The sequence below is a fragment of the Nicotiana tabacum genome, chromosome 7, assembly GCF_000715075.1.
Source record: "Nicotiana tabacum cultivar K326 chromosome 7, ASM71507v2, whole genome shotgun sequence".
Classification (NCBI taxonomy): domain Eukaryota; kingdom Viridiplantae; phylum Streptophyta; class Magnoliopsida; order Solanales; family Solanaceae; genus Nicotiana; species Nicotiana tabacum.
The window spans coordinates 163,541,349-163,613,437 of NC_134086.1; the positions used below are offsets into that span (position 1 = coordinate 163,541,349).

The following is a 72,089-nucleotide window of genomic DNA, read 5'->3' on the forward strand; positions in this document are numbered from 1 at the left end:
TATGTTTGTTTGTGATTTGCTTGATTTAATTTGAATCATGCATATTGTTGTTTGTATTATTGTCTCTTTGTTCATCCATTAATGGTCTAAATTAACCAGGATTGGTTCCTGATATGGTTGATTTATTTCCATTAATTTGGAGTTTGTGTTGTTCATCATGTTCATGTAAATTGTTGTTGAAGATTGTTGAGAAATTGGTCATCTTGACTATATTTTGGTTGAGTTATGATTAATTGATTGTTTAGAGCAGAGGGGTAATTTGGTAAATTGTATTGCATTCGGGGGTAGATTTGTAATTGCAATAAGGTCGGAGGGGTAGTTTGGTAATTGAACATTGTTTTGATTCTTTATGTTAAGCATGGGGGACAAATATAATGGGGTGGGTTTTTTGATGTACTTGTTTAATATAATGGGGGACAAGACAAAACATAATGGGGAGGAATCTTGTACTTGTTTAATATAGGCATGGGGAACATATTGTAATGGGTTGGGAATGTGGTATTTGTTTAATATAGGCATGGGGGACATATTGTAATGGGTTGGGAATCTTGTACTTGTTTAATGTAGGCATGAGGAACAATATTTAAAATAAAGAAGACATTTAATAGTGGGACAAAGCATGCCATTGGGGGAATAATTTTGGGGTTGGGAATGGAAGACTTGTCTTGCTATATATAGAGTCATTCTTGACTTGAAATGGGAGGATTTTTTGGGAGAGTTTTTAGGACTTGAATATTATTGAGAGGATTTAGAGATTATTATTTGGGAGAACATTTTTGAGGGTAATAGATTCTGGAAAACATCTCAAGAGTGTTAGAAAGTAAAAGAGAAAGACAACTTGAACTTCTATTTGAATAAATTCCGTTTGTCTTTTCTCGAGTGTTATTCAAAAATCTGAAGCTGCTGCATCTCGTATCTTTTCTCTCTTCTGCTTTGACTGTGATTGTACTTTTTCACTGCTGAGTTTTCAGTCTGTTACTGGGTTATTCTACTGGTTGTTACTGGTTTTGCGGTGTTGCTGAACCTGCTGTTGCTGTGTTACTACTGCTGCTGACTCCTACTTCTTTTGTTCCTGTACTGCTGTTTCCAGGTACACATTTGTACACTCTCGGCTTGAAGAGAAAAATGAAATATTAATCAGGCTTTGTTCCTGTTGAATTCCTCCTGTTGGATTTGTGTTTGAATATTAATTTCCCTCTCTTGGTATAAAAATGTAGTTGATTGATTAAATGAGCAATGATGTCGCATATGTATAACTTCTTCATCTAATAATGTTAGTTTACATTAATCGAAGAATAGTTAATCTGTTTTGATATTATTGTGTATTTATCTCATGTTCTAGCAAATAATAAAATGTGGAATGAAAGCAGTTTTTCCTTGTACAAACGCGATCACAATTTTCCGTTCACATTAGCCGAAACTTAATAACTAATAAGTTGCGTTTTTCAACATGTAAATAATTAGGAGATTTTTCTTTTATTTTAGAGACGAACTTAATAGAAAAATGTAGTCGTTATAGGTTTATCCTTTTAAAATAAAAATGAGACGAGCCTCGCCAAATAAATCACAAACCGCCGAGGCCCTCAATAAAATACATAACCATTGACTAGACTTTGGATTTGGCCGTTTAATGAACCTTCACGGCCTCTTCCTAAAATAACAATATGTTAGACTCTTTAGGACGCGCCTTAATAAATCTTACCTTTTTAAACTCGGGTGCACATTTATGTGACCCAAATCCAATTCTCAACGGAGTCGAAATGTGTTTCTAATCACGGGTACATTGATTGTGACGTGGTTCGAGGTGCGTGTCCATGACGTTGCAAATTCATTTTAAAAAATAAAAATGAGATGAGCCTCGCCAAATAAAATAAAAATTGCGGGGCCCTCAGTAAATATTTGTTTTAAAAATTGTTTATACTTCGGGATGGACCGTTTAGTAAAATTGCACGATCCTACCCAAAATAAATACGCTAGTCGCTTTAGGCGCGCCTTTAATAATTTAATTTCCTTAAACTCGGGTGCACATTGATGTGACCCAAATCCAAATCTCAACGGAGTCAAAGTGTGTCGACGACCACGGGTACATTGATTGTAACATGGTTCGAGATATATTTTTATAACGTTGCAATTCTTGATAAAAATAACAGTAAATGATAAAAGCGGTTGAAAGATAAAATTTGCACATAAGTTCATATTGTATTTAAAATCAGATAAATAAGCCAAATATAACAGTTGAGCGACCGTGCTAGAACCACGGAACTCGGGAATGCCTAACACCTTTTTCCGGGTTAACAAAATTCCTTATCCGAATTTCTGGTACGCAGACTGTAATATAGAGTCATTCTTTTCCTCGATTCGGGATTAAAATTGGTGACTTGGGACACCCTAAATCTCCCAAGTGGCGACTCTGAAATAAATAAACCAATCCCGTTTCGATTGTCCTTTAATTGGAAAAAACTCCCTTGCACCCTCTCGGGTGCGGAAAAAGGAGGTGTGACAGGACTTCCATCCAAATCATCATGATATTATTAGGAGAGAATACCTTCGACAATGTCCTTGTCAACCTCGGCTTCATAACTTTCCTAAAACAAATTTTTCTGGATCAATGTGTCGATTTAATCCTAAATGGTTTGATGATGAATATCATGATTGGTTGGAGTACAGTGTAAGTAAAGATGCATCATATTGTTTGTATTGTTATCTATTTAAAGATAATAATATTCATCAAGGCGGAGGTGATGTATTTTCAAGTATAGGGTTTAAGAGTTGGCATAAAAAGAAAAGTTTTGATAAACATGGATCGAGTAGCATTCACAATGAGTCAAAAAAGAAATGCCAAGATTTGCGGCAACAACGGTCTATTCAATCTTCATTTGAAAGGCAATCTAATCAACTTAAGCATGAGTATTGGATTCGCTTAACTGCTTCAGTTAATGTAGTAAGGCTTCTTATAACTCAAGGATTAGCATTTCGAGGTCATGATGAATCTAAGTCTTCACTTAGTAGGGGTAATTTTCTTCAAACTCTCTCATGGTATGCAAAAGTATGTGATAACATTCGTGATTATGTACTGGAACATGCTCCTCAAAATGATCAAATGACTTCTCCAATAATTCAGAAAGACATTGTAACTGCATGTAAGATAGAAACAACTAAAGCTATAATTGAGGAACTAAATGGTGATTACTTTGCCTTGCTAGTTGATGAATCTTTTGATACGTCCCGCAAAGAGCAAATGGCGATTGTCTTACGGTATGTTGATAGAATGGGATTTGTGATGGAGCGACTTATTGATGTAGTTCATGTTCAAAATACTTGTGCTTCATCTTTGAAGAGTGCAATTGTTAATTTACTTGATCAACACTCCTTAAGTCTATCATATGTGCGTGGACAATGTTATGATGGGGCAAGCAATATGCAAGGTGAGATTAATGGTCTTAAAATGTTGATTAAGAGAGAAAGTAGATCAGCTCATTCCATTCATTGTTTTGCTCATCAACTCCAACTTACCCTTGTTGCGGTTTCTAAGAAATGTCTTCAAGTGGGGGAACTTGTAGTATTGGTTTCCAATATTTTGAATATATTAGGATCTTCGTTTAAGCGTATGGATGAATTTCCAGAATCTCAAAAAGAAAGAATTCAAGAGGCATTAGATATGGGTGAGCTTACAACTGGTCGGGGCTTGAATCAAGAATTTGGTCTTTCAAGAGCATGTGATACTCGTTGGGGATCTCACTTTAAATCTTTTAATAATTTTATTCTGATGTTTGGCTCTATTCTCGATGTTCTTGAATTGCTTGTTCTTGATGCACATTCTACAGATGAAAGAGCCAAGGCAATGGGATATCTCAGGGCTTGTCAAACATTTGAGGTTGCATTCATGTTACATTTGATGAGAGATATTTTAGCAATCACAAATGAGCTCAATAAATGCTTACAAAAAAAGAGCAAGACATTGCAAACGCCATGCTACTTGTTGAAGTAGCAAAGAAAAGGTTGCAAAAGTTAAGGAAAGAGGAATGGAATTCTCTTATTGCGGAGATATCTGCATTTTGTATCAAATATGATATTTTGATACCTCAGTTTGATGAGCTATACGTTAGTTCTTTAAGATCACGTCGTAAACCTGATGACTGTACAGTCTTACATCATTATCGGGTTGATGTATTTTGCAAAATTATTGATTGGCAAATTCAAGAACTTAATGAACGTTTTGACGAAGTGACAACTCATTTGCTTCGTGGAATTGCTTGTTTGAATCCAATTAACTCATTTTCAAGTTTTGACATCAGGAAAATAATGAGAATGACTGAGTTATATCCTGATGACTTTGATGAATTTAGTATGGGTGCTCTTGAGAATCAACTTGCAAGTTATATTATTGATGTTCGTGATGTTGATGAAAGATTCTCCGATCTACATGGGCTTTGTGATCTTTCAAAAAGATTAGTTCAGACAAAGAAGCATTCAAATTATCCTCTTGTATTTCGCTTAGTGAAACTTGCTTTGCTTCTGCCCGTTGCTACCGCATCCTTTGAAAGAGCTTTTTCGGCGATGAAGTTTATCAAGAATGACTTACGAAGTCGAATGAATGATGAGTTCTTTAGCGGTTGTTTGGTGCCTTATGTAGAAAAAATTGTGTTTGATAGTATTTCTAATGATGCTATTATTAAAACATTTCAAGATATGAAACCCCGTCGAGTGCAGTTGTAATAATGTACTTAGTTATTTTTTGTTGATCTCATTAGTCATTAGGTCCTTGTAACTAATACAAGACTTGTTTTTTGTATTTTCTCTTTTGAAAGTCTTGTTACTATGATATGTTTATCTTAACACTATCTTTGTGTTGAGAACTTCTCTTTCTATTAATAAAATCTGTTAGCATCTATTTTTTTTTTTTTTTGGTTTTGGTTGGCTAGCTTCATTGTGTATTTGACTTTTAAAATTTTTGAACCCCCTTCGCAAATATCCTGCCTCCGCCACTGTACCCGTCCACCCCCACCCACAGCTTAAAATAAAAATAGTCGATGGAGGAAGAAATTAAGTCATCACGACCAAAGAAGAGGAGAAGAATATAGTTATATTACCAAGCCTCGAGAAAACCAGGTTCCTTCCTCGGAGGAGGAGCAGCAACATACATTGGAGGAGCCATCACTGGAGGTCCCTTGTAATAACCTGTTACGACGTTAATCCACATTACTATATTTACTGCACCAACTTTTGCTCTCTGTGGTTAAATTAAAAGTTCTAATTCATTTTAATAGGTTAGGGGCTGAATCTATTACATTATGGTTATTATTGGATCAACCTTAGATTCAAAAAAAATTAAAGAAAAAAGGATCAGATTTAGATCGTTGATACACAGAGGCGGATCTAAAATTTTTAGTACATGAGTGTACTACTAAAAAAAGAGAAAAATATATTAAGTGAGAATTGATCTTTATTACTCTTGGTAAATAACTCAATCTTCAACCAAGTGCACCATTCAGTCTTCTTGAGCATGAGTACTGCCAAAAGTTAATATTATACTAATTTCAAAAAATATGTACATAAATATCTAATTTTACGAAGAGATCATAGCTTCACATACCCCATAATCCCCTATAATAAATCCGCCCTTGTTGATACACAAACACTTACTTTTTGAGATATTTGTTTTTGAGAAATTAACTTAAAAAGCCGTCCTCCCAAATAAAAGAAAAATAACCGTCAAATATATACATATATATTATGTACTTAAATTAGTGAGTGTATATATTTTTGAAAGCCCTTTTCTACCAACCTAATATATACTGGCGAGAGAAGTGCAAGTAGTCAGTTAGTAAGAAGAATTCAGCTGCAGCAGGGTAAGGATAAGCTGGCTTTGTCATTTGGAGACAAAGCTTGTGCTCAATTTCTTTGTGTTAAACTGAATTTTGGGGACAAGCAATATAATTCTGAACAAGAAAAAACAGCAGAAAAACGTTGTACTTAGCTAATATTTTTTTAGAAGTTCTGTCGAATTGACACCTGGGTCGTTATCCACTCTTTTGCTAACAAAAACGATTATACGCGGCAGAAGCATGTTATAAGCATAACTTTAGAATCTCCCCTCTGGGTTAAGTTATATAAAAAAATATTTATTTGTTTAACCGAAAAATAACTTTTATGGTCAAAGCAAATATTAAAATAATTAATAGGATTTCTAATAACTAATTTTACTTCACTTTTCTAAATATAAGAGAATAAGAAATAATAGAAACTAAATATTCAATGAGTACTCTTATAAGAAAAAATAGAAGAAAAAAAAAAGAATCTTATTGATTATTACAGCCTCTTCCAAGAATTGAGAGTAAGAATCTTCAATCAAGCAAATAAATAAGAGTAGAAGACTAATTGCATATATTTGTGAATTCCTTGATGATCGTACAAAGTATGGCAAAGGGTGTTTATATAAGGATACATTATGTAACTGCTTTCCTTGCTTAATTCCTGCCCGTTACTAACATTAACTACATTAATTGCTCATTACTCAAATTATTCGTAATGGTTATGATAATAATAAATAATAGCGTATAATCAGCGATCATGCTAATTCCTTTTCTATATTCGCAGCCGTCGATGAATCTTCCTCTTTTACAATCTTCATGCATTTCGTGGCTATCTCTTATTTCTCAATTGGAAGGTACGATATCTTTTGTAAACAATACCCACAGGTATTTTTCCTGCACCTCATCATTCTTTTTTATTGATCTTATTCAAATGACATCTGTCACCATATCATTAACCTACGTGTCATATAAATTTTTCCACCCACCAATACATTATTTAGTTGTCTAAAATTTGTTGGGTGGCGTTACTCAATACATATGCTGATAAAAGATATATACGTATAAGTTATCCGGAAAATGAAAGAGAACATCGAAAAATGGAGAAGAATTAGAAAGGAGAATAAAGGTACTAGATAAATTTATTTTCTTCAATTCATTTAACTAAGCAAGAGAATAAAAACTTTTGAAGATCCACTAATTCCTTCTTTTTTGCATTATTCCTTGATTGACATGTTAAACAACAACTCGATTGGACAATGTGGAAATGCCTAATAAAGATAAGGATAATTGTGTGGCACGCAATGCTCATATGATTAAGGAATCTTTGCACAAATAACTGGTCATATTTATTATTTACTTTTTCTAATCATATATATAAATTATACATTAATTATACATAATTATCCACATATTATACATAAAGTATGCATATATTATATCCTCATCGGCTATTCTTAATTTAAGCGTTTGGGTGAGCGGCTATTTCAGTTAATTCTTCTATAATTAATGCTTTGCTTCGTGTGATTGGTTTTGTTAGGCTATATGTCCTTTGCAGCTTTCCAAGCTTTTCTCAACATTAGCCATACTGATGGATTGTAAAGATTCGGTTGCTGATTGTTAACATTGTTGAAAATAACCTCAGAAGCGGTTATAAATGCTGTAACAAAACTTCATAAGAAAATATCTTGAAAACTCTAGAAGAATTGATTTAGGTCTTAATCGGTGAATCCATTTAACCGTGAAAAAGAAGGGAATAAAAAGAAGTGGGGATTGTGGCTCTTTGCAAACTTGTTTTTAGTTTTAAGACCCTATATTTTTTTTTACATATGGGAAATTTACTTTTACACACAAGAGATTTGTCTTTTACACGTAAATTGTAAGGGACATGATATACAAATAGCACGAGGGCGGTGGGTTAAATCCAGGTATTCAAGGCAGGAGCAGAAATGGATAATACAATTAATGAAATGGTAACTCTCTCAGAGAACAAAAAAGAGTTCAATAATTAAAAGAAGATAATTACAAGATAAACTCCCAATACTGCTGTTCCTAAAGAACTTATTTACATTACAATTCTTATTATTTTGGTAAAAAGCAGAAGCAACACCTTAATTACTACCACATACAGATGATAGAGGGATCACAGCAACACTCATCTATCAGGCAACAACAACACAGAGCTGCTAGGCTGCAATAATTCACAAAATTAAAAAAGAAAAGAATTTTCTTAAAAACATCTTTTAGCCAAAAAGGAAAGAATTAAAATTGTAAACACACGAAAATGAAAATTTAGAAAAAGAGTTTAACTTTACAACATCGCAAGATTTTCACACTATTTTGTTACTTAAAAGATGAGTAGTAAATAGAGATAAATTGTCCATATAAATTGAAATAAATAAGCTTAATAAGAAGGCAAGTTATATTCAAATGGGCTGATAGTGTAAAAAATTATATATCTACTCCTTGTGTATAAGCTAAATTCATTGAAGAAGAAAGGGTAAAAACTTCATTTTTCTTGATTTTCCTTATCACACTAGTATTGTTAAAAATTTCAAAAGAATATAATCTCTTCATATATCAATAAAATTTAGGATGGTGGAAGAAGGAGCAAATTAAAGCTTACCATCCTTCAAGAAAACCTCTGTTTTTCTGAGGTGGAGGAGCAGCTGCATATGTTGGTGGCGCCATCACTGGAGGAGGAGGCCCCTGATAATAACCTATATTTTAAAAAACACAAAAAATGAAATATACTCAGCTCAACTATTGTTTTTTAGCAATTATAACGATAAATGAAAAGAAGGGGGTAAAATTTATTATCCTGTAACAAGGATGTCGCGAGTGTAAGTCACAAAAATAGCTTTTTGCATAAATACAAGATAACGAGTTCAAGTTGCGAAAATATTTTTTTGCAGAAATATATAATAAGACTCATACATACATACATACATACATAAAAATCATTGTGATCCGTTTCTTCCCCACTTCTTGCATTGTAGAAGGAAAACTTAGTATACTAGACTGTCTTTTTATAAAATGAATATAAAAGAAGAACATATAGATATGTTATTACCTTGAGCTTGAGAGGGGTATGGATAACCATATTTTGGTGGCTCATTCATGTCTGATAAACTCACTAATTAGAAAAGTAAAAAAGAGAAAAGAAGAAAGAGAGAGGGAGGTAGATAATTATTGATGGTATATGAAAACTACGTACAGCTTTATATATAGTTTCTTATATATAAATAAATATTCTCAAAAAAAGAAGAAGCTTTTGGCGACAATATAATTCGAATAGGATTCCTTTCAACTCTTGTTTGTTTAGGTACAGATTTGGATGGCGAAAGAAGAAGCAACTGGAGAAAAGTGAAAGGGTCCTTAGCTTGCACTTGTCAAATACTGCAGCAGAATGACTTGTTCCTTTAAATAGTGATTATTATCCTCATTAATGTTCTCTGTAGAAACATGTGGCAACACAGCAAGGCTACGCTGCCTTAAATACTTCAACTGCTGCCAACTTCCTTGTTGAATTTGATGATTATGAGGAAATTAAATTACAATACAAAGTATGTGTTGCATATATAAATTTACATCACTTAATCATAATTGAACAGTATATATTCTTAATTTACTCCCTTCGCTTCAAAACCATTGTTGATTCAAAATAAGTACTACATTAATTAAGATGTTATTAATTATTTTATTTTAAAATCTTACCATTGAAGATAATTAAGTTGTGTTCAAAATTTCTGAATATTTATTTGATGCAATATGAATGTAACACTTTCAAATAAACCATAAAGCATACCTTTTAACAATAACATTTTATTAGAACCATAAATTCTTCCAAATATTGACCAGTCAGTTTAGAATAATCGAGCCCACAACCACATACACTGGATTTAACTAAAATGGTCCCAATTTTATCGACGACAATAAAATAATACATACATTATATCACATTACAATCATACAACAATTTTCTCATAAATTTTGAATTAATCCAAGAGGAAGCATTGACTTATGTAATGAAGCAGAGAAGATAATGGAGTGAATCTCGAAGGGTCGATAGTTGGATAAGGCAATTATGAACGGTAGGTAAAGGATCTAAATGGTGGGTTGAAGTTTCAATATCAATTTTTTTTTTTAATTTTTTTTTAACTACAAAAATATACCCCAAGGGTGTGGTTTAGTGATCGATAAAGTATGATAAAAATCATGAGGTACACATGCCGAATTTGAACCCTGTTATTTTGAGATCACATATAGTATTCTGAATTTGCCTCAATTTAGTATTGCTCCCGCGGTTCACATCGAAATATTCCCAAATTCAATCTAAACGGACTCAAAAGATATTAGATGATTTATTCTTATATGATAAAATAGTCGAGGTGTGTGTGTTTAACCAAAAATCTGAGTCTTTGATCAAAACTAGAAATAAAGAGAAATTCGGGTTACTGATAATCTGGAGAGGAAAATAATAGAAGATTTCTGAGAATAATAAAGTAATAAGTAGTTTTGTATTTCAGTGTAATCTCAATAATATTTCATGTCCTTACAAATGTTGAGTCCTTCTCCTTTTATAGTTGATTCTAGGAGAAGATGTAATGTCTTTGTCTTAATGAGGCAATTATGAGCAATAAATGACATTAAAAGAAACGTTACTGTCACACCTCCTTTTTGCGCGCCCGGCCCCGAAGGGTTAAAAAATGCGCGAGGGGAGTTTTTCCAATTTAAGTGACAATATTCGAAATGGAATTATTTATTTAATTCAGAGTCGCCACTTAGGAAAGGTTTGGTTTTTGGTGTCCCAAGTCACCGGTTTATCTTGAATCCCAAATCGAGGAAATTTTCGACTTTTCCAAATGAAGTCTGCGAACCAGAAATTCTAAGTAAGGAATTCTGTTGACCCGAGGGAAGGTGTTAGGCACCCTCGAATCCCGTGGTTCTAGCACGGTCGCTTAAATTGTTATAATGGCTAATTATCTGATTTAAATACATGTTGTGACTTACGTGCTTTTATTAAGTTTAAACCGCTTTTATTATTATCATTTATTTTATAGAATTGCAACGTCGTGAAAATGCATCTCGAACCACGTCACAATCAATGCGCCCGTGATTGTCAACACATTTTGACTTCGTTGAGATTTGGATTTGGGTCACATCAATGCACACCCGAATTTAAGAATGTGATTTAATTAAACCGTGCCTAAAGAGTCTAACGTATTATTATCTTTGGGGAAGGCCGTAAAATTCACTAAACGGCTTGTCCCAAATTCTAAGTATTTTTTATGGTTAATTATCGAGGGCCCCGCACTTTGCATTTTTTACTTAGCGAGGCTCGTCTCATTATTTTAGAAGAGGATATCCTAAAGTGACTACATTTCTATTGTGTTTGTCTCTAATAAAACGAAAGAAAGAGGATTACATGCTGATTACATGCTTGACCAACTTCGGATCCTTATTTTACTATCTGATTTTATGAGGCGTGAATTATTTTGTGCTTTATTTCATGGATGAACAAACTTTGTTAATTTGATAAGGGAGATTGTAAGCAAACAAATAACACATACTAAATTTAACATTAAACAAACCTTAAGCTTGAATTTCAAAATTAACTTATCGGATTAATTAACAAAGTCATGGATGAAAGACTACTATTAATTAGATTCGAAAAATGCCTATTAGTTTTCCTCAAAAGTCACCGCATTATTTCGAAACAATGAATCTATATTGAAGCCCATATCGAACCTATATAGGAACGAGTAATCTAACAAAAGGGTTGGCATACATTATCACCCTGTTATCGTAACGCTACATGAGAATTAGTTTGGGTACACTTATCTTGAAATTAAATGGAACCGTATGTAACAGATTTGATAGTTCAGAGATCTAGACAAAATACGTACGGATGCTTGCCATGATTCTATGTTATAATGTCATAACTAAAACAAAACCTAATGGTTGTATGCATTAAAACACGTCCGATCTAACAAACAAATGCTATCTAGTAGTTCGCCTCAAATCAGAATGTATGTTAACCCATACAGAGTATTTGTAGTTTGAAATTAAACAAGTACAGGCCAAACTAGCATTCGACCTATTTTGAATACAAGTATTGTAAAGTAAAAGATGTTCAGTTCTTTATTTCTGCTTCAAACTTCAAACTTTCAACCAACAAGGTTTCAGGAGTGTGTACCTGGGAATGCTTACAATCGAAGAAGAAAGGAAGTCAGTAGAATGACAATGGCAACAGAAACGGCAGCAGTAACAGCAGGTAACAGATAGAATAACTCCCAGTGCAGGATACAGTTAGAGTCGATGGAAAAATGGCAAAAAGACAGCAGCAAACAATGCAGTAGAAACAAAACTCCAAGACAGGTCAAATCCAGGAGAAACAAACAATGTGAATCCACCAATGAACTCAGCTGATACTTGAAAGAAAACAGAGTTGATTGAACAGGTTGAACGAACTGAGAAATCACACGAACAAGGAAGAAACAATTGCTGATTTTCTGTATATCCCTCCCCCTATCTCCTTTCTTTTCAAAATCCAATATCAGTCTTCAGTTTTGAAATTATACTTGAGTTATCAGGAAAAAAAACCTTTTCCAGTTTTTTACTGTTTTTTCCCAGAACTTCCAGTTCTCAAAAATTCAGTCTCTGTTCTTTTTTTTTATCTCTGTGTTCTTCTCCTTTTATAAGCCTTAACATCAGCCCTTTGACAGCCTGTTAGACCAAAAGAACACCCCTCCCATGTGCTATCTTCTTTTCAGTTTCCACTTAGCTATTTAAGTATTAACCCCCCCATCACATTCCCTGGCAGACTTACTCTTTTAAATGAGGTTTAATACTTCTTAAACTAAAGCAGGGTAATGGGCAGCAGAATATATCTGACAGCATATGTTGTCAAACTATTTTTAAATCAAAAAGCCCTTTATGCAGGAACCAGGTTGTGCACAAATGCACCTGTGGTGCAAAAATGCACATGTTGTGCACAAGTGCACATGACCTCCAATTCAGAACTGTAACTAAACAAAACATTCCTTTGGCATTTCTGATTCAAATTAACAACTATAAGTAAACAAACTCAGTTCCTAATTGATTCAAACAAATGCTTAGCAGAAGTAAGTCGATTTGTTATTGTTCGGACAACTGAAACTAATTGACGACATATGTCGACTCGGCTATACTAGTTATAACACATACAATCGAAACCAAAATCAGACATTTAATCAGTATAGGACACATGATTCGAATTGTACTGACTAAGCAAAATTGTACTCGAGGAATCAGTTAGTCAGTTCAAATTTGAAAATTAGCTAATTGCACAACACACACATACATACACATTATCAGAACAAATAGAAGAAGGACTCAAGACACCGAGGTTTAGGCAAAGCGGACAGGATACAGTTGATAAAATTCGAAACACAAATTTCACAACAACATGAACAGCCTTTTAAACAAACATGGACTAACAGAATAAAGAAAAGAAAACAAAACTCACCTTAAATCCCGAAAAATCAAAAAACCTTAACTTGGATTCGAACAGACCTTTCTTAAGGCTGAACGGACTTTAATCGAAGTGTTTCTCAGATGAGAAACACTTCGATTAAGGTCCATTAGACCTTAATCTCTTGGTTTAAACGAGATACGGACCAGTGACGAGGAACCCTAAGGTTCCAAAGATTAGATCTGGGATTCATGCTTCCCTGGTCAGATTCGGACCAAACCAAGCATGGTTTGGTCACGAGGGGGGTCTGGGGAGTGTCTGGTGTGAAACTGGGGTTAAACGGTGCAAGTCAAGTTCCGACTCGAATCTTCAAACGAAGATTCGAGAAGGTGGGAAGGGATTCGAGTTAAGTAGTTAACAGATCCATGTTCAGGATGGCAAGGGGATTCTATGGTGTTAAGGGTGGGGTTACCGGCGTCCATGCCGCCTGCTTTCATGGTGAAGAATACAGGGGCGGCTAGGGTTTTGGAGGGGAAAGGGATGAGGACGAAGGTGACCTAAGGCTGGGGTTCGGATGGGGGGGCAGGGTAAGGTTATGGGTTTATATAGTTAGTGGATATGTGGATCCTGGCCATTGGATGAGACGTGATGAAGGGCCAGGATCCTTCAACTAACGGGGAACGGTGTCGTTTCGAGGGTAAAGGGTTGGGGTCGGTCCGGGTGAGACGGGTCGGGTCTGTTAGTGGGTACGGGGTGTGAGATCTTGGCCGTTGGATTAGTTTGGTTTGAATGGTTGAGATGGATCGGCATTGAAACGACGTAGTTTTGGTGTTAAACTACGTCGTTTTGTGGCCTGGGGGTGGGCTGTTCGGACTGGTGGCTTGGGCCGTTCATTTGGGCTTCATATTTTGAAATGGGCACGGCCCAAATTCATTTTAAAACAAATTTTTATCCTCTTTTTCTTTATTTCTAACTTCCTAAATACACAACCTAATTAAATAAAAACTAAGCACCATTAATTAACACTTAATATATTTATTTCACGCGTATAAAATGTTAAAAGTAGGTAAAATTAAACAAGGCAACAAATCAGGACAAAAGAAATGCGTATTTTTGTGATCTCCCCTTTAACAATCGGATTACGGTTCACATTACGCACGACACATACATTTTGTATTTTGTTTTAATAAAAATGGGCAAAAATCATAAATAATTAACAAAGTGCCATGTAAAATCCAAATTTGTACAGCAGGACCATTTGTTATTATTTTTTTAATTCTTTTGGAGCGATTGTCGCGTAAGACAAAAATCACGTGCTCACAGCTTCCCCTTTTTGTTCGGAAACACGAAGGGTTTTCGTGCAAAGATAAAGTGAGTGGATATGAGCAACTTTTGCCTATGGACTACTCCGTGTGAAGCATTTTTTGAAAGATTTGACCGAACCTTTGCTCCAAAGGTTTCTTACATATCCTGGGCTAAACAGGAATCAGGTCAATGTAGTTCGGGAAGTTTTGGTAGCTGGGACTACCATGGGATTGCGATGCTTGCTGTTACTGCTGTTGCTGTTGTCACCTGCTTTACTGACCGCCTTATTACAACCAAAGAAAAATTGAAACTGAACTAAATACTTATATGCATGTCAACTGCTAGTTACAAGATCCCTATCTATGATTCTTTTGCGACTTGATCATGGATCTTAGCTGATTTTGCTTGGAGACTTCGATCTGAATCTTGATGCTTGCGAGTTGTAGGTGCTTTCTCACTCAGGGATACTCAGTGAGACGTGATTGGCAGAGTTCAGGACCTTAATCAAATGTAGGAGTCGATCTGCCTTCCATTTACTCCGATATCTCGGGACATCTTCTTTTTGTCTTTTTCTTCTTTAGATTCTGAGTTGAGACTCATCTCGTGGGTCATTTCGATCCGTGTGGCTCGAGGTTAGACCTGCGGGAGAAAACAAACAAACGAGCGAAATTTTCTGCCCCAGTTTCACTAGGAAAATTTCGTGAATTATTCGCCAGAAAGTTCATAAAATTGATGAAGGGAGATAAAAATGCTCAGTTCAGGGTTGGAGCCCTAATACCGAATAGATGGGGAGAAGTTCAGTTCCTAGAGTTGAAAACTCTAATACTGACCAACTAGGGAAAAGTTCAGTTCAGGGTTGGGGCCCTAATGCAGACTAAAGGAAAAGTTCAGTTTAGGGTTTAAAACCCTAATGCTGACTAAAGAAAAAGCTCAGTTTAGGGTTTAAAACCCTAATGCTGGCTGAATGGAAAAAGTTCAGTTTAGGGTTTAAAACCCTAAGGCTGATTAAAGGAAAAAGTTCAGTTCAGGGTTTAAAACCCTAATGCTAACTAAAGGAAAGATTCAGTTTAGGGTTTAAAACCCTAATGCTGACTGGAAGGAAAAAGCTCAGTTTAGGGTTTAAAACCCTAATGCTGGCTAAACGGAAAAAGTTCAGTTTAAGGTTTAAAACCCTAAGGCTGATTAAAGGAAAAAGTTCAGTTCAGGGTTTAAAACCCTAATGCTGACTAAAGGAAAGATTCAGTTTAGGGTTTAAAACCCTAATGCTGACATGCATGAAAAAAGATCAATTTAGGGTTTAAAACCCTAATGCTGGCTGAATGGAAAAAATTCAGTTTAGGGTTTAAAACCCTAATGCTGACTGGAAGGAAAAAGCTCAGTTTAGGGTTTAAAACCCTAATGCTGGCTGAATGGAAAAAGTTCAGTTTAGGGTTTAAAACCCTAAGGCTGATTAAAGGAAAAAGTTCAGTTCAGGGTTTAAAACCCTAATGCTGACTAAAGGAAAGAGTTCAGTTTAGGGTTTAAAACCCTAATGCTGACATGCATGAAAAAAGCTCAGTTTAGGGTTTAAAACCCTAATGATGGATGAATGGAAAGAGTTTAGTTTAGGGTTTAAAACCCTAATGCTGAATAAAGGGAAAAGTTCAGTTTAGGGTTTAAAACCCTAATGCTGACTGAATGGAAAAAGTTCAGTTTAGGGTTTAAAACCCTAATGCTGACTAAATGGAAAAAGTTCAGTTTAGGGTTTAAAACCCTAATGCTGACTAAAGGAAAGAGTTCAGTTTAGGGTTTAAAACCCTAATGCTGACTAAAGGAAAGAGTTCAGTTTAGGGTTTAAAACCCTAATGCTGACTGAATGAAAAAAAGCTCAGTTTAGGGTTTAAAACCCTAATGCTGGCTGAATGGAAAGAGTTCAGTTTAGGGTTTAAAACCCTAATGCTGACTAAATGAAAAAGCTCAGTTTAGGGTTTAAAACCCTAATGCTGGCTGAATGGAAAAAGTTCAGTTTAGGTTTTAAAACCCTAATGCTGACTAAAGGGAAAATTCAGTTTAGGGTTTAAAACCCTAATGCTGATTGCATGGAAAAAGGTCAGTTTAGGGTTTAAAACCCTAATGATGACTGCATGGAAAAGCTCAGTCTAGGGTTTAAAACCCTAATGCTGGCTGAAAGGAAAAAAGTTCAGTTTAGGGTTTAAAACCCTAATGCTGACTGCATGGAAAAGCTCAGTCTAGGGTTTAAAACCCTAATGCTGGCTGAAAGGAAAAAAGTTCAGTTTAGGGTTTAAAACCCTAATGCTGGCTAAATGGAAAAGTTCAGTTTAGGGTTTAAAACCCTAATGCTGACTAAATGGAAAAGTTCAGTTTAGGGTTTAAAACCCTAATGCTGCCTGAATGGAAAAAGTTCAGTTTAGGGTTTAAAACCCTAATGCTGACTAAAGGAAAAAGTTCAGTTTAGGGTTTAAAACCCTAATGCTGACTGAAAGGAAAAGTTCAGTTTAGGGTTTAAAACCCTAATGCTGACTGAATGGAAAAAGTTCAGTTTAGGGTTTAAAACCCTAATGCTGACTAAAGGAAAAAGTTCAGTTTAGGGTTTAAAACCCTAATGCTGACTGAATGGAAAAGTTCAGTTTAGGGTTTAAAACCCTAATGCTGACTGAATGGAAAAGTTCAGTTTAGGGTTTAAAACCCTAATGCTGATTGCATGGAAAAATTCAGTTTAGGGTTTAAAACCCTAATGCTGATTGCATGGAAAAGTTCAGTTTAGGGTTTAAAACCCTAATGTTGATTGCATGGAAAAGCTCAGTTTAGGGTTTAAAACCCTAATGCTGGCTGAAGGGAAAAAGTTCAGTTTAGGGTTTAAAACCCTAATGCTGACTAAAAGGAAAATTCAGTTTAGGGTTTAAAACCCTAATGCTGATTGGATGGAAAAGCTCAGTTTAGGGTTTAAAACCCTGAAAGGAAAAGTTCAGTTTAGGGTTTAAAACCCTAATGCTAACTAAAAGGAAAATTCAGTTTAGGGTTTAAAACCCTAATGCTGATTGCATGGAAAAGCTCAGTTTAGGGTTTAAAACCCTAATGCTGACTGCATGGAAAAGCTCAGTTTAGGGTTTAAAACCCTAATGCTGGCTGAAAGGGAAAAAAGTTCAGTTTAGGGTTTAAAACCCTAATGCTGACTAAAGGAAAAGTTCAGTTTAGGGTTTAAGACCCTAATGCCGACTAAAGGAAAAAAGTTCAGTTTATGGTTTAAAACCCTAATGCTGACTAAAGGAAAAAAGTTCAGTTTAGGGTTTAAAACCCTAATGCTGATTGGCTGGAGACAAAGTTCGAGAATACTAAACGATCTCTTTTTTTTTTTGAATTTTCTTGTTTTAGTAGAAGATAAAAGGGAGTTTCGTGGAAACTTACCTTTCGAGTGAATTCATCATTGCCAAAGTATTTCTTGTACCCGTGTACCTTCTTCTTTGGGCGACACCTGCTTCTTGCACGGTTGTCTTGGATTATACATGTTTCAACTTTTCAGACAAAGAACAATTGTTAGTTCGGAAATGACGGTCAGTTTGGTGACCTTGATCGTTCCTGTTGCTTTGTGCGTCCTTATTTCTGTTCCGAAGTCTTGCCGTTGATTGGATTCAAATGGCGAAACTCTTTTGACTGCTCAGGTTTTGTATTTCCAGATTTTGTGATGATTTGCCTCGCAAGGCTCTCTTTTATTTTTCTCTTTTTTTTTGTCCCGTTTTGCTTAGAGGTTCTCAACGGGGATTTTATTGGAGGTATTCTGTGGGGATTGGTACAACAGGAAGCTCTGTGGGGGGAATATTTACAAAGTGGATTCTTTGTGGGGATTTTTTGTACAACAGGGTATGCTGGGGATTTGTTTCAAAGCGGGCTTTCTAGGGTTTGTTGGGGTAAGCTTGTTGGGGAATATTTACAAAGGGACTCGCTGGGGATGTGCTGGGGAAATTCCAACGGGGATTTTTTTTTTTTTATATTGGGGAGACCCTGTGGGATATTGTACAAGGAGAGACTCTGTGGGGATTTGTACAAGGAGAGACTCTGTGGGGATTTGTACAGAGGGAGACTCTGTGGGGATTCGTCCGAAGGCGGACTTGCTGGGGGAAATTTCTCTTTTTCCTCTTTACTTTGAACACCATCAAACATCATGATTCATCAGGCTTGGACAAACGTACCAACGAAATGAGGCGTTTTCCTTCATGAAACGGAATTCCGTGCAACCAAACCTGCCACCTGTACTTTCCGGTATATCTAGGACTTGGGCTTAAACATAAAAGAGATTCGAAGAAAAGCAAAGAAAAGATAAAACGAATTTCAGAAAAGGAGTACCCCCTTCGGGACGAGAAAGACTTATCTGAGGAAGATAATGCTGGCTTTAAATGACATGACATGCTCTTTGGACTGGAAGCCTGACTTTCCATGAGCTTGTGTTTCCCTCAACCAGAACGGATCTGTGATTCCAAACCTGGTGGAACTTTGCCGAAACCTCCTTGGGTGGGGTCACTCTTTCGGCCAACAGCGCCCTTTGCGGGTTTTCGCCAGCTGACCTCTCTCATTTATCTTCCTGTCATCGCTTGATAGCACTCTTTGTGAGTTTTTACTAAACAAGCTCTCTCATTTTGGTTTCTCTACTCCCGTCGCCTCGTGGTGCCCGAAGGTTTTCACCGACGAGACTCTCTCATTTTATCTCTCTCAATTCAGAGTGTGCCGGTCTCCATTTGTGACGCTTATTGGTTTCCCACTATCTTTGGTAATTGATCTGAAGGCTTGTGCTTGGTAAAGAGAGGTAGATGATACTAACTTCTAAACTGCTCGACGTGCCCCGGTTTCAATTTCAGGGTGAATGGGATTTTATTGTTGGTGTGACTGAACCTCAGGGAGAGGCTGCCTACGTATCCTTTCGGAATCAAGTCAAACGTAGTTCAGGCCTCAATCAATGTTTTTTTTTTGTAAGCGGCTCAAAGGTTTTTAGAGAGAATTGGGTGGTGTTTGGGGAGTAGTGGGGAATAAAACCTTCGTCATTTCGAATGCGTCAAGACTACTGGAGTATAATTCAGACGTAGTATCTCTTGACTGCATCTGCATTTACTGCTGTGTCGGGGTCATTTCCTTCTATATCACCTAAATACAATGCTCCTCTCGGTAATATCTTCCTTATGATGTATGGGCCTTTCCAATTTGGAGCAAACTTCCCTTTTGCTTCCTCATGATGCGGCAGAATACGCCTCAGTACCAGCTGACCTATTTCGAAATTCCTGGGTCGGACTTTCTTGTTGTAAGCATGGGCCATTCTTCGTTGGTACAACTATCCGTGACAAACCGCGGCCATTCGCTTTTCATCAATCAAAATCAATTGCTCTAACCGAGTCTTGACCCACTCGCTGTCTTCGATTTCTGCTTCGACAATGGTTCGAAGCGAAGGAATTTCTACCTCTGCCGGTATTACAGCCTCGGTCCCATAAACCAAAAGATAAGGAGTCGCTCCTACTGATGTGCGTACCGTAGTGTGATACCCCAACAATGCAAATGGTAACTGCTCATGCCACTGTCGGGAACTTTGGATCATTTTCCTCAAAATCTTCTTGATGTTTTTGTTCGCCGCTTCCACAGCACCATTGGCTTTCGGCCGATAAGGAGTAGAATTCCTATGCGTTATCTTGAATTGCTCGCATACATCTCCTATCAAGTGACTGTTCAAGTTTGCTGCATTATCTATATTGATAGTTGCAGGAATACCGAAACGACAGATAAGATTTGAGTGTACAAAATCCTCTACAGCTTTTTTAGTGACCGACTTGAGAGTGACAGCTTCTACCCATTTTGTGAAGTAATCGATGGCAACCAGTATAAACCTGTGTCCAATCGAAGCCTTTGGTTCGATTGGTCCAATGACGTCCATGCCCCAGGCGACAAATGGCCAAGGTGCAGACATGGGATGCAGCTCCGTGGGAGGTGCATGAATCAAATCACCGTGCACCTGACACTGATGACACTTCCGAACGAAGCTAAAGCAATCCTTTTCCATGGTCATCCAGTAATAACCTGCTCGAAGGATTTTCTTTGCTAAGACATACCCGTTCATGTGAGGTCCGCACACACCTGCGTGTACTTCGTGCATGATCTTTCTTGCCTCCTCGATATCGACACATCTTAGAAGATTGAGGTCCGGGGTCCTCTTATACAACAATTCACCGCTCAGAAAGAAACCACTTGCATGTCGCCTAATGGTCCTCTTTTGATCTCCAGTAGCGTGCTCGGGGTATTCTTGTGTCTTCAGGAACCTCTTGATGTCATGGTACCAAGGCTGCGTATTTGATCCCGCCTCGATTACATTGCAGTAACCGTGTCTTTCCTTGATTTGGATTTCCAAAGGATCGACGTGGGCGTTGCCTGGGTAGGGTAGCATTGAAGCCAGAGTAGCGAGTGCGTCTGCCAGTTCATTGTGACACCTCGGGATATACCTGAACTCTATTGATGTAAAGCGCTTGCCGAGGTCCTCCACATGCTGTCGGTAAGGGATAAGTTTGACATCCCGAGTTTCCCATTCGCCTTGGGCTTGCCGGATAATCAGGTCAGAATCTCCCATAATCAGTAAGTCTTCGACATCCTGATCGATTTCCATATGCATGCCCATGATGCAGGCTTCATACTCAGCTGTATTATTTGTGCAAAAGAAACGAAGTCTAGCTATGGCGGGATAATGCTGACCAGAAGGCGAGATCAAAATTGCCCCAATCCCTACACCCTTGGCGTTCACGGCTCCATCAAAGAACATCTTCCAAACATGAGCTTCCTCCGAGACCACTTCTACGGTGTTTACTTCTTCATCTGGAAAGTAGGTATCCAATGGCTGGTATTCCTCATCGACCGGATTTTCGGCCAAATGATCTGCTAGCGCCTGGGCTTTCATTGCCGTGCAAGTGACATAGACTATGTCGAATTCCGTAAGCAAGATTTGCCATTTAGCCAGTCTCCCAGTAGGCATTGGTTTCTGAAATATATACTTCAAAGGATCCAACCTGCTTATGAGGAACGTAGTGTGGGCTTGGAGATAATGTCTCAGCTTTTGAGCAACCCACGTGAGAGCGTAGCATGTCCTTTCCAGCAGAGTGTATTTGGCCTCGTAGCCGGTGAATTTCTTGCTCAAGTAGTAGATTGCTTGTTCCTTCTTTCCGATTATGTCGTGTTGCCCGAGGACGCAACCGAAAGAGTTCTCCAAGACTGTTAGATACAAGAAAAATGGCCTCTCTGGTTCTGGAGGGACCAAGACTGGGGGATTCGAAAGGTATTCTTTGACTTTATCAAAGGCTTCTTGACACTCAGTTGTCCATTTAATCGCCGCATCTTTCCTTAACAGCTTGAATATGGGCTCACACGTGCTTGTCAGCTGGGCAATAAACCGACTGATGTAGTTCAACCTGCCCAACAGACTCATCACGTCTTTCTTTGTTCTCGGGGGAGGCAAATCTCTGATAGATTTTATCTTAGTTGGATCTAGATCGATACCTCTCCTGCTTACGATGAAGCCCAAAAGTTTGCCTGACGGAACTCCGAAAGCACATTTGGCTGGGTTCAGCTTCAAGTCATACTTCCTTAATCTCTCGAAGAACTTCCTCAAGTCTTGGATGTGATCATCCTGCGTCCTGGACTTGACTATCACGTCGTCCACGTATACCTCTATTTCCTGATGCATCATGTCATGAAAAATGGCAGTCATGGCCCTCATGTAAGTAGCCCCAGCATTCTTCAAACCAAATGGCATGACCCGGTAACAGTAGGTGCCCCAAGGCGTGGTGAAGGCAGTTTTCTCGGCGTCCTCTTCATCCATCAATACCTGATGATACCCAGCGTAACAATCTACGAAAGACTGTATCTCGTGTTTGGCGCAATTATCAACGAGGATGTGGATGTTGGGCAGCGGGAAATTATCTTTAGGACTTGCTCTGTTCAGGTCTCGGTAATCTACACATACCCGAGTTTTCCCGTCCTTTTTTGGTACTGGAACCACATTCGCCAACCATGTTGTATATTGGACTACCCGAATCACTCCCGTTTTCAGTTGTTTGGTGATCTCCTCTTTAATCTTGTCACTGACCTCAATTTTGAACTTTCGTTGCTTTTGTTGAACTGGAGGACAATCAGGATGAATCGGCAATTTATGAACCACTAGATCAACACCTAGTCCCGGCATGTCATTATACGACCAAGCAAACACGTCTTTAAATTCAAAAAGAAGTTGAATTATCGCCTCTCGCGTTTTCTGGTCCGTGTGAATGCTTATCTTGGTCTTCCGGATTTCTTCCGGGGTTCCTAAATTTACCGGTTCAGTGTCATTCAGATTTGGCTTAGGTTTATTCTCGAAATATTCCAACTCTCGGTTTATCTCCCTAAAAGCTTCTTCCGCATCATATTCTGGTTCTGGGTTCATTAATTCGCAGTTAAATAGCTCATTGTGATCTGGGCGTGAAGTCCGCAAGCATGTCATATTTAAAGCCGCATTATTATAACTGAAAAGAAAGATAAAAGGAAAAATAATAAAAATCAGAACAAAAGAAAGAATGGGAAATCAATGATGATTTTTTTTTATTTTCTTTGGAAAGTTGGAAGACAACACTGTTTACAACTTAGGAATTCAAAACAACAATTGAAAGGAAGAAAACGTTCAAGTTATGTCCTGGAGATAACTTGTGACACAGGAAAGGTGGCAGGACAGGTCTACCCGGACTTCCGTCTAGTCGGGAATGGCGTGGCCTCCCAGTTTTGAAGTTGGGCGTTCGGCCCCATGTACAGCATCTCAGCAGTGCTTGTGCCTTCACCTGGTTGAACCATGTGGACCTCGTAGAGCATCTCTCTCATCGCCCCACATATCTCCTCGATTTCCTCAGCTGTGAAGACCTCATCATCTTCTTCTTCAACGTACCTTGGCCTGATGAAAGTTGCATATAAATCCGGCAATGGTTGAGGTAACTTCCAACCCTCATTTCTCCTCTTCTTTGCCCACTTCTGGAGTAGGTTTGAAGCCTAGTCCAAAAGGTTTCTTGGTGACTGGCAGGTAATGGGTTCTGTTATTCCCTGAAGGGTTCGTCCAAGCCCTTTCCCTGGCCTAAATCCGTGCCGGATCATCTCTTTGACCACCATAACCGAGGCGTTAGACAAGAAAGGCTGGGGGCATGGTATTCCCTCTTCGCGCTGCTCTGCCAGTACAATCTCAAAAGCTTGATAGACCGTATGTTCGCTCCCTTCTCTCGGTTCCAGATATGGGATGGATGGGTCCCGATAAATGGCATGCTCATCTTCCCCATGGACCACGATCTCTCGGTCTTTGTACTCGAATTTTACCATCTGGTGAAGAGTGGAAGGCACGGCTCCTGCCGCATGGATCCAAGGTCTGCCAAGGAGAAAATTGTAGGATGTATCCATGTCGAGCACTTGGAATGTTACTTGAAATTCGACTGGTCCTATGACCAACAACAGGTCTATTTCTCCCATGGTATCTCTCTTGATGCCGTCGAAAGCCCTTACGCAGACATTGTTGGGTCGGATTCTTCCGGTCCCAATTTCCATTCTTTGTAGCGTGGAAAGCGGGCAAATGTCAACACCTGATCCCCCATCCAACATTACCCGTTTGACATAGTAGTCCTTGCATTTAACTATTATATGCAAGGCCTTGTTGTGTGCCGCTCCTTCTGGGGGTAAATCGTTTTTGCTGAAAGAGATTTGGTTGACGGCGAAGAATCTTTCTGTCATCCGCTCTAATTGCTCTACCGAGGTTTCAACTGGCACATATGCTTCATTCAGGGTCTTTAGTAAGATCTTTTGATGCTCGGTCGACCTCATTAACAATGACAGCATGGACACTTGCTCGGGGTACTTGCGCAGTTGATCTATCACTTCGTAATCCGGCATTTTCATTCGTTGGAAGAACACTTCCGCTTCTTCAACACTTACGGGCTTCTTTGGCGGGAAGCGCCTTTGTGTGGCGTTGTTCAGTTCTTGGGTATTTGAATACCTTCCAATGAAAGTGTTTTCTGGAAGTTCTCCCATGACCTCTTTACCTTTGTACATTACCAAAGTCTTTTGATAATTCCACGGCACTGTGGACGGGTTGGTCATTGGCTTTTGTGGCACGCGTCCGATAACCACTGGCTCATTCAGCCGAGGTGGTTGAATCGTCTCCCGGACCACATAGGCCCCTTTCGGCACGTACATAGGTTTTGTCTTTTTGATTCCGAAGTTCTGCGTCTTCTCAGCTCGACCTCGTGGTACGTAAAGAACTTTATCCTTTACCGGCACCACTTTCTTCTCCACCTTCTTTTCAGGCTCACTCTTTATAGCCTTGGCCTCCTCCCCCTTTTCTGGTTTCTGGTCTGTTTCAGGCCTTTTCCCCGTGTCGACAATGGCAATTATAGCTTTCAAAGCAGGGTCGAATTCTTTGTCTTCGCAAATCATTCCGATCAGCGGCCCATTATTATGAGCAGGCAATGGATTGTTAGTCACATTTGGGATCTCTTATTCCCTTAGCACTATTTGCCCTTGCTCTATCAAATTCTCGACCACTCTTTTCAACGACCAGCAGTCATTTGTATCATGTCCCTCGGCCCCTGAATGATAGGCGCATCTGACTCCAGCTTTGTAAGAAGGTGACGTCGGGTTTTGCCTTGTTTGAGGGATTGGTTGTAAGAAACCCAACTGGACTATCTTCGGGAACAAGGTTGAGTATGGTTCACCGATGGGCGTGAAAGTCCGCCTTCGGGGTGGCTCTTGAGGGCGGAAGTTATTCTGCGGGGGTTGTGGGTTATAGTGGTTGCGGTAAGGAGGCTGATTTCTGGGAGGTGGAGCTGGGCCTCGGTTGGCTTGTTGTGGTGGATGGGCATAAGGTTGGGCATTCATGACCATATAAGGTTGATGAGCATATGCCAAATTGGAGTGGGGGTAGTAGTGTTGTGGGGTTCTTTCCGGGAAACGGGGCCTAGGATGACGATACTCCCTTGCTTCCGAGGCTGCCATTGTCGTTTCTTCTTTCTTCTTCCCTCTTGTCATTCCTCCGGACCCGCTTTGGGCGGCCTGGGAGGTTGCCCTTATGGCTGCTTGACTCAGAATCCTACTTGTTTTCAGACCATTATCTACCATCTCTCCAATCTTGATCGCTTCCGCGAATGGCTTACCCATGGCTGACATCATGTTTTGGAAATAGTTAGATTCTTGAGCCTGGAGAAAAGTAGTGACCATTTCCACTTCATCCATGGGAGGCTTCACTCTTGAGGCCTGTTCACGCCACTTAATAGCATATTCCCTGAAGCTTTCTGAAGGTTTCTTCTTTAAATTCGACAGAGAATTTCGGTCTGGTGCAATGTCGATGTTATACTGGAATTTTTTCACAAAATCTCTGGCGAGATCATCCCATATATGCCATCGGGACATTTCCTGGTCCATATACCATTCCGAAGCTATCCCTACTAGACTTTCCCCAAAATATGCCATTAGCAGTTCTTCTTTTCCGCCGGCTCCCCGCAATTGGTTGCAGTATTTCTTAAGATGTGCAATGGGGTCACCGTGCCCATCGTATTTCTCGAACTTTGGGGTCTTGAAACCCGCTGGCAGGTGCACGTGAGGGAACATGCATAGGTCGGCGTAAGAGACGCTCTTCTGCCCGCTCAATCCTTGCATATTCTTCAAACTCTGTTCAAGGCTTCTCATTCTCTTGGCAATCTCATTTTGTTCTGCAATTCTGGGATTCTGATCCTGCCCGGGTGCAAGCTCACACTGAGGTAGTAGAGGATTAGTGCTGGCAGCGAACCTAGTTGGTTCCATTGAGAACGATGGTGCTTGGAATGTAAAAGAGGATGAGTCAAAGTTTGGTTTGTACGTGGCAGGTTGTGCCGTAATCGGGCAAGGTGATGCAGTAAAGATGTTCATGCTTGCATCGGTGGCTGACATTCGGGGATGAGGCTCAGAAGGCGATCCAGCAGAGAAGGCTGAGGTGGCTGGGTACCCGAATGGGGTAGCAGGATAATTTATGGGGACATTAGAAGTCCCACTTGACCTGGAGAATAATTCAGGGAATCCGGGGAAGACACTCGACGGCTCTTTCCCATTATTCCAGTCGTCCAGCATTTCCAACATGCGGAGCCGTAGGATTCAATTTTCCTCCGCAGTTGCGGATTCAGGTGTGAGGACGGCTGAGATCGAGCTCTCCTCGGAAACAGGGATTGTTTGCAATGGAATTTCTGAAGACATTTCCACACTTCCTTTTGACCTGGTGAAGTAAGTGTGAGTACTGCTTCTGGTCCTAACAACAGGTAGTTGAACACTTCTCCTTGACCTCGTGAAGTATGAGTGCGAGGCCAGACTTTCACCAAACCAACCGTCTTTTCAAAAACCCTGGATACTCAACGACAAACGCACGATTAATTTGCAGCAAAAAACAGATAATTAATCTCACGTTGGTCATGATGCACCTATACAGTTAAGTGGATTACTACATGTTTGCTACGAGAGCATGCGTCATTCCGGCATTTTTCCTCTTTATTAGTTTTCCCCTTTTTATTATATTTTTTTTTGTTTTCTTTTATTATTATTATTTTTTTTTATTTTGCAGTAAAAGAAATGCGACCGGATCCGATGAGGATTGCCTATGTATCATGATGCCTACGTGAATCAGATCATTACGTAGTTCGAAAAACACAAATGAGCGTAAAAGAAACAACCTCTTTATTGTTGAAAGGGTCTATTACAAACTACATTTTGCAAAAGAAAGAGCAAACTTTGACAATAAACCTGGACTCAGAATAGACTAAACATTACCCTGATGGGAAAAACAGGCAGAAGATGCTAAGATACAGACTTGACTTATGAGTGCATTATGGTTTTGAAAATTGGTGTCCGCGGGGCATCATTCGGCCTCGCCGCGGTCCTAGGCGTGAGATCCCTCTCAAGTTGTTCCATCTCATGCATAGTCTGCTTGACATAACCCATCACCGCCGAGAGGAAGGTAACGCTGGTCATGTTCTCACATCGTAGACATCGTCTGGTGATGGCATGGGCAATGGCCTTGATCCTATCCCTGGTTTGCTTCTTCTCTACGAGTAGGTGTTTTATCTGATCGCTACATATCTTGAATACTTGAGAATCCTGTATATGCTGATGCTTCAGTCGCCGTACTTCCAACTTCATCTGGGCTATTGAGTCGTACCAGTATCTGCTCTCAATTTGGAAATCCTTGGCCTGATTAACTGCTTTGATCTCAAGTGCAGCCATCTCTCTCTTTATTTTAGCAACAGTTTTCTCGTGATCGCCTTCCAATTGATTCAAGTGTAGGCGATGCTTATCTGCTCGTGTATCCCATTGTGCCCTGAGCTCTGCTATGATGTTTTTAGATTTCTCTAAATCCTCTTGCCATTCCCTGACTTTTCCTTTTAGCCTTTTTATCAACTACTCATCTGCTCGACGCCTTGGCTGCTTATCCGCATCTATCCTTGTCTGTTTGATCTGGGCTTTGAGCATTTCGTTTTCCTGAATCAACCTGTTTCGTTCTCCCAGATTGGTAGCAACTTGCACGTTGTGATCATATTTTAGGCTTTCCACTTGTCGCTTCAACCTGCTGATTTCGGCGCAATAGCCTCTTTCTTTTGCTAGCCAATCCCACTGTTTTTGCAATGTTTCAGCGAAATTCAGGATGTGGGGTCTCTTAGCCGGCCTTTCATGCTCAAGTTCCCTTCTCTACCATGCCAGGTAACCTGGCGCCGTCTCCCCTTTGGCTCGATCCCGCACGCAAGTATCTGATTTCAAATATTGACACTCACTCCAGATTTGGCGAATTTTCGCTTCTGGAAACTGTCCGTTAGGACTTATCTCAACTGCTTGAGTGCTAAGATCTTCCTCATAAGGTACTGTCTGGCATCTTACGAGCTGTCTCAAGACTCGGCAGGGTGCGTAAGGTTGAATGCTCTTAAGCCCCATCAGTAAGAAATGGGTTTTAGCTGCCGGCATATATATGACCTCGTCAACAGGCAACCATCCCAGCATCCATTGTATTTGGCTGGCAGTAAGAGCTTGAAAGAACGAGGTCCATGCCAGGACTCTTTTGGGCAAACTGATCTCTTTGGTTCTCGTGTAAAATTCTTCTATGCAAGTCTTTTCCGGGGAACCATGGCTCAAAATCTCGGAATGATGGCATAGGTGCTCGGTCATCCATATTTGTAGGAGCAAGTTACAACCTTCGAAGAAATTTCCCCCAGCTTTACAAGCTGTAAGAGCTCGAAAGATGTCAGATACCACCATAGGTGCGAGAGTACTGTCATTTTGTGCGAGTAAAGTGCTGACGACCCCGGATATCTTCAAATCAATGTTTCCGTCTTTCCTTGAAAATACTAGAAGGCCCAGGAACATCATCATGAAAGCTACCCGTCTGTGTTTGTCCCACTTCTGACCAACACCTTTGCTGCACAGTTTGTTGATTGGATTATTGAATCCCCCCTCATGACCATACCTATCATATATAAAGCATGGAGTACAAAATTCGGCTACCAGATCCGGGTTGTGGACCGTTCTGGGTATCTTCAATGAATCTAGGAACCGATGTACCGTGACAAATCTTGGGGCGACCAAGTATTTTTGCCTCAACGGAAGTTCAGCATTCCCGATGTACCCGACCATTTCTTCCAAAGTCGGGGTGAGTTCAAAATCAGAGAAATGGAAAACATTGTGCGCCGGGTCCCAGTAGGTAACCAAAGCTCTTATGATATCTCCCCGAGGCTGGATTTCCAACAAACCCACGAGACCTTTCAGATATTTCTTGACCTCATTTTGTCCTTCAGCACCTAGATCATCCCACCATAGCCGTAACTTGACAGGGATTTTGGTCATTATTGAAAAATGTTCATTTTGCATCGCGCTCATCCTGCACATTTATTAAGGTGATTTTAACAAAATGACTTGACTCAATAATATTTTCAAAGGGGACCAAGCTTTGAACACGGCCTTTAGGCACTTCGGGGACGAAGATTTTAAGGTCGTGTGGGTTAACTAGACAAAAATACTAAACAAGACCCAAAAGTGGTTGTTTATGCAAAGTCAGCCTTCCGGCGTCCCTTTCGGGAACATTCGGCTATTTATGACAAAACAGCATCACCTGACTCATTTATGACTCTTTTAAAATTTGACGCATCCTTTTCCTTTTTTATTTATTTATTTATTGATTTTGGCTATTTTAGCAAAAAATGGGGTTGATCCCGACGAGGGTTGCCTACGTATCTCACATCCGGTGAGAATCAAACCGGCGTAGTTCGGTACGTCATGAATAGAGAAAATCAATTAAACCCAGAAAGCAAGAATTATTTTTTTATTTTCTTTTGAAAAGAGATAAAGACTAAAAAATTTTTTTTTAAGGAAATATTTGGACTACTAGTCTGAATTTATAAAGGGGGTACTACGAAAGAAACAACATTTTTTTTGAATTATGAATTTTCCATTTTTTTTTACTTTTAAATAAATACCTTCTTTTTTTTTTCTTTTTTTTTTGATTTTGAAGTGATAATGATAAAAAAAAAATTATATTATTTTTTTAATAACTCAAACTAAGAAGACAAATTTTGTTTTTATTCTTTTTTTTTAGAAAAATTCCGGCGAGGTTTTGACACTACTTGGACATTGGTTTTATTTTTCCAAAATAAGTAATTATCTCCCTACGCTGCTATTTTCTTTTTTAGAAACCGGTCAGCATGCGGAACTGAAGCAAATAAATGCGCAAAACAGATAGGAATGCAGCAGGATGGTCTTTTCATTTCAGGTTGCCTGTCCTAGACGGACCCAACCCCTGTGTTGAGCCCCCTAAGTCAAATGCAACATGATGCAAATAAACGTTCCTACTAGGGATCCGGCATGAAGTTTCGTTATACTAGGTTTATAACCTGGGCATTTGTTCTAGACTGTGTACCCGAGCGGACAACTCGAGTCGAGGAGGGGGCTACGTACCGGGGACCCGCGAGATCGTCCGGCTTTGTAACTTGTCCGACCTCTTTCTTATTTCAGGTATCGACACTAACAGAATAGGGAGTCTCGACCAGCGAGCTTCTCCCCGGAGGTAAGAAGAGAAGGGTTTCGGCACAGTTTATATACAGTTCAGATAATATCAAAGCGGTAAAAGACAACATTTAGCACGTTATGCAAAAACATGTAATAAAGATCAGATAATAAAGCCAAATATAACAATTATTCTAAGCTCGAATTCTTGAACCCTGAACCAGTGGTTCTGGGTAAATTGTTCCCAGCAGAGTCGCCAGAGCTGTCACACCTCCTTTTTGCGCGCCCCGCCCCGAAGGGTTAAAAAATGCGCGAGGGGAGTTTTTCCAATTTAAGTGACAATATTTGAAATGGGATTATTTATTTAATTCAGAGTCGCCACTTAGGAAAGGTTTGGTTTTTGGTGTCCCAAGTCACCGGTTTATCTTGAATCCCAAATCGAGGAAATTTTCGACTTTTCCAAATGAAGTCTGCGAACCAGAAATTCTAAGTAAGGAATTCTGTTGACCCGAGGGAAGGTGTTAGGCACCCTCGAATCCCGTGGTTCTAGCACGATCGCTTAAATTGTTATTATGGCTAATTATCTGATTTAAATACATGTTGTGACTTACGTGCTTTTATTAAGTTTAAACCGCTTTTATTATTATCATTTATTTTATAGAATTGCAACGTCGTGAAAATGCATCTCGAACCACGTCACAATCAATGCGCCCGTGATTGTCAACACATTTTGACTTCGTTGAGATTTGGATTTGGGTCACATCAATGCACACCCAAATTTAAGAATATGATTTAATTAAACCATGCCTAAAGAGTCTAACGTATTATTATCTTTGGGGAAGGCCGTAAAATTCACTAAACGGCCTGTCCCGAATTCTAAGTATTTTTTATGGTTAATTATCGAGGGCCCCGCAATTTGCATTTTTTACTTAGCGAGGCTCGTCTCATTATTTTAGAAGAGGATATCCTAAAGTGACTACATTTCTATTGTGTTTGTCTCTAATAAAACGAAAGAAAGAGGATTACATGCTGATTACATGCTTGACCAACTTCGGATCCTTATTTGACTATCTGATTTTATGAGGCGTGAATTATTTTGTGCTTTATTTCATGGATGAACAAACTTTGTTAATTTGATAAGGGAGATTGTAAGCAAACAAATAACACATACTAAATTTAACATTAAACAAACCTTAAGCTTGAATTTCAAAATTAACTTATCGGATTAATTAACAAAGTCATGGATGAAAGACTACTATTAATTAGATTCGAAAAATGCCTATTAGTTTTCCTCAAAAGTCACCGCATTATTTCGAAACAATGAATCTATATTGAAGCCCATATCGAACCTATATAGGAACGAGTAATCTAACAAAAGGGTTGGCATACATTATCACCCTGTTATCGTAACGCTACATGAGAATTAGTTTGGGGTACACTTATCTTGAAATTAAATGGAACCGTATGTAACAGATTTGATAGTTCAGAGATCTAGACAAAATACGTACGGATGCTTGCCATGATTCTATGTTATAATGTCATAACTAAAACAAAACCTAATGGTTGTATGCATTAAAACACGTCCGATCTAACAAACAAATGCTATCTAGTAGTTCGCCTCAAATCAGAATGTATGTTAACCCATACAGAGTATTTGTAGTTTGAAATTAAACAAGTACAGGCCAAACTAGCATTCGACCTATTTTGAATACAAGTATTGTAAAGTAAAAGATGTTCAGTTCTTTATTTCTGCTTCAAACTTCAAACTTTCAACCAACAAGGTTTCAGGAGTGTGTACCTGGGAATGCTTACAATCGAAGAAGAAAGGAAGTCAGTAGAATGACAATGGCAACAGAAACGGCAGCAGTAACAACAGGTAACAGATAGAATAACTCCCAGTGCAGGATACAGTTAGAGCCGGTAGAAAAATGGCAAAAAGACAGCAGCAAACAATGCAGTAGAAACAAAACTCCAAAACAGGTCAAATCCAGGAGAAACAAACAATGTGAATCCACCAATGAACTCAGCTGATACTTGAAAGAAAACAGAGTTGATTGAACAGGTTGAACGAACTGAGAAATCACACGAACAAGGAAGAAACAGTTGCTGTTTTTCTGTATATCCCTCCCCCTATCTCCTTTCTTTTCAAAATCCAATATCAGTCTTCAGTTTTGAAATTATACTTGAGTTATCAGAAAAAAAAAACCTTTTCCAGTTTTTACTGTTTTTTCCCAGAACTTCCAGTTCTCAAAAATTCAGTCTCTGTTCTTTTTTCTTTTTTTTATCTCTGTGTTCTTCTCCTTTTATAAGCCTTAACATCAGCCCTTTGACAGCCTGTTAGACCAAAAGAACACTCCTCCCATGTGCTATCTTCTTTTCAGTTTCCACTTAGCTATTTAAGTATTAACCCCCCCCCCCCCCATCACATTCCCTGGCAGACTTACTCTTTTAAATGAGGTTTAATACTTCTTAAACTAAAGCAGGGTAATGGGCAGCAGAATATATCTGACAGCATATGCTGTCAAACTATTTTTAAATCAAAAAGCCCTTTATGCAGGAACCAGGCTGTGCACAAATGCACCTGTGGTGCACAAATGCACATGTTGTGCACAAGTGCACATGCCCTCCAATTCAGAACTGTAACTAAACAAAACATTCCTTTGGCATTTCTGATTCAAATTAACAACTATAAGTAAACAAACTCAGTTCCTAATTGATTCAAACAAATGCTTAGCAGAAGTAAGTCGATTTGTTATTGTTCGGACAACTGAAACTAATTGACGACATATGTCGACTCGGCTATACTAGTTATAACACATACAATCGAAACCAAAATCAGTCATTTAATCAGTATAGGACACATGATTCGAATTGTACTGACTAAGCAAAATTGTACTCGAGGAATCAGTTAGTCAGTTCAAATTTGAAAATCAGCTAATTGCACAACACACACATACATACACATTATCAGAACAAATAGAAGAAGGACTCAAGACACCGAGGTTTAGGCAAAGCGGACATGACACAGTTGATAAAATTCGAAACACAAATTTCACAACAACATGAATAGCCTTTTAAACAAACATGGACTAACAGAATAAAGAAAAGAAAACAAAACTCACCTTAAATCCCGAAAAATCAAAAAACCTTAACTTGGATTCGAACAGACCTTTCTTAAAGCTGAACGGACTTTAATCGAAGTGTTTCTCAGATGAGAAACACTTCGATTAAGGTCCATTAGACCTTAATCTCTTGGTTTAAACGAGATACGGACCAGTGACGAGGAACCCTAAGGTTCCAAAGATTAGATCTGGGATTCATGCTTCCCTGGTCAGATTCGGACCAAACCAAGCATGGTTTGGTCACGAGGGGGGTCTGGGGAGTGTCTGGTGTGAAACTGGGGTTAAACGGTGTAAGTCAAGTTTCGACTCGAATCTTCAAACGAAGATTCGAGAAGGTGGGAAGGGATTCGAGTTAAGTAGTTAACAGATCCATGTTCAGGATGGCAAGGGGGTTCTATGGTGTTAAGGGTGGGGTTACCGGCGTCCATGCCGCCGGCTTTCATGGTGAAGAATACAGGGGCGGCTAGGGTTTTGGAGGGGAAAGGGATGAGGACGAAGGTGACCTAAGGCTGGGGTTCGGATAGGGGGCAGGGTAAGGTTATGGGTTTATATAGTTAGTGGATAGGTGGATCCTGGTCGTTGGATGAGACGTGATGAAGGGCCAGGATCCTTCAACTAACGGGGAACGATGTCGTTTCGAGGGTAAAGGGTTGGGGTCGGTCCGGGTGAGACGGGTCGGGTCTGTTAGTGGTTACGGGGTGTGAGATCTTGGCCGTTGGATCAGTTTGGTTTGAATGGTTGAGATGGATCGGCATTGAAACGACGTAGTTTTGGTGTTAAACTACGTCGTTTTGTGGCCTGGGGGTGGGCTGTTCGGACTGGTGGCTTGGGCCGTTCATTTGGGCTTCAGATTTTGAAATGGGCACGGCCCAAATTCATTTTAAAACAAATTTTTATCCTCTTTTTCTTTATTTCTAATTTCCTAAATACACAACCTAATTAAATAAAAACTAAGCACCATTAATTAACACTTAACATATTTATTTCACGCGTATAAAATGTTAAAAGTAGGTAAAATTAAACAAGGCAACAAATCAGGACAAAAGAAATGCGTATTTTTGTGATCTCCCCTTTAACAATCGGATTACGGTTCACATTACGCACGACACATACATTTTGTATTTTGTTTTAATAAAAATGGGCAAAAATCATAAATAATTAACAAAGTGCCATGTAAAATCCAAATTTGTACAGCAGGACTATTTGTTATTATTTTTTTAATTCTTTTGGAGCGATTGTCGCGTAAGACAAAAATCACGTGCTCACAGTTACACAATCATTTCTATTTAATTCAGATTCTCTAACGCATTTGATATTTAATGCTGTATTTAGACTCTTTTACGTCATCGGATTCGTATCTTCAACTTCTTCCGATCTTCGGTCTTTAAATGACTCGAATAGGTATGAGACTCGTACCTATTTGAGTAACGGTCCACAGCTATGTTGTTTTCTTCTCCTCATATCTGTTGTCTCCCGTGCATCTTGGCTATTTATTGCGTTTTGACCTTTTGACCAGTCCATGTGTCATGACACGTCATCTTCAATATTTAGATTCAATTTTTTTCCAATACAGTGTGCTAATTGACGCGTACAACTATCATAGGTTAAATGGTGGCTTCAATTAGAATCGAGTTTTGGATGAAATCCAGACGTTAAGGCAGTAACGTGAAATTTTTATTCTCCTAACTTGAAAGCTGTAAAGACTGAATTAAGAAAAGTGAAATTACTTCATCACGGGGTTTTATATTTTTCCATTTGCTTTTTCTCATATTCGTTTTGTTCCCATTTATGCTGCTCATGAGTCGTCCCTTTCACACCATTCATTACTTATGGGCCAAAAACCATATACGTTACAGAATTTAGACCCAACAATAATCATTTTGAATTAATATTGGGTTCGTAAGCCGATCTTAGCAATCTTCTTTTTTCTACACAAGCAAGAAGTTTCCACATTTTTTCTATAATATTGTAATATACTAGTGAAAAGTATTGGAAATTAGATTAAGAGATAATGATTATTGTAGTATTACAAGATCCAAGGGTTAAATTACATGTACAAATGTTGGTCGGATTCAAATCTGCATGAATTATTTGCACTGTATGGTCATTTTTTAAACCACCCTTTAATTTATTTCTCTGCTAGCTCAATGGGCTAAAAGCATTAAAAGTAAGGAAAAATTCATATATAAGTAGCTTATTAATAAAAGTTGGTCAATTTGTAAAATATGACTAATATTAGCCAATTAGCTATTTGTAGCAAAAAAAAGTCAATTTTTTGCTTTCTTTTGAGTGGGTGTTATTAGAATAGATTGGGTACATCTTAAGGAGCTTGAATCTCAGTTTTGGGATGATTTGGTGGAGTTTTGAGGTGGTTTGAATTGAAAATTAGAAGTAGAAGATGAACATGAAAAAAATGAGAGGTGTTTCACACTATGTATCACTTGTGTATCACACATATATCAAATGAATATCACATGTATATTCATGTATAACTGCGTGTGAGATATATGCGCATGTATTGCAAAAGAATTTTTTTAACTAGATTTTCACTATGAATATTGATACCAAATCAGTCCAAATCACCTCCAATCTTCCTTAAATTTTGTATATTGACTCATCTATATGTTTTCAATGAATCTCAACCATACCCATTGAATCCTATTATGTTTAGATTTTTGGAATCTTTTATATATAATTTTTTTGTATTTCATCACTTTATTTGCTACCTCATCCATGAAATTTCCTTTCTTTCTTGCATCTAATGTTGCTAATCACACTTGAAAATATGGAAGGAGATCTTTGTATATGATTCTTGGAGAGAAAGAAGCTTATTTCTTTGAGTTTTATGATTCATGGAGAAAAAGAACCTTATTTCTTTGGGTTTTCAATTTTTATATGCGTTTTGCTAGTTTTGGTAAGTCTATGATTAATGGCCAGAGGTCGCTAAGTTGGAATTTTTTGAGATATTTTTGTAAGATTCCATAAAAGCAATGTCGTGAATTTTCCTTACACAATAAATTGAATTCACTAGATTAACAAAAAAATTTAAATAGTGACCTAAAAAATCGTTCGTACAAATGCCTTCATATGAACTATCCAATAGGAATCAACAATTGACCAGACATTTTTAGAGTAGAAGATAATCGTAAAAATAGCACGGTCTAGTCAGTTTTCGGACTGGTCATTCAAAAATAGCCAGCGTTTGGCAAGTCATTGAAAAATAGCCACTATTTTGCTGCAACAGAGACCGGTCCAGTATAATATACTGGACTTCGGTGCACCTTTGTATGAACTTCCAGTATATTATGCTGGACCGATATACTTTGTTGGCTCCAGTATAATATACTGGAGACTGGAGCATCGGTGCTCCAAACTCCAGTATATTATGCGTGACCAGTATATTATGCTGGAGTATTTTTTTGGATTTTGAATAGTGTTTTCGTTCAGATTTATATTTATATAAAAAGTGACTAAATTTCGATTACTTTTGAAACTGTGGCTATTTTTGAATGACCCCTTGTTTTTTTTTTTGGTCAAACAAAAGTTTTATATTTAACCAATGAGATGTACAACCGCTAGCTCATGAGACTCTAGAGCTAGACCCTATATAAAATTCCTATTACAATATTTCAATTTTTAAATTTGGCTATTTTTAAATTTCTCCCCGGATAATCCCCTTGCTGATGGGCCCAAATGAAACTGTCCACGAAGTTTCAAAAGACAGACTCATAAAGGCTTGGCTTTTCGACCAAAAAAAAAAAGATTTAGTAAACTTATTTTGCGAAGAAAATAGGGCAAAATACAAAATTAGTCAGTTAACAAATTTAATTGCATTTGCTAATCAAAAAATATAATATATACATTTCTTAATAAAATACTACCATTGACTTGTCGATTAGAAAATTTTTGCTTTGCTTTCATAAAGCTTTAATTGGGCCAGAAGACTTTTCAATTTAAGCTAAGCCCATTAGTAGGAATCTCACCCAAAAGGGAAAATGACATTGTATAATTGTTTTCAAAATAATAGTTAAAATATATATATATATATATATATTATGTATATTATATACAAATTTTTATATTTTTTGGCTACTAAATATAAATAGTTTCTGACACGGACTAAAAGTAAAAAAAGCCCATAACCACTTTCTTTCATCAAACAACCTACAATCTCTTGAAATTCATATAGACCTAATGAAAAAAGATACGATTTAAAAATAAAAAAAGGACTTAGGTGAGCTATATTAATTAGTTGGGATTAAGCTTCAGTAATGTCAATGAGTTTATTTTAGATCTATATTTTCAAGGAATCTTTTAATCATGCCATTAATTTATATGCTAGTAGCACATTACAATACCTTTTAGTACAACTTTTTATTTTGCACCAGTATTGAATTAAGATAGACTTAAATGGAGGGATATAAAAAGTGAGAATTTTATAGTCTATTCGGACTTATTTGAAACTAGGGGTGTGTTTGGTATGACCATCTTTTTTTTTTTTTTTTTTTTTTTTGCAGAAAATGTTTTCCCTTTTTTCACGGTTTGGTTGCACAAAATAGTTTGGAAAATATTTTTTTAGATATCACATTTTTCTGAAATTGGAGGAAAATGACTTTCTTAGAAAAAGTTAGAAAAATGTTTTCCAAAAAATCCATCTACCCTCACGTCTAACCCCAACCCCTCCAACTTCAATTTTATGTTTTTTTTTATTTTCAATTTTCAATTTTTTCGTTCCCAACCCTCCCCCTCCTTCCCCGCAAATTTTTTTTTTGTATCTTTAGTTTTCTGTTTTTTCGTTTTTCTGCATCCCCCCCCCCACCCCCAATGGGGGCAAATTTTTTATTTTTTATTTTTATTTTCAGTTCTGGTTTTTTCATTTTTTATTTTTCAGTTTACTGGTTCGAAATTTTACAAGTTCCAAAGTTATGAGTTTGGAGGTTTATGTGTTTGAAAGTTTGCGGGTTTAGAAATTATAGAGTTTACTGGTTCGAAAGTTTAGCGGTTCAGAAGTTTATGAAATATGTGGGTTCGGAAGATTGTTGGTTCAAAAGTTTATGGCTACATGTTTATTGTATCTAAATTATTTATGAATACTCTTGAGAAGTTATTTTTCTTAATTTGCGCACCAAACACCGAAAAATAAAGAAAATATTTTTTTGGAAAATATTTTCCGTTATACTAAACACACCCTAAGGCATAGTTATAATTATATTAATATTGTCACTAACCAAAAGGCATAACACACTTCATCTTAAATACCGTGGTACAATATTGTGGGACTGCCCTTAATGCTATACTAATGGACTAAATTATATATCACATGTTCCACCTTTTAAAGGGTGAAATTCAAAAATAGCCAGGTTTACAAGTAGTAAATAAAAAATAGTCATAGTTTCAGAAGTAATCGAAGTTTTTAGTCATTTTTTATGTAAAGATAAATCTGAACGAAAACACTGTTCAAAATTCGAAAAATATTCCAGCATAATATTGTCACGATCCCGGTTCGCCCTCCGTGAACCATCGTGACGGCACCTAGTCCTCTACGACTAGGTAAGCCTAAATTGCGGAAGATAACCAAAGTGCAAAATAAAAACAAATTAAAACAGAATGAAGAGTGATAAAACAGTGTTTAAAAGTGCCGCTCGGCATACACAATATTTAGCTCTCAAAGCAATACATACTTCCAAGACCCAGAAATCCATGAATCACAAGCTAAGGATCACTACACAGTACTCTAACTCTAGAATGTCCAACAAGAACAGAAATACAGAAGGGCTAAAACTTAAGAGCGAGAATAGAAAGGGACTCCTTGGTCTGCGAACGCGGCAGATATACCTCGAAATTGCTGGAGCAGTAGCCTCGCCTTAAGGGTGATAGGACTAAGTCGCAGTACCTAGATCTGCACATGAAAAACATGCACAGAAGGGGCATGAGTACACCACAGCGGTACTCAGTAAGTGCCAAGCCTAACCTCGGTCGGGTAGTGACGAGGAAGGTCAGGGCCCTACTGAGATAAAATAAAGAATATAAGACATGACAGTATAAGATAAGCAGTACAGTTGAAAACTAACGATAAGAATTTAATACAGGAAAAAAAAGGAATTCAATAACTGAAACAGAGGCGAAAACAATCACATGGAAACAATCAGGGATCTCTCAGTATCCCGAGGATCTCTTAGTACCCTCAATATATGTCAGGGATCTCTTGGTATCCTGAGGATCTCTTAGTACCCTCAATATATGCCAGGGATCTCTTGGTATCCCGAGGATCTCTCGGTATCCTCAATATGTGCTAGGGATCTCTTGGTATCCCGAGGATCTCTTGGTATCCTCAATATACATGCCAGGGATCTCTCGGTATCCCGCACCTCAGTTCAAATCATAAATACGTACAAGGGATCTCCCGGGATGTCGTCCCCGTAATCCCAAAGTAGAACACACAGCATCAACACAAGAATACATAAATAAGCTCGATTTCGTATCAAATAAATAGGTAATTCTAACCTAACATGCTCCACATAATTCAGTTAAGGCAGTTTAAGCAAATAAACAGTTAAGTCAATTAGACATGCTTTTTCTAAATTAACAGCATGTTTAAATTGCAAGTAAAATGAAATACGAAAAGAAACACAATTGAAATTACTTAAAGAAAATCAGATTTTTAAATATTAGCTCAAGTACGCACTAGTCATCTCACGTACAAGGCATTTAAAATATCAAATATACCGAATCCTAAGGGGAAGGTCCCCCACACAAAGTTAGATAAGCCACTTACCTCGAACCGACTCAAAATCAACCCGAAACCATGCTCTTGCCATGAGTACTCGACTCCAAATGACCCAAATTTATTCAATTCAATTGCATAATGTAAATAACACTTCAAGTAACTGATTCTACGAAGAAATTCTAAGCTAATACGCGAAATTAGATAAAATGACCAAAACGCCCCTCAGGCCCATGTCTCGAAATCGGGTAAAATTTATATTTTTAAAATCCTCACACTCTTCCGAGTTCATGCATACCAAAATTATCCAAATCTAAGGTAAAATTCCCAATCAAAAGTCAAATTTTAGGTCTAAGAACTTTCTTCCAACTTTTCCCCAATTTTCATCTCCAATCCGAAATTAAATGATGAATTCATGTTTGGATTAATGAGTTACAAGCAAAAAGGAGTTAAGAATCATTACCCAATCGATATCTCTGAAAATTCCTCAAAACCTCGCTCAAATCCGAGCTCCCAAGCTTTAGTTCTCACAAAAAATGGTTAAACCCTAGGCTTTGAAATTTTATATCTGCCCAGGTAAATCCTTCTTCGAGAACGCGGAAGGACTCTCGCGTTCGCGAAGCACAACTTCGCTCAGCCTAGATGCCCTTCATCGCGAACGCGATGCCCCTGACGCGAACGCGGAAGCAAACTTCCCCCTCCTACGCGAACGCGGGACCCTCTTCGCGAACGCGTAGGCATACGACCTCTCAGCTTCGCGAACGCGAGACCCTCTTCTCGAACGCGAAGCGTTAAGCTTCCACCAGCCCCAGCTCCTCTTCGCGAACGCGAGACCCCCCTCGCGAACGAGAATAAGGAAACCAGAACTGGAGACCTGCTGCATTTTCTGCAAACCTCTAAGTCCAAAAATGACTCGTTGAGCATCCGAAATACCAACCGATCCTAAAACATCATTCAAACTTGTTCCAACCTTCGGAATGCTCAAAACAACATCAAAACACCTATTTTTCATGGGATTCAAGCCTAATAATTCCAAAAACTCTAAAAATACGCTTTCAATCAAAAAGTCTATCAAACCTCGTCTGAATGATCTGAAATTTTGCACACATGTCACATTAAACACTACGAAGCTATTCCAACTTCCGGAATTCCATTCCGACCCTCGTATCAAAATCTCACTATCGAACCGGAAACTTCAAAAATTCAACTTTCGGTATTTCAAGCCTAAATTAGTTACGGACCTCCAAAACACAATCCGAACACGCCCCTAAGCCCAAAATCACCCAACGGAGCTAACAGAACCATCGGATTTCCATTCCGTGGCCGTCTTCACAGTGTTCCGACTACGGCCAACTTTCCAACACTTAAGCTCTCATTTAGGGACTAAGTGTCCCGAAACTCAAAACCGAACATCCCGACAAATCAAAATAGCAGAAATAAACTTGGGGAAAGCAGTTAATGGGGGATCGGGGCGTAAATTCTTAAGACGACTCCGGGTCGTCACAAATATACTGGAGTTCCACCATAATATGCTGGAAGTTCATACATAGGTGCACTAATCTCCAGTATATTATGCTGAATTTTTTCGTGTTGCAAGAAAATAATGGCTATTTTTCAATGACTTTGCAAACACTGTTTTTTTTTCAATTACTAGTGCAAAAACTGACTAGCCCAATGCCATTTCCACCCTTTTAAAGGTGTATCTAATTTGACTATCAAGTGGTCCAGAAAACCTAGTTTAGCATTAATCTCAAAGCCTAACAATGCAATTAAGAAGTAAGTAAGAAGGTAGAAATATCGCCCATTAGCTACTGTCCTGACCTTCAATTTACATAAATGAAAATATGTTGTTTGAAAATCCAGATAATGTTGTTTTTTAGAAAATAAGTTGTCTGCTTTTAAAGCCGAAATAGAGTGTCCCAATTGTTTAGCCCCTTCTCCATTCCTCCTCCAACTGTATTTTGTGTTTTGTATTTAAAAATTGTTTTTAATTCGGAAATATGATTAGTAACAACAATAACAATAACTTAATAAAAGTTCACAAGTGGAATTTGGGGGCATATGTAGATCTTACCCCTAATCCGGAGAAATGATTAGTAACAAAATAAAGATAATTCTTAATTTGTAAAAATAAAGCTTTTAAGGTGTTTTAGGGCATTATCATTATTCTTTTCCAAATATCAAATCCTAACACTCTGATTTTCTTTTTGTTTTTATCTTTTGAATAGGAGATAAAAATGTTAGATAAAAAGTTCTTTTTTTAATTTTTAGCTGCGTCAGAAATTATATAGATTCGATAATCGAAAAAGAGCATATATATATTCAGCTATTAGTTTGATCAAAACGGCTATACAGTGTCATTTTTCTTATAAAAAAAAATCTGATGTACTTTCAATACACCTCTGCAATATTCTCAAAAATAGCCTTTACAACTTTGAGGATAACTCTTTTTCTTTTTATTTATTTATTTGAACATGACATAAAGATGTTGACCTTCCATTATTTCTATGATTCGTGGAAACAAGATTTTGACTAGAAAATTATTAAATTCCAGTCGAGTTTATCCTATTCACATATCAACTCTTTCACGCAAGACGCAACTCCTAAGCATCATATCATGTTACGTAGTTGCAACATACTGATAATTATCCCACTACCTTCCTACTACAATATTAGTGACAAAAAAAAATTAGGACACCTAAATTAAATAGATTAATTTCTAACTTAGACAATGATAGAGGCATAAATTTCACCAAAACGATTCAAAACAAACTAAGCATGTGAAGAAGTCAATAGAATTTAACACTTAGTATATATACGTAAAAAGAATTATAACACTATATAAATAATGTAAGCAAGGAGATACGAACCTTGCTATGCCTCTAGCTCAGCCCCTCAATAAATAAGTACTAAGGGGTCGTTTGATACGATGATATTTGACAAGCAAAAATAATTTTGAAATAAAAATTTAGTATAGTCGTATCCTGTTTGATTACTAGTTCTCGATTATTTTTGCTCGTCTATCATACCGAATGACTCCTATTGGATAAATTTGCCTATGGATTTACTCAACCCCTAAACATGCTTCCCGCATTATATGGCACAACGCCATATCTGAATTTTCTAAATTTTTCACCCTAAATGTTGGAAAGTTAGTGTAAAGTCAAGGTGATAATATTAATGCTCGGCATGTAAGTTGAAAAGACTTGACCAACAAACATATATAGAATCCAAGAATCTACTTTATATTAGTAATTTTCCTTCCTCCTCGGTCGAAAAGTCCTACCAAGAATGAGATACCAATACGTCTATAGGAAAAAAAATGTTATCCTTGTATCTTTACATATATATTCTTATATCACCTAATCTTAGTGCATCAATAGTAGTAGGATCATTTTTTCACTTTCCCTTGATACAGAAAAGAATTTCTAAATTAATTAAGACCATAGTACCAGATTCCTTTTTAGCTGAGTCCAGCCAATTCAATTTAAATAGAATATGAACGGAATTAAATGCAAAAGTACCTTTGAACTTTTTGGATCAAATGGTAGCAACATATTCATTCACAGATGCGATTATCAATTTCTCTTTATATTCTTTTACTTCCAAAACAAAAATCACAAGCATCTCAACATATTTATGACATGGTTAGTCGTGGTGTTTGTTTCATGAAAATCGTGATTTTCTTTTAATATTTTGATGTAACTTTTAGCTTTTAAAGAAAATTTAATTGACAAACATGAAGCACTCCTGTCTAATTCTATTTGGTTTCAAAAGACTTGAAAAGAAGTCATGAAAATTCTTCCCTTTCGACATCAAGATAACTGACGAAAGTGGTGCTTTGAACATTTTTGCTAAAGTCGAAAAGATAAATTTTTACTCGGTAGAGAGTGACCTACTGATTAATGAGGATGTGCAAATCTTAAAGATTAGGATTCACATCTGAGAACAGAAAAAGAACTAGGTAATATATTTTAATCTGCTTAACACCTTGGTGAATAAAGTACATAATAAATTATTAATACAGGCACAAATTAATCCGAGTAGTAGCGTTAAAAAAAATTAGTGGGAAAAGAATGATAAAAAAATGGAAGCTAGGTTTGAAATGTGGAAGTAGAGCCGTAAAGGTGTATACGAGAAGAGGAGTTCCACAAATATAGCAATTGCATTTCCAAAGAGGTGGACCCAATGATGAGGAGAAAATTTTCCACCTGTCCTGGAAATTCTACTTGCTACGTTTTGTTAATGGTGATGTGATATAAATCCTTTGTTTGGTTTTGTTGTATGTAATAGTATCATCTTCATATCATTTTTCCATGACAATAACATCTAACCAACATCTCCACGCTTGTCAACAACAGACTATTTTTTATTCCAACATTTTCCTCCTATTTTTTAACCATTATCTTGAATGATTTTCTTGTCTTATTTGGTAAAACCATTTATGTTAATTATCTTAACCAAATGCAGGTTAAATTAGGAAACATATTTTAATTGGAATTTAAAGATCTCTTGCTTTTGCATCTAGATATTTGTCTTTTCTTTAAATTAAATATTCACTTTACAATAGTTCTCACTATAGGGGATATCTTGAGATGTTTTGCTTTTTGGCATAGTGTAAAATGCAAGTGGCCACCTTTCAAACCTTTTCTAATAAAAATCCGCGTGAGAGTTTCTATTTTGAATTGAGATGTTTGTCCTGTGAGGGCAATGAAAGTGTATTGTCTGTCGTTGTTGTCCAACTATTTTTTGGTATACTTTCAGTCATTCAGACTATTCAAGAAAGTAAAGGAAAGGGTAACAAAGAATTGGAGTTATAACATGAAGGTAAAACAGATTCGAGTTACTCATGTGGGTCAACCCGGATTATGTCCAGTGATAAATTAATAAATAAATATAACATATTTAACTTGTTATAGACGTATAATATACTAGTAGTAGTTTAAAAAAGAAGGAAAACACACAATAAAATTTTCCTCTCTGTAACTTAGATAAGATATATAGCCTGTTTGGTGAAGCCGGAGAAATCAGCTTATTTTGAGAAGTGCTTTTGAAAATGAAAAAAGTGTTTTTGGAGAGAATCAGTTTGTGTTTGGCTAATCAGTCTGAAAAACACTTTTGAGAAATAATTTGTGTTTGGTCAAACTTTTTAGAAAGTGTTTTTAAGTGTCAAATTACGAAAAAGGACATAAATAGATTTACTTAATAATTAATATTATAAGTAAATAAATAATATCAAAATTTTGTTATTACATGCAATAATTAAAAAAAAATTCATTTTATTTAAGTAAAATATGAAAATAAAATTAAAGAGTACTTAATTCTTTTAATATAAGTTAAATATATTAAAATTCCTTCAACAAATATAAAAACATTCACCCCTAAAGACACTATATATTAGAAAGTTTCCTAAAAATAAGAAGAACTAACTTGAAGAGTTAATTTCACCCATGCCATTCTTCCAGCCTACCTAATCTTTGAAGTGGGCTGAGTTACTAGGTTGGAATTAACTGAGACAAAAGGAGACAAAAAAAGCAAAACTCTTAGCTTTTCTATCCAAAAAGAGTCAAAATTAGACCGAGTTCAACATTGAATTATTCGAGCGATGTTGCCTGGACTCAGGTACTTGATTGCATATAGATATATATTTTTAAATTTTTTATTAAACTTCGTGAAAAAGGAGAAGGGGGAAGGGCCAAAGAACTAAGTTTACACCTTACAACTTCCGCCATACCATTATTACTTATTAGACTTCAATGGTGTACTTGATACATATATTTAGTATGGATGTGTGCGATTATTTGATTAGGTTACGTTCATTTTTCTGTGACTCTTAACTTAAAGAATCTACAAAAATTATCACGTTCATGTTACAATTACATCAACGCATACGGAAGTACGATAAACCACACCAAGTTACTCCAAGTGAAATTAATTTCGAATAGGTCGATCCAATATGGGAATATTGCATATAATTAAAAGGAACATATAATTAATATAGAAATAAATGCAACGAGAGCATAGCAATAATGAAAATCATTTTCCACTCAAAATGTACACAACATGGCACATAACTTCTCAAGACGAACAGAAATAAGAGGTAATATTATAAGCTCATATCCTACTACTTTTATTTTATTAGTTTGCTACTAAGTTTCATATGAAAGTTCAAGATATTCATATACCTTAATTCTTGAACAGCTTCAAGAATTACACTGATGCTTGCGTAGCCTTGACAGGAACGACCTTAGCAGCTTCTTGAGTTCTCATATCGGAGCTAACCACCGTTTGCGGCGGCGGCATTGCTTGGTACTGAGGCTGTTGTGGTGGTGGAGCCATGACGCCACCTTGTGGAGGATAGTACATCTGTCTCCCTACTCCGCCATCGTACGCCATCTGTGTGTATCCCCCTGCATCTGCTACTCCAACTCCCATTGCAGTTGCTGGTCTCACCATCCCATATCCTTCGGAATATCCAGCCACCTTTGGTCCTCCCTGAGAGGGCAGAGTTGCTGGTACTGTCGGCACCGCTTGTGGTACACTGGGCATTACATTGTAAACTGGCTGATGATCCCTATAAGGCTCCTGTTGTGGCATCCTCTGAACGGCGTAGTAACCTTGACCCGGTGGTCCAGCCATTGGCCTCACAAATTGCGGGTGCTGGTGCGGGTGATATGCTCCAGCGGGTGCTTGAATCATGTAAACCGGCTGTTCCGTACCGAGACTGTTCGCCGGATGTACTCCTCCAGGGACTTGCTTTTCCTGCCAATATCCTACCTGTGCAGGAACTGTTCCTGGCACGGTTGCTGCAGCAGCTATTTTCTCCGGTACCTTTTGAACATAATAGTCATGACCTCCGGCGAAAGCCGCTGCCAGATTATCGTCGCTTTTCCGACGATACATATTTTGTTGCTCTTCCAGATTTAACCTCTGCAGATCCTGAATGTGTTTCTGGATCGGATCAGTCCCGATCATCCTATCATCCACAACATGAACCGGAATCTCCGGTTCCTTAACAACTTGCTCAACGATCGGATCTCTTAGCTTGACATGTGGAGGTACCATTCCCTTCTCCGAACCAAATAGAAAATCCGCGCTTCCAGCCGGCGACGCAACAGCTCCCGCCGGAGACGCATGAATCGGGCCGGAATTCAACGCATCAACAAACCTCTCCTTCTCCGATTTCGAATCCTCCGAACCAAAACTCCGACTCTGAGGCACTCCACTTCCGACGCTCGACGGCGGATTCGCCGGAAATAGAAACAACCTCAACCTAGCTGGTTTAGGCGAAGCTCTATAAAGACGATCATACTCATGCATCATGTGTTCGAGATCATCATCATTAGTAACCGAAATCAAAGCATCAAGGTCCTCACCTGGAAGCTGATACTTAAACGACACAGTATCAGAATCACAAATAGCAGCAAGCTTAGAAATAATCAGAGGAAACTTAGTATTCCGATCAACGGAGAGTATTTTGGTTTCGCCGCCGATGTAAGCAAGCTGATTATCATGAGGCCTAGGGTGAATTTTACCGCCATAGCTGCACATGAATTTGACCTTGTAATTAGGGATTTGATTTGGATCTTCCCATGATGCAGTGTTATCGAAATCGATTTCACGGGAACGGGGAGAGGAATCGCCGGATTCAGGGTAAGAGGTGTAGGAGTAGTTCTCCATCGGCGGAATTTTTTTGGGAGTGGGTTTTGGAGTTGGCAATAATAAGTGAGTGCAACTGTTTTTGGGATAGGTGAGTCAGTCCATTTGATTTGAGACTCTGAAAATGAATTAGATTTGGGGGTTTTAACTTGCCTTAGGAGAGGCTTTTTTATTCTCACCCGTCACTACTTCTGTGCAACTTGCTGCGATTGAGTAGAAATTTAAATTTAAATTAGTAAACGTAAGCAACCATTTCATTAATAAATGTAAATTATCTAATTTCATTGTGTTTACCAGTTATTTTCAGCTAGGGTTCGAGACTACTTAGCTAGCGTTTGGACATAAATTTAGTTAATAATTGATAATTTATAAAATGAGTTTTTGGAGATGAGATGAATAATGGTTTTGAAAGTTGAAATTGCGTTTGAACATTCATTTTATTAGAAAAGAATTTGAATTTTTGTGAATAGAAAATTTCAAAAACTACTCTAGAGCTGTTTTTGGGATTTGAAGGTTTTGTTTTCAAAATATGCCAAAAAATATTTGAAAAAAAATTCCCAAATTTTATGGCCAAACGGAAGCTTAGAAGTTAGAAGGGAGTAATTAAAAATTGAAATTAAATTTGACATTTGACACCATTTTATTTTTATACAGCATTATACTGTTAAGTTGAAGAATATAATTCATTATATTTTTATCTAAAAAACTAATTTTTCATCTAGTATTTATTCATTTATGTAATTTAGTTAATTTCACATCGTGAATAGTTGTCTGTTATATCGTTTGTTTTAATGTTTCTAATCTCAACACATACTAGAGTATATTTATTTTTCCTGAGATTATATTAAATATCGTATTGCCTAGTCTGCCGTGTAGACCGTGGTACTCCACATTAAAGTTACTATGACATGATAATCATCCAATACCAAGGGCCAAATGATATTGTTAACATATCGTGTAACACACTCAAATAACTTTAATGCCGTTATGTTGCAAAGAATTCAAATCAAAGGCTAAAGTTGAACAAGAAAATTTTGATTTAATCATAAACTTAGTCCGTCTAATTCTTAGTACATAAGTGAAACAGTCAATTATAATTTAACTTATCTGCATACAAAACAACCTGGAAGTAGGTACGTTACCTATTGATTTGGATTTACTTGGACTGAGAGGAGGACCTACACTATAAGTTTAGGGGTCACCGGCACCCGAAAACTTCGACAAAAATTCTATTATACTTGTAAATGTCTTTAAAAATAATCAGATATTGGCATAAGTCTCCGTACCAATCGTTATGAGCAGTCATAAATTATATTGAATGTCATATTGCCCGCGACCTCCAAGTCCTGAATTCGCCTCGGTTGGACCACAGTTAATCTTTGATATTTGATACGACCAATGTGATGGGCTCCAATTCAAACTTTCTAAGTTAATGCTCGAGTACAATTTTTGGGATTATATGGTGGCCCTAGACTAACTTTTTGGCCCTATCTCAATATGTAGCGCCTTTAAACTTGTGTAATGCTGAGGCAGTGCTCCTTCTAGATATGTGTATATGTGCCTAGTTTCATATCCATCTTCCAAATCAAAAGGTTTTGATCTTCATATGAATTTGGTCCAATCATCAGAGACTATAAATAGCTTTAGCAAAAGTGGGACTATACATAAGTGACATTATGCCCTACTTGTTATCACAAGATTCGAAATTCAATTTGATATGTATGTTGGGAGTGCCAAAGGAAAGAAATTGCAACAATTTGGTTGTTTCTTTCTTGATGTCTCAATTACCCTTTATGAATATGGGAAAGAAATTGCATCTAAGTGTGACCTAATCATAATAAAGTGAATGAAAATTATGGGAAATATGTGTTTTAAATCAAAGCAAGAGACCAAAAAAATAATAGGTGATCTTTATTTTATCCACCAAAGTCTTGGTCGAAATAGATAATAGATGAAATGGTTATAAAGGGCATAGGCGGCTCAAGGGTAAGGCAGCATAACCAATGGCTTAGGGCCCCCAAATTTTGGGGGCACCACTTTTTCTTGGTAGTAATTTTAATTTTTTTTATATAAAAATTGAGTTACTTAATGTTAAAAAGTAAATAACTTAATACAAAAAGGAAAAGAAAATTTTAATTTGTGACTAGAGCTGACAGTTGAGATTTGAATAATTTAAAGGGTATAAAGATATCTTTGATTTTTTTATTTAGTGGGTAAAATTTGATTTTTTATTTAAAGGGCATAAAGATATCTTTTATTTTTGACAAGAGTGGGTTGCTTTAGTGGTGTGCACTCTCCACTTCCAACCAAGAGGGTGTGAGTTCGAGTTACCCCAAGAGCAAGGTAGAGAGTTCTTGGAGGGTGGGAGCCGACGTTAAAGGAAATATTACAAGTAGAAGATAATACTCTGATCCGTATACTCAATAAGATAACAAGAATTAATTTTCGTTAAATACCTATATTCCTCATAAAATAGTATTCCTATAACACTTTTGCATTAGGATCAATAATGTATTAGGAGAATTTGAATGGAACGGATTAGCTATATTATCATTTAAAAAATTTAAAAAAATAGATTTCAAATAAAAATATACAAATTTATTTTGTTAACAAATTAGGGTCCCTCATCGAGATTTTGCTTTAAGCCACCAATAATGTTGGGCTGCCCCTGGTTAAGGGTATACAGTAACTAGAATAAAACCGTTTTTAAAATAATGAATATGTAATGACTCCAGGGAGAATGATGATGGAGATGCATTGTGGCCTTCTCTTGTTCATCAACTCGAACCTCATTCTTCTTCGGCTGATATTACGGATTTGCCTCACTCTTCAGACCGAATCTGGGATGAAATGGTTAAGGTATACACTAACTAGGATACAACGGTTGTAAAACAAAATTGAATACGCAAAATTTTGTCAATTGTGCCTTTACCAACTAAGTTGAAAAAATTGCATGAAAAGAAGTGGGAAAGCAAGTCACCAAAATCATGGACAAGTGACAACAGGGTAGTACGAGAGCCAATGGTGTCAATTGAGATTTTGACTAATAAAAGATTGTCTACTACTGGGAATGTGTAAGCAAAGTAAAATTTTAAAAGCTGAACAGCCAAATAGACAATGCCAAATGGAAGTAGCAGCTTGAAATAGATTATGTCAAACCTAAATTGCTGAAGTTGAATATAGCACCTGGCACATGGTTGTTCCATATCTTGTTCTACAGGAAAATGACCTCTGATATAGATGTGAATTGACATTTCAAAATCCTTAGAATTAACCATCTACTTTTACTACTAAATAGTAGTACTATTATTTTTCCACCTTTTCCTCATACTTTGCTCAATCACGAAGTCTCTGAATATTTTATATTTATGTGACTGCAACTTGGAAATCCTATCATGCCATGCCATGATTGTTATCGGTATAAGTTTTATATAACCTTTATTTATTAGACAATTCAATAAATAAGAATACACAACTATAATCTCACTGTTCTAATAATTACAGTTATTTAATTATGCATTCTCTGCTCTCTTGTTCGTTATGTCAAAAATAAATACTCTATTATAATTCCGAGTTATCTATGCTATTTCCAGATAACGCAAACTCATCTGCTTCCCTTCCACCCCTTTTGTGAGAGGTTATAATTTTCGTGTGGAGGGACCGAACCCTCATCTTCTCAAGGATGAAAGTGTAGGTCACTTATTTTGAAACTATGGCCGAATACTTTTATGCTCATTTTCGTACAATGAAATGGCCTTAAATGGAATGTCGATATTCAACATTTCATTTACTTCGCATGTTCATCTTCATTAGGATCACCGACAAAGTTGTGGTGGAGTGGTAAGCACTTCTTCATCCTTAACCAGAGGTCTCGTGTTTGAGCATTCGGTATGGAGTCGCCTTTGTTAAGGAGCGCTTTATTCCCCTCACCCCTCCAGTGTGGGACTTCCCTAAGCGAATCTGAATTTAGTCGGGCCCCAATGTAGATATCGGACACCGAACGGGAAACCAAAAAAAATTCATTAGAATCGTGATTCCAAATTGAGTTATTTTTCTGTTATAAAAAAATAATTCGGTGATTTTGTGAATTCTTAAATAAAGGCGATCGAGTGGCAATTAATAAAATTAACCTTTAACTTTTAGGTTTAAAAGGACTACCAAATAGCATCTAGCAGCAATCACGTAAAATGTTCGTAGCCGAAATTATACAGTTCGCAACTACTGACTTGGCTATCCATTCCACTAATTAAGTGCTCCTGATATCAAGATCATACTCATCGCAATTTGATTCATTTGCTCTTCTATCACAGGCATGGATTTCCTATCTTCATTAGTGGAAGAAAATTTATCACTTGGTTGACTTTGGAGTTTGGACCTGTACATGTTTCTCTTTTCTTATTACTATAATATTTTGGATAGTGCGCACATGAATAAGGAAAAAAGGAAAAAACTCATGGTCAAAGCAAAAGAGATTGATTATTGGGACTAAGAGTTTCAGACATTTGGAATTTAAAATCTACTTTAAGGTTCATACCATTAAATTTATTTGACTTTTAAAATTATGAATTCAACTATAATACAACAACAACCCAAAAAAGCCTCACTAATAGGGTCTAGGGGTAGTGTGTACACGGATCTTACCCCTACCCCGAAGGAGTAGAGAGGCTGTCTCCGAAAGACCCTCGGCTCAAGAAAACAAAAAGACAAAAGGAGAAAATATTAGTATCACCATAAGAATCATAGTAACAACATGAAATCCAAAAGAAAGATACAAAATAAAAGCGATAGCTAGTAAATAGGTCATGCACTGAAAAGCGAAATAATAAGACACAACATTGCCACTAGCTATCTTAGACAAAAATTTTACTAGACTGGTCTCACAATGGTACGAAGTAAGGAAAGGCTCAACTACCTCCTAACCTACAACTCTAATATTCGACCTTCACATCTTTCTATCAAGTGTCATGTCCTCGATCGAAAATCTGAAGTCTCGCCATATCCTGCTTGATCACCTCTCCCCAATACTTCTTAGGCCGTCCTCTACCTCTTCTCGTGCCCTCCACAACCAGCCGCTCACGTCTCTTTATCGGAGCATCTGAGCTTCTCCTCTGAACATGTTCGAACCATCTGAGCCTCGCTTCTCGCATCTTGTCATCAGTGAGAGCCACATGCACCTTCTCCCGAATATCATCATTCCTAATCTTATCCATTCTAGTATGCCCGCACATCCACCTCAACATCCTCATTTCTACTATTTCTGGATATGTGAGTAACAGGCCAATACTCAGCCTCATACATCATGACCGGCCTAACCAACGCTTTATAGAACTCAACTATAATACAATAATTAGTAATAATTACGCTTCAGTCTAAAAAAACTAAAGTCGCGAGTACTGATTCGAGTGGAATTACAACAAGATACAAATCCAATCTCTATATTTTCCCATTTAAAAAAAAACTTAGGTCAACGGCATAAACTAATTGGAGGTCATTTTTGAGTTAGACATCCTTGGAGTTGGGACTTGGTGGAGAGTGGGGTTAATTAGTTGCTTTTGACAACTTCGTGGTCTCATGAGCCAAAGGATGGTTTGCACTTGGCTTCAAACTCCTTCTCTAATTTGTTTTGTCGGCCAAATTCTCAGTTATTGCAATTAAATTTGATTAATCCAATAACGTGTCGCTCTCTTGATACTCTTTTTCCAGTAAATTTGGATAAATACGATCACTTTTGTACCCCTAAAAATTGAATTAAAATAGCTATCCTTTTTGTAGAGTTGTAGACTTGAAGTGTTTTGTGGTCCCTTTTTCCTTTATTATCTCTCACACCATGTGATTAACATAAACTTGTGTTTTGTTTAATAAATGATCAATGGCGGACCCAGAATTTTACTAAAACGGGTTCAATTAAATACTATATTATTGGTGTAATGATAATTAATGATGGAGATTATTGTGTATATAAAAGTGAATTTTGAATATACCTCTTCTTTTTATTTCCTCATTATGCGTCTAAAAATGTCATTTTCCTCCAACAAGTTGTAGACAAGTTTTTTCCTCCAAACCTTTTGAATATAATCCAAAGTCCCTTTCACTACGAGATTTGAGAAATGATTAGTCTTTTATGATCTTATTTCTTAACTTGTATGTAATGGTTATCTATATTTATCTAGAATATTTAAATGATTAGCATCATTTGAAAGTTGTTTGTCTTCAAATACAAAGCAGAACAAAGGGAAAGGCATATTGGTGAATGAGAATATGGACACAGCAAATTCAGGTCAGATTGTTATATCTTATGAGAGAGTATTGTTGGTATGAGAAGTCTTGACTAATCTCCGATCAAAAGGTTCATAATGTCACTTTACTTGGACAATCAAATAGTCCTAATTCTGTAATTTGCTATAGAAATACCTCCACTTGTGAAAAATACAAATTGGAATAGTGCTTTAACGGTTCTGCTTTAGCTTTTTGGCAGTTTTGCCTACTTAGTTGCTAGATGTGAGGTTATTTTAGACTGACACTTTTGTAAAATTGATATACTGGAGAGTAAAGTTTCTTACCTTTTTTTTCTTTATTCCATTTAGCTAAAAGCTTTTGGTTCCTTATGCTTGGGATTGAAGCACATTTGTTATTGTTGTACTTTCAGTTTTGAACTTACTAAAAGATGCACATATATCACTTGGACAAAAGAGTTGAAAAGATCAAAGTATTTTTCCAAGTGAAAATGAAGGTCATGATTGTTATATCTTATGATATCTAATATGATTATCTTGCTACTGATGGAAAGCCTTCTAGCGACGTGTGAAACTGAAAAACAAATTGGATAACTTCCTATGATGCATATGTCCAAGAACTCCATATTTGCTTGAAATGATATTTTTCTTTTTGCTTCAGCATGTTGCTTTTTGCAGGTTTATATAAGGATGATGAAACTTTCAAAATAATATTTGAAGTTCATATTCTTTACTTAATTGTTTACAAACAGCTATTGGTATTCATTTTCTAGGTTCATGATTTTGGCTTCTTTCGCTACGATTCTGGTGCCATACAATTCTTTAGCTATGAAGAGATTCCTCTTGCTCCTGATACTGCCGCTGTAGGTGTAGAAATCGGGGTTGTTGGTAATGACAGCAGCGAGAAGGTATGAAGTCTTGACTAATCTCTGATCTAGCAGTTCATAAAGTGACTTTACTTGGACAATCAAACAGTCCTAATTATGCAATTTGCTATAGAAATACCTCCACCTGTGAAAAATATAAATTTGAAAAGTCCTTTAATGGTTCTACTTTAGCTTTTTGGCAGTTTTGCCTACTTAGTTGCTAGATGAGAGGTTATTTTAGACTGGTACTTTTGTGAAATTGATATATTGGAGAGTAAATTTTATTAGAGAGTAAAGTTTCTTACCTATTTTTTCTTTATTCCATTTAGCTAAAAGCTTTTGGTTCTTTATGCTTGGGAATAAAGCACATTTGTTATTGTTGTACTTTCAGTTTTGAACTTACTAAAAGATGCACATACATCACTTAGACAAAAGACTTGAAAAGATTAAAGTATTTTTTCAAGGAGATGAGAACAAAGCAGAAAGGACACAAGTGTGACAGAATATCAGCAGAAAAGACAGCTGAACTAATGCAGAAAAAGCCAGAAGCTGATTATAGGAAGAGAAAATATGAGAGGCAGATGAAAGCAGAAGAAGATACTGCTAGAAGAGCAGTGCAAGAGTAGTTTTGAATGGATGATTGACGTGAGATCATTTCACTTTCCACAATATAATACTAAATGATAGCTTCAGTTTATAAGACTTTAATTTTGCAGTACCATGCACTTATATTTCTTAATAGAAAAAGTGATAGAGCATAGAATCATAATTATTTGTTTCTAGACTATGGAACCTCATCAAAAGTTTTAAAGGAATTAGACAAATAAATTGTTCTTCAAATGTAAGAGACTGTATCTGAATTCTCAAAAATATCAAACATAAGGACATCGATTGAAACCACCCCTGTAAAATGGAAAAAACGGGAATCAATACTCGAGCTTTTAAGCCACAACATCACGGTTTAGGACCTGGTAAAAAGGTTCCTAAAGTGCACGATTAGAAACCATGTTATTTTTGAGTTTGAGACGGCTCCCTTTTAAATTAAGCATTCTTGACCATATTTCTGTATTTATGTAGTAAATTTAGTAATATACCATACTTTCATAGAATTCAAATGAGCTAGTAATTAAGAGCAATATTATCATGCTAATATATTTTCTTAACAATTCGCACACCACACGGGTACGTATACTAGTTATTGCATCAAGGCAACTTCTTAGAAATGTAAAAGGGACCATTGTTCTGTTTTTTTCTTTCACAAAAGAAACTTTTTAGAATTTAGAAATTAAGTAGTAGGAGTAGTGAAAAGACACAACGGTGAAAATTCTGAATTTTTTTCTAAAATATAATGTTTTGTCCAAACAGCTAATTTCAGGAAAGAATCATCATTGGCATGTGCAAAGCTGAAGAGAAATGTTTAAAAATTGTTACGAACAATTAAGATTAAAAAAATGTTACTTTTTAAATAACGATAATCTATTCAACTGGCATGTGAGAAGTAGTACGTAAAATGGAAAGCTTTAATACCGCATTCAATATAAGAATATAATAGTACTATATAGTAAAAGGTCATCAAGCACAAGAACCAGCGGGAATGTACTATATTACCATGATCCTAAACAGTACAGTATCATTACATTTCCTTTAATTTAACAAAGAGGAAGTTAGTGTAAAGAATTATTATTATTTTTCATTTGTTTATTTTGTTGGGGGTGGCAACCCAACAGTCCAAGTAAAGGATACGTAGGACAGCCGTAAAGCTCGTATATTCTAACTGTTAATTACCTGTAATTAGTAGAATACAACTACCAAGATACCTTCTTCTGACATTTACAACATTACTGTCCTTCAAGTCAAATGCTTGACTACCCTAATTACCAACAAAAATAGTACTACTCCATTTCAGGCGATTAGCAGATCGAGGAGAATTTTATATAATTCACTATACCAATTATTTTTCCGTGACAATAAAGGTGAACTTATTATAAAAATATATGTAAAAATTATTCAATTTTGGGTGCGCCACAGGATCTATCCCAGATTGACTTAGGTCAATTTACAAGGATTAAATGATCACATTTTAATCCGCGACCACACCACACATTTATAAATTTAAAGCATGAGTAACCGTTTTCATTAAGCTCCCGTTTGACCCTAAAATTTGAGAGTTTTCTTTCAAATTTTATTTTCAAATATTTGTTTGTCTATAGATTTTAATAATTTTTTGACAGATTTTGTAAACAAAATCTTCAAATCCCAAAAAACAGTTCTAGAGTAATTTTTGAAGTTCTCTATTCACAAAACTTCAATTTTTTTTTAAGTAAATATATGTCCAAACACAATTTCAACTTTCAAAAATCATTTTTCTTCTCATCTTCAACAACTCATTTTTTTTCTTCAAATTTTAACCAAATCTATGTTCGAACGCTAGCTAAAAGTATACTCATGTGGATAAACCCTATAACAAAAGGTTTAGGGGTTATAAATAAGATTGTTTTCCTGCCAGAATAAGGAGTACTTCATCCGTTCTAATTTATGTGAACTTGTTTGACTAGGCACAGGGTTTAAGAAAAAATGAAGACTCTTGAAATTTGTGGTCCTAAACAAGTGAAAAGGGGGTCCAGATATTTGTGTGGTTATAAATAGAGGTGTACATATGTCAGATTGGTTTGGGTTTTACAATTAATATACCAAATCAGTTGTGTCGGATTATTTAATCTAAAGACCAAACCAAACCAATAAAACTCGGGTTTTTTAATCTCGATTTTCTCGGGTTTTCGGGTTATTCAATTTTTTCGGTTTTTTTATGTAAAATCTCGTAGCACAAAACATATAACTTGTCCTCAACATATTTTTTTAATCCTAGTAAGATATAACTATATAAGGTATTTTTCAAGAAAATGATACAAAATATGAGATGTGTCATGGCATTTCTAAAATATTCAACAATAAAGATAATAAAATTATGTAATATAAATATTGCTAATTAAAAATCCACAATAAAAATAAACATAATCTAAAAGTACCAAGTCATGCTAAAATAAGTAGACTAATAAGGGAGTATTAATTACATGACTAAATGCAAAATAAAAATAGGTTATGCATTTTTATCTAAATTATTGCAAAACAAAAAATAGATACACAATACATTGCCATTCCTAGTATTGTATTGAAAGTCTTTTGTTAGCATTAGTATTGATTTGATTTTGGTTTGGGCTTTTGTTAGCATTATTTAAGTTATTAATATTAATGGCTATAAAATTTATTGGAACATTCAAAAGTTCTAAGTCCAATCTTGAAATAATAATACCTTAAAAGATAAAATTATAAAAAATCTTAAGAAATATTTATAAATTACATCACAATAAGTATATTTATATATTAAATATATCTAAAATTTCTATATATGTAATGTCAGGTTGGTTTGGTTTCGATTTGACTTTCTTTAGTTAAAACTGTTGAATTTGGCAAAGTCCCACATCGGTGGGTTAGCCATTTGGTTGGGAAATTTTCCCTATAAAAGAAGGCCTAATGTTTAGGATTTAAACACACCTCTCATTTGCCTTCTCATCTGTTTAAGGCATTTGTATCTTCTCTCTTTAGTATTATTTCACTTGTATTTTTGGAGTGGAATAAAATATTGGCTGTGTCCGAGGAGTAGGCAAAATTAGCCGAACCTCGTAAATTCTGGTGTTCCCTTTATTATTGATTTATTGTCTTATTTATTATTTGGTGGTTGTCATAATTTTTGGTATAGTAGTTGTGACTTATTCACACTATATACATTTGGCTTCCGCAACAATTGGTATCAGAGCCAAGGTACTGTCTAAGTATGCTTTGTGGTTACAGCATAGCCTGATCTTCCACATCAGAAAAGATTTATCTTGGTAACTGAGTCAAGGTTCTGTCTGAGTATGCTCTGTGGTTGCAGTTTAGTCTGATCTTCCACACCAGAAAGGAAATAATCTTGATTTGTGTCGTCAGCTATTAAATAATATTTGTGTCAAAGATGGGAGACAATAAACAAGAAGAATCTACATCAAGTGTCAACAATACGTCATCATTAGCATCTTCGCTTATGACAAGAATTGTGTCAAATGCGAAATTTGCGGTAGAAATTTTTGACGGGTCCGGACATTTTGGGATGTGGCAAGGCGAGGTTCTAGATGTCCTTTTTCAACTAGGGTTAGATCTGGCCATTGAAGAAAGGAAACCAGATGTTATTGGAGAAGAAGATTGGAGAATTATCAACCATGTTGCTTGCGGTACCATTCGATCCTATCTTGCTAGAGAGCAGAAATATCCATACACAAAGGAAACTTCTGCAAGTTAATTATGGAAAGCACTGGAGGATAAATTTTTGAAGAAAAACAGTCAAAATAAATTGTACATGAAGAAGAGACTGTTTCACTTCACCTATGTTCCTGGTACCACGATGAATGATCATATCACCAGTTTCAATAAGTTGGTCACAGATTTGCAAAATATGGATACAACTTATGATGATGGTGATTTGGCCTTGATGTTGTTGGCGTCACTTTCTGATGAGTACGAGCACCTTGAAACTACTCTACTCCATGGAAATGACGAAGTTTCTCAAAGAGAAGTTTGTTCGGCTTTGTACAGCTATGAATAAAGAAAGCGAGAAAAACAGAAGGGCGGAGAAGGAGAAGCACTATTTGTGAGGGGTCGTCCTCAAAGTCAAATGAGGACAAAGAAGGGAAGATCCAAGTCAAGATCCAGACCCAGCAAAGATGAATGTGCCTTTTGTCGAGAAAAAGGGCACTGGAAGAAAGACTGTCCGAAGCTGAAGAATAAGGCCAAACATAACAATGGAAAGGCCATTATGGATTCAAATGTAGCTGATTGTGATGATTCAGACTTCTCATTAGTTACAACAGAGTCATTAACATCATCAGACATATGGTTGATGGACTCGGCTTGTAGCCATCATATGTGTCCCAACAGGGACTGGTTTGTGGAATTTCAAGAAGGAGAATATGGAGTCATCTACATAGCGGATAACAGCCCTCTTACCTCATATGGCATTGGTTCAATACGATTAAGGAACCATGATGGAATGATCAGAACATTAACATATGTTTGATATGTACCGGATTTGAAGAAGAATCTCATCTCTGTGGGAGACCTTGAATCAAAAGGGTTTAAAATCATTGCAGAAAATGGAGTGATGAGAGTATGTTCCGGTGCACTAGTGGTAATGAAGGCTAATCGGAAGAATAATAATATGTACCGCTATTGTGGCAGTACAGTTATTGGGACAGCGACAGTGACATAAATTGACGACAAAGAGGCAGAAGCAACCAAGCTATGGCACATGCGCTTGGGATATGCCGGAGGAAAATCCTTGAAAACTCTATCAGATCAAGGATTGTTAAAAGGAGTCAAGGCTTGCAACTTGGAGTTTTGTGAGCATTGTGTCAAAGGGAAACAGATAAGGGTTAAATTTGGTACAACGATCCATAATACTAAAGGCATTTTGGATTATGTACACTCTGATGTTTGGGGTCCTTCCAAAACACCTTCATTGGGTGGGAAGCACTATTTTGTAACCTTTGTTGATGATTTTTCTCGAAGAGTGTGGGTGTATACAATGAAAAACAAAGATGAAGTGCTGGGAATTTTTCTCAAATGGAAGACGATGGTGGAGAATCAAACAGGCAGGAGGATCAAGTGTATTCGCACAGACAATGGAAGTGAATACAAAAATGATCATTTCAATAAGGTCTGTCAAAATGATGGCATCGTCCGACACTTCACTGTCAGACATACACCACAACAGAATGGAGTGGCTGAACGTATGAACCGGACCTTGCTGGAGAAGGTATGGTGTATATTGTCCAATGCTGGCTTGGGCAAAGAATTTTGGGCTGAGGCAATTACATATGCATGCCACCTCATTAATCGTCTACCATCTGCTGCTATTGATGGCAAGACACCATTTGAAAAATGGTATGGAAAACCTGTTGTAGAATATAACTCTTTGCACGTGTTTGGCTCAACTGCATATTATCATGTGACGGAGTCAAAATTGGATCCAAGGGCAAAGAAGGCTATTTTTATGGGAATTACTTCTAGAGTCAAAGGATATCGCTTATGGTGTCCTATGACAAAGAAAGTAATATTCAGCAGGGATGTTACCTTTGATGAATCTGCTATGGTAAATAAGGTAACAGAAGATACCAAAAAAAATAATGGTGCTTCTAAGAAGGTGGAGTTTGAGGGAAAAATTATTTTTCCTACACAAGAAGCAGAGGATGAAACAAATGAAGATTACCCTCTGGAAGGAGAGCCAGTAGAGGAGATTCCAACTCAGGAACCTCAACAACAACTTGAATCAATAGCAACCAGCAGGCCAAAAAGAACAATAACGAAACCTGTTCGTGTCATAGAGACGGTTGCTTGTGCAACCTCAATTGTAGATGATGATGTTCCTACTACTTATAAAGACGCTGTCCAAAGTTCAGAAGAAGATAAGTGGAGGATTGCCATGAATAATGAAATACATTCCCTTCATCAGAATCATACATGGAGATTGGTCAATCTTCCGAAGGGAAAGAAAGCAATTGGGTGCAAATGGGTATTTGCAAAGAAGGAAGGATTTCCTAACCAAGTAGATGTTCGCTACAAAGCAAGATTGGTGGCCAAAGGATATGCTCAAAAGGAGGGAATTGGTTACAATGAAGTGTTTTCTCCAGTTGTAAAACATTCCTCCATTAGAATTATGTTGGCTTTGGTAGCACAATTGGATTTGGAACTAGTTCAGATGGATGTAAAAACTGCGTTTTTACATGGAAACTTGGAGGAGGAAATCTACATGACTCAGCCAGAAGGATTCAAAGTTGCTGGAAAAGAAAATATGGTGTGCAAACTTGAAAAATCATTGTATGGATTGAAACAATCTTCTAGACAATGGTACAAGCGATTTGACGAGTTTATGTTGCGGCAAGGGTACAAGAGAAGCAAATACGATCATTGTGTGTATTTGCACAAGCTTAAAGATGGTTCCTTTGTATATCTTCTCCTATATGTTGATGATATGTTGATAGCTTCCAAGAATTCGGAAGAAATTGATAAGTTGAAGATTCAACTGAAGAAGGAGTTCGAGATGAAGGATCTGGGTGAGGCAAAGAAAATTCTTAGCATGGAGATAATAAGAGATAGACGTTCAAAGAAACTCTGTTTATCTCAGAAAGAATATTTGAAGAGAGTACTACAAGGTTTTGGCATAGATGACAAGACTAGTTAGTACTCCACTTGCTCCCCATTTTAAGCTAAGTACTACTATGTTGCCAATGGATGAAACTGAACGAGAGTATATGTCAAAGGTACCATACGCAAATGTTGTTGGTAGCTTGATGTATGCAATAGTTTGCACAAGGCCTGACATTTCACGAGCTGTGGGAGTTATTAGCAGATATATGCACAATCCAGGGAAGGAGCATTGGCAAGCTGTGAAGTGGATTCTACGGTATATTCATAATACTGTAGATGTCGGGTTAGTTTTTGAGCAGGAAGGCAATCAGTTTGTAGTTGGATATTGTGACTCAGATTTTGCGGGTGATATGGACAAACGAAGATCAACTACTGGTTATGTGTTTACTTTTGCAAAGGCACCAGTTAGTTGGAAGTCTACTTTGCAGTCAACAGTTGCTTTGTCTACAACAGAGGCAGAGTACATGGTTATTACAGAGGCTGTGAAAGAGACAATTTGGCTTCAAGGATTGCTAAAGGAGCTTGGTGTGGAACAAAAAGGTATCACAATTTTTTGTGATAGTCAAAGTGCTATTCAATTAGCGAAGAACCAAGTTTATCATGCAAGGACGAAGCACATTGATGTTCGGTATCATTTTGTACGAGAAATCATAGAAGAAGGTGGAGTCACGATGAAGAAAATTCATACTACAGAGAATCCTGCTGATATGCTGACAAAAGTGGTGACTACGGTCAAGTTTCAACATTGTTTGGATTTGATCAACATTGTTGAACACTGAAGATTGAAGATGAAGACACAACCAAAATTTGTTATTGAGAGAAGATTGAAGATGTGAAATTTTGCCAAGGTGGAGATTTGTTGAATTTGGCAAAGTCCCACATCGGTGGGTTAGCCATTTGGTTGGGAAATTTTCCCTATAAAAGAAGGCCTAATGTTTAGGATTTAAACACACCTCTCATTTGCCTTCTCATCTGTTTAAGGCATTTGTATCTTCTCTCTTTAGTATTATTTCACTTGTATTTTTGGAGTGGAATAAAATATTGGCTGTGTCCGAGGAGTAGGCAAAATTAGCCGAACCTCGTAAATTCAGGTGTTCCCTTTATTATTGCTTTATTGTCTTATTTATTATTTGGTGGTTGTCATAATTTTTGGTATAGTAGTTGTGACTTATTCACACTATATACATTTGGCTTCCACAACAAAAACCAAACCAAACCAATTATGGTCGGGTTTTATTTCCAACACCAAATTAAATCAAACCAAACCATAATATGTTTTTTTTTCCGATTTGACTTCGATTATCGGGTTGGTGCGATTTTCTTTGTATACCCCTAGTTATAAAAGGTTCTCACTAAGGGTAAAATTAAAAGTCTAAGTTAAAATATTTTTAAATTTAGAAAGTAATCATCCTTTTTAAAACGGACCAAAAAAAAAAAGTTCATATAAGCTAGAAATTATAACCATCACAAAGAACGTAACGCTTATGTATGAGGATTAAATTTTTTAACTTGAACTACTGAATAAATATATATTACTCGTCTTTGGGTTGGACAGTAATAAACAAGCACACATGACACATGGTTTTCTTGCTGGCAAGTGGCAACTGATGAAATGGGAAGAAAGAAAGAGGAAATGCAAGCAAATTAAAGTATCAAAAGTACATGCCGGCGTGTGGACGTGAATATCATTAAATAGCGGCCAAGTTGACTATATCGTACACCATTCTCGGCGATAATATCGATTTCCAGGCAGAACATGCTTCCCCTCATTAACACATTTCTCCTCATCTATCATCATCACCCTCACTTTTAGCGGGTGTTTAGACATAAAGAATTGTAAAATTCCAAATAAAAAAATTAAAAAAAATTTTAAAGTAAAAATAATATTTAAAAACTAAAATTATGTTTGGACATGAATATAACTTTGGGTTGTTTTTAAAGTTTGTGAGTGATGTGAGTGAAAATTTTGAAAAACAGCTTTTTGGAGTTTTTAAAATTTTCGAAAAATTTCAAAATTCATCTTCAAATAAAAATTGAGAATTTTATAGCTACACTGATTCCGAAAAAAAGTAAAAAAATTCTTATGTCCAAACGGGCTCTTACTCTCGCCTTCATCTTTCTCATCCTTATTTATTGCCTCCTCCGTTTTATTTAGAGTTTACGTTATATACATTATCGGTGTCAATCTTTTTTTACACTTTCAAATCATCCAAAAGAATATCTACACATAAGAGTTCCTTAAAATGTGAAATTTATAATATTGAAAATAAGATATTTACATAACTTGATGGGTAAATAAAAAAAATCTGATATATAGCACATATAACTCAAACTCTTTTATTTACCCTGTGTAGCATGCAAAATGCCTTTTGACATACAACCAAGGATAAAGTTAGATTACTTGGCCAAAAGTACATACTATTAGGCTCATTTTGATGTCTTCGATTAAACAGTTTAACGGACAAGATGTCACAATTCGAATTACAGTAGTTGGTTTTCAACATTAATTTATAGAGTTCTTTGTGACAGTCTTGCAAAATTTTTTTTTTGGGTCAAAGCAACTATTTTCTATTCATTCACAATCTTTTATTCCAATTTCTTTCCCATGCCTCTCTGGTAATTGTAGACATGTGATTTTTGACCATCCCCAAAATTTTATATATTTTATTATTTAAATATTTAGTTTAGGTCTAATATAGTTATCTCAACTAATTTTGACTCTTTTACATTATTTTTGTCACAAAAACAAAAATTACAAAAAAAAAAATAATTTCATTAATATTTTGTAGTCATACTATTTTACTTAGATTTTTATTTTTACATAATCTTGAAAAATACCAAAATAGTTTAATAATATAATATTATTTGTTTTAATTAATTATGATTAGTTTTATATTTTTATTTTATAAATTTTACATCATTTTCAGAAGAAAGAGTGAATTTTGGGTTAGTTTATCATATTTTTAATGAGAGAGATCCATTTTTAGTCTTTTGGCCCAATTTTTAAGCCCAACAAGACCTAACCCATTACCCCTTCTTCTTTTAACCCTTACCCCCTAACGCTAAGGGGTCTTCTTCTTCAACTAGACTAGAACACAAACCCTAGAGAGCCAAAAAAACGGACCAGCCGCCCAACCCCCCCCCCCCTCTCCATCACTTAACCATCATCGACACTACCAAAAAAAACCTTCCCGCTGCCAACTCCATCCTCTCCAACACCTTAAGCCAACAGGAGACAGCAACAACACCACAAAAACAACACCAACGGCCCCTTCTTCAATCGAACAGACCCAAGAGAACAACCAACTTCCACCGCCACCGCTAAGCGTATCTCCAGCCTCACCAGTCCGTCGTCGGCGACTCTCAACCAGTCGACCAACCAGGCCCGTTACCTCTCAACAACCTTCATCAACCAGTAACTCCACCAAAACTTGCCGGAATCCGGCAATAACCTTCGCACTAACAAAAGAGTTCTTCATTTGTTTCCATTTTTCGATTTTCAGATTTTTTAGTTTTCTTTTAAATTCAAGAAAAATTCTGAAAAAAATACAAATATTAAAAGTTGCTGATTCTTCATTCTTCATTCTCGGATTCTTGTTACTAAATCATGGGGTTCGTTTGAGTTCAGGTCGTGTGTGGATTGCTCGTGGGCTTTGAGTTCGCGGTTTCGGGTTTGAATTGCTGCTTTATCTCGATTGGATTTTGGATTTGAAGCCTTGTATCTATTTGGCTGCTCAAATATTCAATCTACGCACTTGAGGTCCCATCTCCTACCTCATTCGCCCATTTTTTGTTGATAATATTAGATGTCTGCCTCCTTGCTTCTCTATTTTTTAGCTTGAGTATTTCTCATTTAATATGATAAATGTGCTTAATTCCTTGTCTTCTGGTTATTAGCGTGCATCAAAGTAGTAACGTTAGTTATTAAGATTGGTTAGAAAACTGTTTGTCTAAATTGAATGTGAAGAAGATGTGTAGTTGATGTTGAACTCATACAAATTAGGTAAAGAAATAAAATGGGCCGTGGGAAATAGGTAAGACCAGTGCTTAAAAATGAAATCATGTTTAGATGTTGGAGGGTCTAAGTTTGGTTATGTGGGTGATTCAAAAGAAAGTGGATTGGTAATGAATTTTTCTTTTATTTAGTTTCTTTTATTCACTTTATTTTGTCTTAATGTGCGCTAGTAGCATGTTTAGACCGTTATCACTCGGGTAGGCAAGTTTTAGAATTGTTTGTTAGCTTTTGAGGTGAGAGGTTGTCCCCTTAGTTAAATTTATCTGGGGAATGCTCCCAAGGATTTGTATATATTTTATTTTAGGGGTATGCCCCGAAGTAAATGTAATTGGAGGCCATTGCGAACATCGTAGAAGAAGTAGCGTAGGATAATTTAGAATTTTAATTTTTATTCTTTTAATTTTCTTTCATTTAGATGGGGATGACCTCGAGCCTCTTTTGATTGTTTATTTTCTTGTTGTGTGTTATTACCTCAATTCGAATATTTTAAAAGCCGACTAGATCAAGTATGCAACCATACTAGTTATGGGACTTGGGGAGTGCCTAACACTTTCTCCCTGAGTCAAATGAGCCCCCTTACCCGAATCTCTGGTGCTGACTTAGTTTTTGAGTCCAAAGTGTTTTGAAATGGAAAAATCATTTCTAAAAAAACGATGGCCTGACACACCGAAACCAATGTCAGGTGGCGATTCTGAGTTATTTCCTTTTGAACACAAATTTTGTCACGTTCTAATTGGAAAACTCTTTTCAAGCTTTACTAAATCTTTTTATATTGTTAAGAGGTCTTAGTGAAGTTTGTAAAAAAGAGGTGCGACATCTTTGATGACTCTGCTGGGGAGTTGTAGGTTCGAGCTAGTACTTGATCTTGTTGGCTTTTTAGGATGTTCGATTGAGGTTTTTATGTGTTTTGTTTGTTTTATTTGATTTTTATTTTTGTTTATGTCATTTTATTATTTGCTAGGTTCTTATATGTTTACAATTTTTCCTTTATGTGTTACCGGTTTATAAATTGTCATCATTTGCATAACCCCGGGTCTTCTTTATGTAACAAGTCTTCCGGAGTAAGTTTGAGCGTACACGGCCTTTTTTGTGTGTCACCCGTGTCTTTAGGAGGTGATGTAGGAGCGTGGAGTGGGCGGACAGCTAGAGCAGCCGCCATCGACCACGTGCCGCCCTGAATTGCCTTGTCTAGTGAACCCCAACCGTTGGTCAGCCTTTAGGTCATACTTATGTGTATCATATCATTTAAACTTAGCAGGGTTCGGTCCCAGCATCGTGTCCCGTTGTAGGAGGCCTATCCAAATTATGTCAAAATGGGCTTATGGTCCACAAAGACATTTAATCATACATATGTGCTACATGTTGCATCTCTTTAGGGGTGAAAGCGTCATCTGGAGGACCAAGGATATTTGAGGGTGAAATATAAAATGAAGCAAGTAGGGACTAGTTATATTTTCTTTCACAACATTTTCAAGAAAGGACCAAAAAAAATTGAAAATGAAAAAATCCAAAAAGATTTTGCACTTTCCCATCATTTTCCAAAATAAAATAGTTGTGTGTCGCTTGTGATTTATTTGTATTTGTCTGTGCATGTTTATTCTATTTTTATTACTGAAAAATACAAAATATATGTGTTGCATTTGCATTTACAATTTAGGATTAATTAACCAGTGATTTGATTTATGAAAATGAAAATCATAAAAAATAATGTACTTTGCATTTTTAGCATTTAATGTTGAATTGTGTGATTTTATTGTTAATTGACATTTAATTGTATGTGATAAATGTTATTAAAAGATAATTAGTATTTTTAGTAAGTTAACTTGGTTTATAATTTTAGAAAATAGTTTAGAAATCAAAAATGAATGAAAAAAACAAAAGAAATAGGAAGGAAAATCGGATTGGGCTCAAATCCCTGGCCCAATGGCGTGTCCCAAACCCGGTCCAGGCAGCTCCTCTCATAGGATGGTGAAACGACGTAGTATAGGAACCAAACTACGTCGTTTCAATGGCAAAAAATCTCAGCCATTCAACCAAGCCGCATCCAACGGTCACATATCAATGCCCATATTCAAGAACCGAACCCGACCCGTTTACCCCGAGCCAAACCCGCCTCAGTACTTAACCAAAACGACCTCATTTGACCCCCTAACCTAATCTGGACCGTCGATCGTGCTTGATCCAACGACCAAGATTAAACCACCCCCTCCCTATATAACCTTAATCTCTACCCAGCCCCCCCAAACCAGACCCCCCTGTTCATCGTCTCTCTCAGAGACGACGACCCCCCCAAACCCTAGCCGCCACCAAATCCCTTCGCCGTAAACCCGGCGGCAACAACGCTGATGACCAGGAAACTAACACCCCTAGAGCACCTAACCACCCTCAACATAGATCCCTACCCCTTTAACCTCAAATCATCCCGGTCTGTCTCGAATCTTCAATCGAAGATTCGAGCAAAACCCTAAACCTTCCCAACCAGTCCCAAGTTCACACCCCAGCTCCACCTGATCTCCCTCGTTCCCAAACCACCCCTACTTTGGCTCGAGTCTTGCTAGAACTGGTCGAAGTTTAAATCGATTGAAAAACCCTAGAAGGACCAAACCTGGAGTCGATCCGAGGGGAAAAAGAAATTGGGGTTTTAATCAACTTTAGTCGATTGTTCTCAGTCGAGAACACTCGATTAAAGTTCGTTTTTACCTCAAAAGGTTCAAGTCGAAGGTCAAACTGATTGGAGTTCGATCTATATATTTTGAGGTATTTCCTTTCCATTTCTTTTTTTCATTTTTTTGTTTGTTGTTTATCTGTTTAAAGTTTCATTGTAGCCCGGCTTTGTCAATGATTTTCCTCCTCCTCTCTTCGGACTTTTTTCTTGGTCCAAATTTTTTGTTGTTGATTATATGTTATAACTGTTTAATCAATCGAATAAGTTTCTTCGATTAGTCTGGTAGGTTTGAGTGTTAGTTTAACACGATAGTAGTTTAATTTTGGTTTTGATTTCATAGCTCATTCCTGTCTGTTTCCCCTCTTGCTTCGTTTGTGTTCTAAATTTTGTGTTAAAATGATCTCGTTGGTATATTTGAACTTAGAACTGAGCCTGTTGGTATATTCAGTTCATTGAAATGAATTTATTGGTCATTTGTTATCCTGAATTTGTCAATCACCTTAAGGCTCTTCTGGCTGTTTCTTCTTTTGTATTCCAATCTGATTAAGGCTTATGCTCGTCTAGTTGATTTCAGTTCATCTGTTGCTGAGCTAAATATAATTGGTTCCCCAATATAGTTAGTTCAATATATGCTGCCCTGACCCTTAGTCTTCATTTTGGTGCCATTTGATTTGATATCTTGAATTACTAACTGATTTGAATTGGTTATAGCTATTGTAGTTTGTTGGATTCAGCTTAGTTAGTTGGTAGGTTTGAATAGGTTAGAGTTGAAAGGTTCAATGCACAGTGAAAGGGATTGGGTAGGACAGTAATTTCAGGGACTTTAGGAGGGTATTTTGGGGTTTAAAAAGTTTGAAAATGGCTTAAGATGAATGGGCTGACAGTAGGGTACTAAAATACCATTAAACTAATGCAATTATTTAGTGTTAATGGGGAACAAAACATAATGGTATGAAAGGCTTAAAAGGGGATTGATTAAAATATGTTGCTCATACATGTTTGAACAATTAAATAAAGGGAAGGACAAGGGATAATGGGCAGAAACATACTCTAGAGAGGAACAAGTGAATTAAAACAAAACATGTAGTAGTGGGCAGAAAATACTTTCTTAATTAGCTAAGTGCTCCTTAGAGCTGGAAAGGGGCTGAGGTTTGGGTATAAATAGGGGTCTGGACAGAATTAAAAGGGATTTCTCTTTGAGTCTGGTCTGGCTTTTCTTTTGGGGGCAGACCTGAGAAGAGAAAAAAAAAAGTCTCTGAGAGCACTGTTTGAGAGCATCTTGAGGTCAGTCTTTGAACAATATTCTAAGGAGTTCAGAGAGTTTTTGAGAGTTCTTTTGAAAGGCGGTCAGTTTTGGAACAAAGTTCGAAAGCTTAAAGTCAATTTCTGAGAATTTAAAAGATCAGTTTTTTGTAGTAGAATCTTGGCTTAATTCAAGTTTGGTTGAGTTGATTTGGGTGCTGATTGTTGTTGTGGGGTCTTATAAATCTGTTCGTGCGTTGGTTTGGTTGTGTTTCTAATTCAGAACTGGACTGTCGTGGTATTGCTGTTGTAACAGTTATTGTATTGCTGTTGCTGACCATTCCCTTCTCTATTTCAATTCAGATTCCAGGTACACGGCTGTAACCTTGCCAATTTGTACGCTGAAAAACATGAAGCATGAATATTCATGAAGATTTGAAGCTTAAGTTTGATTTAGCTTTTCTATTGATTTGTACATTAAGATACTTCAGTCACTAATATCATATAAATGTCTGTTGAATGTGTAACTGGACTGATGCGAACTATTGGACTATTTTTTTAGCTGAGAACTGTTAAACGAATTAGATGCATGCCCTGTGTCTTAGCCATTTGGTTTGGTTTAGTTGGGGCTATTAGTGTAAGGTAGCTTGAATCCGTGTGTTGACTACTTATTGAAACTGAAAATTAGGTTTGAAAGCAAGCATAGGCCTTGCCAATACTAAAATCCAGACCCAATGAACGTGTTAGTAGTGCAGTACGTTAGCTTATTTTATTACCGATGAATTGAATTCAAAAGTCACGTGTCGTACAATACTATGTCTTTGGGCTTGAAATCTCAACGTAAATGTCAATTGGTTAATTAATTTGTTGAGCTCTTTAAGTTTTAGTAGCAATAAATTAGCCTAAGCATAATTTGAATAGGAACAGGAGCCCATCAGTTGGTAGTTTATAAGTTTGAATAAAGTTGGATACTGTCCCGTCTATTACTAATCAGTGAAGTGTATTCGAAGCATTTTGAAACAGGTTTTGCTCAGTAGTTTGGCTTTCATTGACCCGGTCCTAATCCTATAACTGCCCAGTTGCCTCTATAGAGTATAATCCGGGTTGTTTAGAACGAATTGCTAAAAAATGTTTTATTTGTTACCTCTTATGTTGTAATTGAACCAAGATTGAGCCATGAGAATTTGGTCCTTTCAAATACATCAATTAATTAGGACCTTTTCTTTATTAGAGACAAAAAATAAAAATAGCAAATCATAGTCGCTTTTAGTTTGCCTTTTAAATAGTAAATGAGACGAGCCTCGCCAAACAAAAATACGTAAATGGTGGGGCCCTTAATAAATGGTTAAAAATGAAACATTTAGAATTCGGGATGGGCCGCTTAGTGAATTTCACGCCCCTCCCCAAAGATAACAACGCGCTAGTCATTTTAGACACACTCTTAATAATTTACTTTCTTAAACTCGGGTGCACATTTATATGACCCAAATCCAAATCTCAACGGAGTCGAAACGTGTCAATAACCACGGGTGCATTGATGTGACGTGGTTCGAGATGTGTTTTCACGACGTTGCAATCTCTTCAAAAATAATAAATAATAAAGGTGGCTGATTAGCCCTTTTTTTAAAAAAAATAAGTGAGGCGTGCCTCGCCGAATAAACTACAAATTATGGGGCCATCAATGGATAGTTATTCCAAATGCTTAGATTTCGAGACAGGCCGCA

General features: G+C 36.9%; 2 protein-coding genes and 1 long non-coding RNA gene across 3 annotated transcripts; 1 reads left to right on the plus strand and 2 right to left on the minus strand.

Moving 5' to 3' along the window:
* The first annotated feature begins 2,608 nt into the window (after positions 1-2,608).
* On the plus strand, positions 2,609-4,716 carry LOC142162399 (uncharacterized). Its single transcript, XM_075218751.1, has 2 exons — positions 2,609-3,874; positions 3,952-4,716. The coding sequence occupies exons 1-2, from the start codon at positions 2,609-2,611 to the stop codon at positions 4,714-4,716; spliced, it is 2,031 nt and encodes a 676-aa protein (XP_075074852.1).
* Positions 4,717-7,746: 3,030 nt separating this feature from the next.
* On the minus strand, positions 7,747-9,022 carry LOC107765000 (uncharacterized). Its single transcript, XR_001643355.2, has 3 exons — positions 8,884-9,022; positions 8,437-8,530; positions 7,747-8,001 (listed from the first exon to the last, which is right to left on the minus strand). It is a non-coding gene; the product is annotated as an uncharacterized LOC107765000 (long non-coding RNA).
* A 37,448-nt stretch (positions 9,023-46,470) lies between these two features.
* On the minus strand, positions 46,471-48,259 carry LOC107824885 (uncharacterized). Its single transcript, XM_016651692.2, has one exon. It carries the CDS (start codon positions 48,127-48,129, stop codon positions 46,660-46,662), a length of 1,470 nt encoding a protein of 489 aa, XP_016507178.2. The 5' UTR covers positions 48,130-48,259; the 3' UTR covers positions 46,471-46,659.
* Positions 48,260-72,089: the final 23,830 nt, after the last annotated feature.

Bases quoted from the DNA above. Each gene is read 5' to 3' on its own strand.
- LOC142162399 (XM_075218751.1), top strand. From the start codon at position 2,609: ATGTGTCGATTTAATCCTAAATGGTTTGATGATGAATATCATGATTGG. The intron at 3,875-3,951 runs GTTGCATTCATG...ACAAAAAAAGAG, and splicing joins GGGCTTGTCAAACATTTGAG to CAAGACATTGCAAACGCCAT.
- LOC107824885 (XM_016651692.2), bottom strand. From the start codon at position 48,129: ATGGAGAACTACTCCTACACCTCTTACCCTGAATCCGGCGATTCCTCT.